Here is a 72089-nt window from a genome sequence, read left to right on the forward strand (position 1 = left end):
TTGTTGACGATTGAACGAGTAGGCCCAGGATAACAAGTGACCTTGGTTTTTTTACTTATTAATAGATGAAAAGGTCAACGTTATTGAGCCTTTTAATATATTCCTGATGTAAAAATACAAAGTTTCTCTTACACAAATACCTCAAAAGAGGGATAAAACTGCAGCAATTGAAAATGGATACAGTACAATATTGACAGAGCAGATAAAACACTTGTGCAAAGACAGAAGATAAAAACGTCAGCACGAAGAAGAGTTGAACCCTAAACGTCTGTGCTTTTATTCTCTACGATTTTTCAAGTGTTTTATCACCCTCAGGTCTGTCAATATCTTATAATATCAATTTTCGCTTGTTGCAGTTTTTGTCCTCTGCCCTGTTACAAGTGTCTTATCTCCCACTGGTCGGTCAATATTTTTCTATTAAGTTTCTCTAGTGTGTTCCAAAACATTTGTTGATCACACTGAACACACCTAAGGTGGCAAACTATAACATGCCTATCAAGTTTGTTATCGGATTCCACATTTCAGCCTTTGGACTTTATACGTCGCTCGACTCTGAAGCTAACCATCAAGCTGGATGAGGAGCGGCCTTGTAACGTAAACAATGGTCTATGATTATGAATAGTCTTGAGAACTGCATGAAATAAGCAAAGTGAAGATAAAAGTGTACATTTACACCACTGTTATACAATGAATGACCCATCGCTATTCTCCAGCGATTTTTCTCCATACGAACAAGTATTCATCGCTATGATCATCAAATCTACAACTATACATTTATGACTTTAAAAACGGTCGATACCATCAACGTATAGACAAAACTTGAAAAAATAACTCTGCTGAATTCTGACAAAATATTTCACTCGATTTCTTATCCATCACAGTGGTAGTATGTATGTAGCATATGGTAGCATGTATGTTTATTTGAATAGAAGCTATTCTCAATCTTAAGAAAAACAAGGAGTATTGACAGCAGGATCAACTAATAAACTCTATCAAAACCACTAATATTTATTAAAGTCGTCTATTTTCTTCTTGAATACTTTTTTCTCCCTATGACAATAAATTTCATTGCTGAAGCTCATTTTATCAATCCCCGGGTAAAAAAAGGTAAAAGTCACACAAAATATATTATTTTAATGATTAATACCCGAGTTGCACGCTAATCAGCCATTTCATGTATGTCAAGGCAAGGATACTAGATATTTTAGAGTAGCTGAGGATCAGGTTTCAAAAAGTTTTGATCCAAATTGCTACAAAGTGCACAACGACAATTTACTTCTTAGTGTGTAAAAACGAAATGTTTCCAAAGTTTGTGATTTCCACCAATTGATGCGACTTGGAGACTATACTTTCCCCACACAAATCATACAGAAAATAACAAAATAGCTCGAAAGCTAGAAAACATTATTCCAGCTTAATCGTTAACGCTGCAACTCGTGTGACAGCCACAGTATTCACAATTCTTTAACTCTAAAATGGTTCTCCAAAAAGTTCAAATATTTTATAATATTAGTTGGATGTTTCAATTATTTCGTTAAGGGTAAATTTTCTCTTTTTATTAGTGATAATTACTCTTTTCGAATATACAGAAAAATATGAACATTTTAAGTTTATACGGTGAGAATTTATCGTTTCAACCATGAATTTAGGCTATAATTTAACAAAAGCAACCAACCTGACCAAAGTTTAATCAAATCTAATAATATATGTACAAAGGATTCAATGTTGGTTATACGACAAAATATACAATACTGATTCTAAACATTTGTCAAATACGCTAGTATACGTGTACGTATACTAATAAAATGTACTAAGTGCAGTGTGCCGTTGGTGTGCAATGAACTGCATTACGTATAATCTTATTCTGCATATATCAACGCTACGTATATCAACGTTTTGCAATGTTCCATATACAAAGAAATACAATTAATACGGATACAAATAATGTTGTGTTCTATATACGTCAATGTATCTAGATATATTGAACGTATAGAGCAACCCACACCTTAACATAACCTGCGTTGATTTTGTAATCTACTCAACAGATTTCGTTTAGGAGTCGTTGGGTTACTTTTTAGAGTCTATCAACCAGCAACCAACGTGCGGCAATGACGTGGCACCTTTTCTGGTGCCGTACAGTTCTAATTTGTAGAAACCAGACTCCGGTAATTTGATTGAGTAAGATATACTTGTGTCGTTACTCGTGATTGTAAGACAGTTCTTTTTCTCCTCCTCGGGAAGTCGAGAGTCGTTTTTCAACAAGTATGGGGTGGTGGTGATCGGTTCTGGCGCTTTGATGGTTATAACGCATGTGCCATTGTTTGCTACAATCACCGACGATTTGTGTTCAACAAGTTGCAGGCCGAGGTCAATGAAATGGTTAGTTGCTCCCCAGGACCCGTTGGCTGAAGGATAAAATTCTCCTTTCCACGGCGCATGTGCTTCAAGCAGCCAGTGTCCCACTCCCGAATATGAACCCTCCACATTTCTGTTCTTTGCAAAAAGCTTAAATTTGTAATATCCCTTTTCAGGAAGTCTTGCGTGAAAAATGAACTCACTGCCGTCGGTTGCTGAATCAGCAAAGACAAACTTTGTAGCTTCGCTATATTTTTCGCCATTCTTTTCTAAATGAAAGAGAAACACCACGTCGGAATTTTTGGAAAACTTAATCTGACAGGACCCATCGGTGGCAATAATTTTTGAGGAACCAGAGTATTTGACATCAAGCTTGTAGAACTCTTCACCAGGCCCCCATAGACTTCTTGAGTGAGGAAATTTCTCATCGATCACCGCGGCTTTCGAATTCCGAATCATGAAGTTGGCACCATGCCAGTAATTGCCATCATCGCGCAACTTAGCCATTACAGTGAATCGATATTCGCCCTCATACGGCAATATGACATGATATTTCACTTTTTTGTTAGTTTTCTCGCCACATACATGACCTTCGACCTCATACTGTCCTCCAGAGAAGGAAATCAACTCAGCTAACAGTTGCTGGCGTTCATCTGGAAGTTGTAGCTCTAATTCAGCTTTCCCTGTGTTTGAAACTATGATGGGTTCTTCCTGGCCGATGACTCTGAAGCCTTTGATATGAAATTCGTCATTAGCGCCCCAGATGTCGTATGCTGCACCAGAGGGGAACGCCGCGGAGGGTGTGTTGCCTCTGCTCTTAATCGTGTAAGACAACACCCACTGAGACATAGACTTCATGTCTTCAGATGTGTTATTCGGAGTTACACCAACTATTAAAGTGAAATCGCCTGCATGGGGAAATCTAACCTTGCATGTAACTGTATCACCATTTCTGTAGCTTATGACATGATTTGAATGTTTTCTGCCAGCTCTGGGTATTGTATTCTTCTCATTCAAGTCCGTCAACCTTGTCCAAAAACGCAAATTCTGGGTGTAGGGGCACTGAACTTTCACAGATATTTCATTTTCGTTTGTTTCAATCACACCTTGGTTATGGCTTAGCGTTTGCATGTTAAACGCATAGTAGGCACAATCTCGCATGGGTACATCTGACCAGACATTTAAATCACTGAATGGTTTCTTCAGATACTGCTCGTTGGGGGCGCCCTGTCCAGAGCCTTTATCAATTGGGAAATGCTTTGAGGCAAACATTTCTGGATCGCTGATGAAATAGTATTCATTCCACTTTCGAGTGTAAGCCATCTTACCTATCTCCTTATCAAGCCCTAAAATGAAAGTAAATGATATTAGTTAATATCTGCTGCTTGTAATTAAAACTGTCTGAATTGTAAATAAAGGTTAAACGACACAGTATTTGATAGCGTAATAGATATAGTGCCCCTCTACTATCTATGATTGCTTACATGCGTTTAGAATTTTGGGCGGAATTTTGGGCAGGTCTTGCATTGGCTTTAAAATGTTTGAGCGCAGTGTTCATAACTTTATCGTACTGTGAAAAAAAACACGATAACAGTTACAGTCGCTTTCTCATACGTGTAGAAGGGGATTCTTCATCCAATTTCGGAGTCCTATGCTCAGAACACGTCGGTAAAAGCCATCCACCTCTCTGTAATCACATCATGCCATTCATTGATAGCTATGACGTTGAGATCAGTTTTGTATGTATATGTCACGTGATCATCAGCTGAAATTAATGTCCAAATATGGCGAGCACATAGAAACATAACACGAGACCAATACTTGATAGCAAGATGTGCACACCATTTTTCATTCAAGTACATGTAAGTACAAGTGCAAATTTGAATCTATATTCTAAGTTTATTTGTCCCTTTTCGATGAAATGGTGAGATGCATGTTGATCTTACATTTTGTAACAGACTTACCGACTGATCCCGCCGCCCATGTACAATCGCACAGGTACCATTTGCCATTGATTTTTATCTTATTCCAGGCGTGGTCTGTTTTAATTTTACCATTTTCCATTTTGAAAGCGTCTCCTGGCTGGTAGTCACCTCCCTTGGAAGCCCCAGACAGACTTTCACATTCCAAGCCTGCCAGACTACAGCGAAAAGATGAAAAAAGAGCACTGTGTCAAGGCAGAGAACAGCAACACATTCACGTCATCATACATCGGAGAATCATTTTTGAATATATTTTTCGTAAAATTTAAATTGAAATAATAGTTTCTCAATGACAATCAGCTTTATATTTCGTTGAAAGCAGTAGGCGTCTCGAAATTGAAGTTCTTAAACATTTGCTCGAACTTTCAATAAAGAAATTACATCATTTCCCTATAGGCTTCGAAGTCGAATGAAAACTAGGTTCAAACGTGGAAAATGTAGAACTATAGAAAGAATATTCACCTCACATGAAATTCAAAATGGACACTGGGCCTCTGAGGGCAACATGAATTTTCAATTTTCACAGAATAATGAGTGAAAATTTTATTCACTCCATGCTTTAAAATGAGCCCCTAAAGTGGTAGACCAGATCATTATTGTGAAAATTTGAGGGTCCGAATATCCCCCGTGTCCGAGAGGATTATAAACTAAAACAATGTGAGTCGCATAAAACTACTAAATGCAATGTGTTTCTCTGGCGATGTGCCTCAAAAAGTGAGATGGAAACAGCAATGTTTCATGTCTACACACTGTCAATTATAACATAATTTGTAAAGATAAACTGCAGTATTCTCAGTTTGTATAATTACTAAAGTACACATAATCAATGTGTGAGCTGTCACGTCGATTGTACAGCTTATTGCTGTTATAATTTTGCAATGAAATTGATACCCATCATATCAACAGTCGAAGATTTTGGTCTGACGTACCAATACTGTGCTTCCGATCGGCATACTTACTCACAAAGCATCTTGAAAAGGCTGCTATAACCTTCGCAAACAGCCATTCCACTTTTCAAAACTCCCTCGGCGGAGTTGTCACCTCGTTCCTTGTTTCCATAGTAACCCTCGACGTCATATTCCACGTTCTGCGCCTCCCATCGAAAAAGTAGACGAAACTTCTCGAGGTCATTTTGCGCGATTTTAGTGAGATAGGTCACTAACTCAGTGGGAGAATTCTTAAGGTTTTCAGAAGCCTGGAGAACAAAAAAAGACGAAAATGCGTCAACACATGTGGTTTTTTGTTTAAAATGTCATAAGCACAGGTCCTCCAGTAACTGTATCTTTCTATTCGTAGTTGCATTAGGCTTGGTTCAAGTCGATAAAAATTCATTGGCAATAGTTTCTCTTCTGTCTCTTCTAGTTCATACTATTTGAAATTTGGCAATCCAATTGAACGCACTACCTTTGTGTAGACTAGTGGGTTATTTCTTGCCTGTGATTTTGGGTGAAACTTCCCCTTATAGAGCTCACCCTACACATTCCACTCACACGACTCACATGAAAACAACACAAAAAATCAAATCACAAACTCGTACTGAGTCTAATTAACATTCAACAATATCAGATGAAGTGGTCCCTGCCTCAATAGCATAGTTATCCAATTCTTTCATGCGTTCATAGTTAGGAATCAACTCTTTCTTCTCTTCCCAGAAGGTATCTTCTATATTCAGCTTCTGGGCATCGGTTACGGGTTCAGTTTGGTCGATAGTGGCGATTGGATGAATCTTTCGTTTCGTTTCCACTGCTTTTGATGACGAACTCTGGGCATCGGTTACATGTTTAGTTTGGTCGATAGCGGTGATTAGTTGAATTTTTCGTTTCGTTTCCACTTCTTTTGATGACGAACTCGGGGCATCGGTTACAGGTTCAGTTTGGTCGATAGCGTCGATTGGTTGAATCTTTCGTTTCGTTTCCACTGCTTTTGATGACGAACTCTGGGCAACGGTTACAGGTTCAGTTTGGTCGATAGCGTCGATTGGTTGAATCTTTCGTTTCGTATCCACTGCTTTTGATGACGAACAACCCATTCTAAGCAAAGATTAAAATTACACTGTCATGAAAGAAGAAATTCTTGTGCAAAGAGAGGTTTGCTACAAGTTTATTTGCTGTTTACAGAGGGTACGACAACGTTCCAAATGGCAACGCTACTGTCATACAAACACAATGCTCAAATGGAACGTTAATTACATTATTTGAAATTGCATATTTAATATTACAGCTTTGTCAATACCAGTGAAATTGGTGACGTCATTCCCCCTGGATTCAGTATAGCTGATAAAGTATTCGATTATCCAGTATTGTGGCCCCTGATGTTTTTGACGTATACAAATTCACTGGCATAGCCAAAACTATCAAATAGAAACAATAATATACCCAATGCTGGTGCATGATGGACGAAAGCAAACTTTGAACCCCATGATATATTCGGCTCGTCCTGTACATTATGTGCTGCAAAGTTGGCTTTCGTCCATTATAGGCCGCCGGAAGGAACAGTACATCATTGCTTAAATACACTGCCTTCCTAAAATTCACTAATAATGTCAATTTCACAAGATTTTAATGTTGGTAAAATTGGATTTGCGAATGTCATTTTATGTCTACCGCAACAACAAATCCCGTAAATTCCGGCTCAAAAAGGCCTAAAATCGGGATTAACTAAGGTGTTAAGGAAATTATTGGGTGTTTCTCTCTAATCTTCTCATTTGAAATTGCAATCGTTATATAAATATACTACTGGAATTTACTATGTCAGTGCGCATGCGTAAGTTTCATCCCCCGCCCCCACGGCATTGCGAAAACTTAACTAAGTGCCTAGCCAGCCTAACAACGCGATTCAAAGACTCCCTGCTCCAATGGCAGCTTTATATAACGATGAATAAGACAAAAGAACCCACATATAATAGGAAGCGTTAACCTTACAATATTCACATCAAACTCGCTGTGAGCATACAGGTTATACCTCCATGCTGTGAGCGAGGATTTCAAAAAACATACCCTGCTCTCCGAGTTGACGCAAAATCACTGTACTTGCCATAATAGTCGCCATAACAATATCGGTTAGTAGGTACGCAGGTATACGGTCTTATTACAAACGGAATATTATCAAAATCTGTGTTACCTTTGGTTACTGTAGAAAAAAGGATCTCATAATTTGCTCGACATGGACGAAAATGTCCACTCCTACATCAGACATCTGTGCTACCTCCTTGGCTGAACTATTTGGCTTCACTGCTAAAACAGACATAAATGTATCTATTGCATATCCCCCGCTTATATGTATCTCAAATTGTCCTTCATTGCAGATATATTTCATATTTTTTCACAGTTGCTTTGGTTTCTTACCTGTTTTCTTGTTCGCTTAAAAAAACTTTGTCGATCTGAATGTCTGAAGACTGTGTGTTCCGCAAAAGTTAGTTCCTTATTGGAGGGTTGGTTGGTCTCTACCGACACCTGCACAAACGCGAAGTGTTTGACTACAGTCAATAACAAGATCTTATGTTACTCGTCAACAGAACACGCCTCTTTCGTTGTCATATAGATTGCCAACTTGAAAGGAGGAACGTCCATGGCGAAAAATCTTTTGACATTCAAGTCAATCTTGGCCCCTGGCAGGAAGGTTTTTAGCTAGCACAATATAAAATGCTTTGATGAAGAGTTGCTAAGATTACCTACTGTGAGTGAATAAGCCGATCAGGAAGAAGTAAAAGGCGTAGAAGATTTGCGAGACTTCCAGGTTGTTAAATGTAGAATGTGCCTCGATGACAGGTATTTGGACTCTCAAACTTTAACAATTCTTTTCTGATCTTCCACTCGTAGGGGTTAATTCTGAAGCCCTTGGTGTAAGAAAACTTTTCGGCGTTATTGTTTTTCGAAAAGTGAAAGTTGAAAATTTTATCCGTAGAGTTAACACAGGGATGGCAGCCATTTTGAATTTCAAATATCGATAAACTTTATTTATTTACTTATTTATTGGTCACATTTCTTGTAAAGTTCTATTGTTTTTACTACATCGCTGTTGATGTAATTGTTTATTCTAATGAAAAGATAACAAAATTTTTGATTTACACAAATACATAAGCTTACAACAGAAAAAGATAAGAATCATAACCATGTTTTACATGATCATAGAGCAGAGATGTGACAAGGAGGTAGAAATAGCTTATGTGAAGCTAATGTAAATCTGGCTCCCAGCTTGAGTAATTTGTTTCTCTAGTGGTCCCGGACTTTTACGCTTCATTTTGAAAGAGAACGTTTGTCATGTAATTGTCATGTAAAGGAAGGTGTCGATTTCGGGAGCAAAATTCACAGATATAATATGAACATGATAAAGACCTCGCCAAGATCGCCTTGGGTTTGCAGACTCCCTTCACCTTCAAAAGTGTATTGGACAAACACCATACTGTGAGGCAGCTTTGGGTAATATCTTTAGCACAGGTAATTTCACCCATGGAGGTACAAGCGCGAGCCGCTTCTGCCAGCATGTATCACTACAGACACATTCTTCATACCACTCAACATATATTTGGTCAAGTCAGATCGTTGCCGTCACCAACCCCATTGAAAATAAGGTTGATGGAATTGGGAGAAATCAAAAGTCTGACTGGCGGTTTATTGTGCATTATCGGTTGGTAGCATAAACCATGGGTACGATTATACGTACTGCAGATGTTGGAGTAAAGCCGTAAATAAAACTGCAGTAGTGTTTGTGCCCCAAGTGTCCGAGGTAACCGCTGAACAATGGACTTTGTTTCAATCAGTTCCGGCTAACGATGTCACTAAGATCTATATTTACACACGTTTTACTTTACCCCGTCTGCCGTATGAAGTCAGAGGTGCACTAAACACACAATTATGTATTAAATACTTCACTACGTTGTCATGGCAGACGCTTGACTAGAGGCTTTAGTATGGAAAGCCGTTGGGGACTCCTCGGCGAAAAGTCTTTCCCCATTGGAAATGCATAGGTAGAAAACAAAAATCGTTTTCGTTGAAATACACGAAAAAATACCACCCGACTACAATATAACTTTTAACAGCGCCGTCAACTTCAAATGCGACAACAACAACTCAAACCACATTATGTTGCGACCACAAAATATCAGTCAGCGTCAACATTGCTAACATTATGCAACTTGACCTTGGATGAAAACTGGCCGCAGCGGTGACAATCTATGAGGCATTCAGGGAGATGTCGAATGATAACTCTGGCGGCGAATGCCTTATTGCGATTGCGGAAAAAACAAAAGCTCGTGCGGACGCGAAATCTCTTGCAACTCATAATCAACATACGGACGTAGAAACTCATTGATAACAATTCCGCACTGAACTGCCATCACGAAATCTTATCGTCCTTTTCGGCCGCATTTGCCAAATGTGGACGCTGGTAATGTGAAGCCGACGCGGAAACTTTATATACTCGCGTACAAAACTTACAACATACAGACGTTGCGGAAAAAAAATACAACATGAAGCTACAACAAACTCTATCTGGTTGCACACAGTCTGTTCCAAAAATGTGGGATGCGGAAAAATACCATATGCAATGACCATGTTTGGTGCGACAAAACTATATCCTTGTCAGATTGTTATGCTGCGGAAAAACGATATGCATTACCGAGTACTTGCGGTGCGAGAAACTAGTTCCTTCTGGTGCTGATCTGGGACGTTTGTGCGGTAAAAAATAATATGCAAATGAGAGTCAGTTCTGGTGCGGATAAAAAATTATTCAAATGAGGAGTATGTGCAGTGCGGAAAAAAACCCAGTCTGGCTCCATCCCTGCCCCCTTTCTACGAAAAGGGTCAGGTATGCGCAATTCTATTCACGGCACTGATTGGACGACACTATGGAATATGTTCATTGGCTAAGAGGAGCACCTGCGTCCGCTGTGTCCGCTGCAGTGTTATATGTTGTTTCAAATTTCAAAAAAAAACAAAAATCTAACTCTATTCTGTCATTCGGATGAAGTACGCTCTTTCACAAATAAATCACCTCGTTCGACGTTTTGCATAATGAATTTTTGAAGACTTGTGTGTAATGTTGATGTAACTGCCCTCCCTGCTTTATTGTTGAGTTACTGTCAAGGGCGCAGTCATTATTCGAACATATCAGCCTGACATCACGCGCCACGCGCATCCGCCATTTTGCCCAAAATCTGGGCAAAATAGCAGGCGCATACCCGACACAAGTTATCGTATTTTTTGGCCAAGCTCTAGCAAATATTCTGCCGTTCGCAAGGCGAAGGAGGAAAATATCTTTCACATTCGAGGCGCATACTACCTTAAGTAAAACGTACACAATCGTGTATGTTGACGGGTGAACGAGTTAGCCCGGGATAATAAATGACCTTTTTATTACTACATGAAAAATCAACGTTCTTGAGCCTTATAACATATTAATGACGTCGAAATATAAAGTTTCTCTTGTGTTCTTTGTTGATCACACTGAACACGCCTCAGGTGGCAAACTTTTACATGCCTATCAAGTTTCTGATCGGATTGCACATTTCAGACTATGGACCATACCACTGTTCCGCAATTATTGACCAATCACAATTCTTCAGCGATTTCTCTTCATGTGAACAAGTATGCGTCTGCGCTATGATCATCAAATGTACAACTGTATACTTATGATTGCAAAAACGGTCGATACCATTAACGTATAGATAAAACTTGAAAACACATACCTGCTGAATTCTGACACATTATTTAACTCACTTTCTTATCCATCAACTGATCAAAGTGGTAGGGTGTAAGTTTATTTGAATGGGAACAGTAAGTATCAGAATAAAGATCTGTCACAACATCATCAATATATAAGTATTCTCAATGGTAAGAGAGACAAATTGAATGCGTATTGACAGAAAAATCGAAATAAACTATTATCAAAAACATTAATCTTTATTAAAATCATCCATTTTCTTCTGAAATATGGTTTCTCCTGTCATACAGAAATAACAAAATAGCTCGAATGCTAGAAAAAATATTCCAGCTAAATCATTAACGCTGAAACTCGTGTGACAACCACCGCCTTATTCACAATCCTTTAATGTTAACATTCTGTTTCTTAAAAACTTAAAATGTTTTATAATATTAGTTGGATGTGTCAATTACTTTATTAAAGTCCCAGTAGCTGTCCCAGTAGCTGTATGTAACTCTTGAAATTTGTTGACCAGAATAAGGCTTTCTATTTTCTCAGGTTTTCTTTATATTCTACCAATTTAAAGGATGTACTCTTACTATTGAAAAATTGAATGAGTAAATTTAAATTGTAACCGTTATTTTAAAGTGGCACTCCCACTGGTAACATTTTTAAAGCACATTTTTTTAATGCCAACGGTCGATATTTGACGTGGCGACTGCGCGCGGATCACGAGATATCGATAAAAACATGTCCTCAAAAAAGTAAAAGTTTGAATTCCGATGGCCCACCTAAATTCAGCTTCCGAACATCGAACGTTCGGCACTGGGGCCATTGTCAATTAAGCTATGGAGTACGAGTCTACGCTTACGCTGCTGTATGCCACAGTACCAATTGCGTCGGTGATCGGTCATGCCCCCTGGGGGAAAGCCTAGTCTTACTGACTCTGAGAAAAAACGGAAAACAAAGTTTGATTCCACCAGAATTCGCATAGGTGACTAGCACGGTTACGTGCGGTTGATACATAGCGGCCGCCGAGTGGTATGCATAGACGCATAACACGCGCGCGGCGTACTGTGTTGCAGACAACAAAATGTAGTCATCGGAGGCGGCTAATATTTGACATGTAAAAACTGATGTTTTAAGTGGTATTGGTTAAAAATATAGTACAACTGATTTAGAATAATGAAAATGACAAAAACTAAGGAGAAGTTGTACAAAACTTACCTGAGGTAATGGCATAATGCTGTATATAAAGTCTTTGCAGTGGAAAGTAAATTAATTGCGTCGTTCGAACTTATTGTAGACTCCCTAGAATATCGTCAATCAGCACAACAACAAACCTTCGGGGGATTTCGGGTCAAAATCAGAAACGATCGTAAAACTTCGGGATGTGAAAAATACGCTCGGGAAATGACATGTTTTTATCGATATCTCGCGATCCACGCGCAGTCGCCACGTCAAATATCGACCGTTGGCATTAAAAAATGTGTTTTAAAAATGTTACCAAGTGGGAGTGCCTCTTTAATATTCTGCCATTTTTATAATTTGGTAATATTACAAAGAAGAAAAAGCATATGATTTCCCAAAGGAAAATATGCAGCACTGTGCATTATATTGGACCAATCTGTTGTTTCTCTGAAGATTCGAATGCATATATGCATTTGCCTTATTTGCATGAGGGTGCCATACGTTTGTGCACACGTTTACTATTTATCTTGTTCAAAATTGCACACGCTGTTCCTGTTGGCAGTTTATTGTAATTGTATAAACACCCCTAAATGAGTACATTCCCACCAACTTGTTTTAGTTTGGAAGTAAAATCGCGAGAATAATGATAAAAAAAATAGCTATTGAGCCTTTAAGCGTAATTTTTCGTCTTTGATCAGTGATAATTAGAGGTTATTGAAGCAATAAAGCACACCCAGCGATGGTATACTACGAGACACTGGGATTCAAAACTCGGCATACAGGAGGAACTTTTCAAAGTGCAATATGCTATAATTACAATTGTCCTCAAAAACTGTGCTCAGCTTTAAATCTATCCTGATCTAGCTCGATCGAATACGGTGCGGAGCTCGCGCGGAGAGGGCCGCCATTTTGTTTGTTTACCCTGAGAGTTGCCATGTCAACAGTCGTCGCGCGCGACATCGCTGTCACGCCAGGCGCTCACTGCCTGTTCAGGGGTAGACCTTGCACAGTGCCGGCGCCTTGCGAACGGCAGAATGTTTGCTAGAGCTTGGCCAAAGAATACGATAACTTTAACAGGAAAACCATGGGAAAACATTACAAGGCTCAACATTTTATTTCCGTATTTGGCAAACAGAAATACCCGTCTTCCTCGAAGCCCTTCAATTTTTTTACGTCGGCGACATCGCTTCGCAGGCCGGGAGCGGCAGTCACTCTGTTTGTTTACGTTATTTACCAACGAATTGCTAAGGTAGTTTGGGAGAACTCCTAAACCGATGACGTTTATCGTGCATATCTTGACGTTTACCGTAAAATATCACGGCTGATATTTAACGTTGAACATCACTAGGATGAAGCAATATGGGCATAGGTATAATTATGATAATTACTACTCTTTTTGAATATGCAACAATAATATCAACATTATAAGTTTCAATTGTGAATCTAGATAAAAATTGTCATCTTCGGTCACACGGCCATGTCTAGTAACATTGATAATATTATGATCTGCTAAAACTTTTCAAAAGCAACAAGCTGACCAAATTTTAATCAAATCTGATCTTCAAATGATATAGAATTCGGTTGATTTGGGTATGCGCGATACAGCGACCAACACCTTAACATAACTACGTTGATTTTGTAATCATTTCAATAAATTTCGCTTAGGAGTCTTTTGGTTACTTTTTAGAGTCTATCAACCAGTAACAGAGGTACGTATTTTTCGTATATCTCGACGGAAACTTTTGTCGTTTTCTACCTGTGCGTTTTCCATGCGGAAAGAGTTTTTGCCGGGTGCCCAACGGCTTTCCAAATGATCAGCATACTGTTTTGTCGCACCAGAACGAACTAGTTTTTGTCCCTAGTCTGGTCCCCTGCCCTCTTTCTACCGCTGGCTGCACTGAGCTAACGAAAAGTGACGGGTATGCACCTGCCATTTTGCCCAGATTTTGGGCAAAATGGCGGATGCGCGTGGCGCGTGATGTCAGGCTGATATGTTCGAATAATGACTGCGCCCTTGACAGTAACTCAACAATAAAGCAGGGAGGGCAGTTACATGAACATTACACACAAGTCTTCAAAAATCAATCTATTTCATTATGCAAAACGTCGTACGAGCTGATATATTTGTGAAAGAGCGTACTTCATCCGAATGACAGAATCGAGTTAGTTTTTTGTTTGTTTTTGAAATTTGAAACAACATATAACACTGCAGCGGACACAGCAGACGCAGGTGCTCCTCTTAGCCAATGAACATATTCCATAGTGTCGTCCAATCAGTGCCGTGAATAGAATTGCGCATACCTGACCCTTTTCGTAGAAAGGGGGCAGGGATGGAGCCAGACTGGGTTTTTTTCCGCACTGCACATACTCCTCATTTGAATAATTTTTTATCCGCAAAAGAATTGACTCCTCATTTGCATATTATTTTTTACCGCACAAACGTCCCAGAGCAGCATCAGAAGGAACTAGTTTGTCGCACCGCAAATACTCTGTAATTGCATATCGTTTTTCCGCAGCATATATAGTTTTTATCGCACCAAACATGCTCATTGCATATGGTATTTTTTCGCATCCCACATTTTTGCAACAGACTGTGTGCAACCAGAGTAAAGCTTGTTGTAGCTTCAAGTTGTATTTTTTTTCCCGCAACGTCTGTATGTTGTAAGTTTTGTACGCGAGTATATAAAGTTTCCGCGTCGGCTTCACATTACCAGCGTCCACATTTGGCAAATGCGGCCGAAAAGGACGATGAGATTTCGTGATGGCAGTTCAGTGCGGAATTGTTATCAATGAGTTTCTACGTCCGTATGTTGATTATGAGTTGCAAGAGATTTCGCGTCCGCACAAGCTTTCGTTTTTTCCGCAATCGCAATAAGGTATTCGCCGCCAGAGTTATCATTCGACATCTCACTGAATGCCTCATAGATTGTCACCGCTGCGGCCAGTTTTCATCCAAGGTCAAGTTGCATAGTGTTAGCAATGTTGACGCTGACTGATATTTTGTGGTCGCAACATAATGTGGTTTGAGTTGTTGTTGTCGCATTTGAAGTTGACGGCGCTGTTAAAAGTTATGTTGTAGCCGGGTGGTATTTTTTCGTGTATTTCAATGAAAACGTTTTTGTTTTCTACCTAGGCATTTTCAATAGGGAAAGAGTTGTCGTCGAGGGGTCCCCAACGGCTTTCCAAATAAAGCCTCTAGTCAAGCGTCTGCCATGACAACGTAGTGAAGTATTTAATACATAAACTTGTGTGTTTAGTGCACCTCTGACTTCATACGGCAGACGGGGTAAAGTAAAACGTGTGTAAATATATACCTTAGTGACATCGTTAGCCGGAACTGATTGAAACAAAGTCCATTGTTCAGCGGTTACCTCGGACACTTGGGGCACAAACACTACTGCAGTTTTATTTACGGCTTTACTCCAACATCTGCAGTAGGTATAATCGTACCCATGGTTTATGCTACCAATCGATAATGCACAATAAACCGCCAGTCAGACGTTTAATTTCTCCCAATTCCATCAACCTTATTTTCAATGGGGTTGGTGACGGCAACGATCTGACTAGACCAAATATATGTTGAGTGGTATGAAGAATGTGTCTGTAGTGATACATGCTGGCAGAAGCGGCTCGCGCTTGTACCTCCATGGGTGAAATTACCTGCGTTGAACATATTCCCCAAAGCTGCCTCACAGTATGGTGTTTGTCCAATACACTTTTGAAGGTGAAGGGAGTCTGCAAACCCAAGGCGATCTTGGCGAGGTCTTTATCATGTTCATATTATATCTGTGAATTTTTGCTCCCGAAATCGACACCTTCCATTACATGACAATTAACTATGTCAGTGCGCATACGTAATTCCCCCCCCCCAAGCTGTTGCGAAGACCTAAACAAAGCGCCTAACAACGCGATACAAGGAGTCAATGCTTCAACGGCAGCTTTATATAACGATGAAATGAGACAAATATAGCCCTCATAGAAAGCGTTAACCTCACAATATTCACATCAAACTCGCTGTGAGCATACAGGTTATACCTCCATGCTGTAAGCGAGGTTTTCAAAAGACGTACCCTGCTCTCCGAGTTGACGCAAAAACACTGTACTGACAATGAAAGTCGCCATAACCATATCGGATAGCAGGTACGCAGGTATACGGTCTTATTACAAACGGAATATTATAAAAATCTGTGTGCCTTTGGTTAATGTAGTAAAAAGGATCTCGTAATTTGCTCGACATGGACGAAAATGACCGCTCCTATATCAGGCATCTGTGCTTCCTCCTTGGCTGAACTATTTGGCTTCACTGCCAAGGCAGCCATAAATGTATCTATTGCATATCCCCCACCTATATGTATCTTAAGTTTTCCTTCATCGCAGATATTTCATATTTTTTCACAGTTGCTTTTTGTTTCTTACCTTTTATCTTGTTCGCTTAAAAAAACTTTGTTGATCTGAATCTCCGAAGACTGTATGTTCCGCAAAAGTTAGTTCCTTATTGTAGGATTGGTTGGTCTCTACCGACACCTGCACAAACGCGAAGTGTTTGACTACAGTAAATAATAAGATCTTATGTTACTCGTCAACAGAACACGCCTCTCTCGTTGTCATATAAGTTGCCAACTTAAAAGGCGGAACGTCCATGGCGAAAAATCTTTTGACATTCAAGTCAATCTTGGCCCCTGGCAGGAAGGTTTTTAGCTAGCATAATATCAAATGCTTTGATGAAGAGTTGCTAAGATACCTACTGTGAGTGAATAAGCCGATCAGGAAGAAGTAAAAGACGCAGAAGATTTGCGAGACTTCCAGGTTGTTAAATGTAGAATGTGCCTCGGTGACAGGTATTTGGACTCTCAAACTTTTACAATTCTTTTCTGATCTTCCACTCGTAGGAGTTCATTCTGAAGCCTTTGGTGTAAGAAAACTTTTCGCCGTCATAGTTTTTCGAAAAGTCAAAGTTGAAAATTTTATCCGTAGAGTACACAGGGATGGCACCCATTTTGAATTTCAAATATCGGTAAAGCTTATTTATTTATTTATTTATTGGTCACATTTCTTGTAAAGTTCTATTGTTTTTACTACATCGCTGTTGATGTAATTCTTTATTCTAATGAAAAGATAACAAAATTTTTGATTTACACAAATATATAAGCTTACAACAGAAAAATATAAGAATCATAACCATGTTTTACATGCTCATAGGGCAGAGATGTGACAAGGAGGTAGAAATAGCTTATGTGAAGCTAATGTAAATCTGGCTCCCAGCTTGAGTAATTTGTTTCACTAGTGGTCCCGGACTTTAACGCTTTATTTTGAAACAGAGCGTTTGAAATATTCCTTGAGGAAAGAGTGAGGAAAATATCTTTCACATTCGAGGCGCATACTGCCTTAAGTAAAAGGTACACAATCGTGTATGTTGACGGGTGAACGAGTTAGCCCGGGATAATAAATGACCTTTTTATTACTACATGAAAAATCAACGTTCTTGAGCCTTATAACATATTAATGACGTCGAAATATAAAGTTTCTCTTGTGTCCTTTGTTGATCACACTGAACATGCCTCAGGTGAAAACTTTTACATGCCTATCAAGTTTCTTATCGGATTCCACATTTCAGACTTCGGGGATTCTATACGTAGCGCGACTCTAAAACTAACCATCAAGCTGGATGAGGAGCGGTCTTGTTACATAGAACAATAGTTTACGATTACGCATGGTCTTGAGAACTGCATGAAATGTACAAAGTGCAGATAAAAGTGTACATTTACACCACTGTTATACAAAGAATGAACAATTGCTATTGTTCAGCGATTTCTCTCCATGCGAATAAGTAATGAATCTTCGCTTCCGATCATCAAATCTGCAACTGTATACTTATGACTTTAAAAACGGTCGATACCATCAACGTATGATAAAAATTCACCTGCTGAATAAACCTGTTGAATTCTGACAAAATAATTCACTCTGTTTCTTATCCATCACAGTGGTAGCATGTATGTTTATTCAAATTGAAGCAAATAGTAACAGAATAAAGGTCTGTTTCAACAACATTTATATATAGCTATTCTCAATCTTAAGGCCATTAGTACTGAATAAACGAAATTATATTTCTCAATCTTAAGAAAAACAAGGAGTATTGACAGCGGGATCGACTTATAAACCTTTATCAAAACCACTAATATTTATTAAAGTCATCTATTTTCTTCTTGAATACTTTTTTCTCCCGGTGACAATAAAGTTCATTTGCTGAAACTCATTTAATCAATTCTGTAACGTGCAGAGAAAACGAACAAAAGGGTGAATCAGCAGTTTCCGTTTTAAACAAAATTTATTACAAAAATAAAACTAATTGCTAAGTTAGGGATAGAATACAAGCTTTAAAGTGTACAGACTACTTATCTCAGCTGGGACGGCAAAGCTCCAGTCTCAGAGTTGTAACAGTCAGTCGGATATGAATGAACAGTCCTTCGGCTTGCAGGCTTGTAGTTGCACAAAGTCCACAGTATAAATCCAGCGTTGGCAGTGAAGGTCTTGAAAGGTCTTGAGAATGACTACTGCTGGAGTTTAGTAACACACAAGAGACACGATCCCAAAAGTCTGACTGGAAGCTGAGCAGTCCCTTTTATAAAGGCATATAAGAACAATCTAGAACTTTTATTGACATGCTAATTACTGTTCTAAAATTATCTCCCTTACACAACTAATCAACTTTCCAGAACATTCCAAACATGACTAATTGAATTCAAGGTTGTGAGGTCATCAAGGGCAGTGACCTTGAGAATGTTCTAGACTAATTGAACTCAGGTCATGATGAGTGTGGGGGAAATGACCTACATAACACACCCCCTCTTCAAAAAAAAAGAAAATTTTTCAAAGAAAAATCTTTCTTTTGCAAATGTAATCTTGAAAAAGATTTAAGTACTCAAATTTTGTTTTACTCTAAAGTAAAATTTCTTGAAAGTGAACAACAATAAACTCTAAATACGAGAGAGACAGTCTGCAATTAAATTGTCTCTGCCTTTGATATGTCTAATGTCAAGATTAAACTCCTGTAACATTAAACTCCATCTAAGCAATCTCTGATTTTTGCCTTTAAATTTCTGTAGAAATACAAGAGGGTTGTGATCAATATAAACCACTATTGGCTGATTTGAAGAAGTAACATAAACTTCAAAATGCTGTAAAGCTAATATCAAAGATAAACACTCTTTTTCAATTGTAGAGTAGTTTCTCTGGGATTTGTTAAATTTGTGTGAAAAGTAGCAAACAGGATGTCCCATGACTATCTTCTTGCAATTTGTTGTTGGAAAACTTGAAATGGCACTGAATTTGGCATAAAGTATGCACGGCAAAGTCCGGTTATTTTTACTGAGTTCGATAAAGTCACTGTTCGGCAAATACTTGGCTTCCTCCTGGAGATATTCCGCTTTCGCAGGATTCAGTCCGTCTGGATGTTGTTCCACTGGATTACTGTCGCAGACATCTTCGTTGTGGTAGATGATGTTTGTCCTCGTTGGAACATCTTGGAACAAATGTTCATGGATTGGTTCTTTCAGCTGTTGTTGGTGTTCTGGCTGGAGGTGTGCCAACTTTGTAGACTCCAGCTTCTCCAGGATTTCTGAGTTCTGAAGCTTGACCGAGCCCAGCTTTAAGTTTAGAGTATTTTCACTCAAGTCAGTTTCAGTATCACTATCTTCATAATGGTTTGAACTGACTGCACTGACAGGCTGAGTTATAGTAGGATTATCCCTATCAAAATATGGCTTAAGCATATTTATGTGACATAGCTGTTTTTGTTTTCGCCTGTCAGGTGTTATTATGATGTAATTTAAATCACTCAATTTCTTATCAATTAGGTATGGCCCAAAGTAACGAGCATGGAGTGGTTTGCCAGGAACCGGAAGTAGAACAAGAACTTTTTGACCTGGTTCAAACTTCCGTTTTGAGGTGTGTTTTATCATATTTGGTTTTCATTGACTGCTGAGATGACTCAAGATTTTCTCTGGCTAATTCACATGCCTTACAGAGTTTTGTACGAAAATCTGACACATATTGCAGAATATTCAGACAATCTCATCGTCTGATAGGAATTTCTCTTTGAAGAGCTTAAGTGAGCCACGGACTGTGTGTATAAATACAAGCTCAAATGGGCAAAAACCAAGAAACTCTTAAATGACTCTCTAAAAGCAAAGAGCAGAAAGTGAATTTCTTCATCCCACTGTTTCTCAGTGTCAAAACAGTAGGTCCTAATCATGTTTTCTCAAAGTTTGATGACATCGCTCAATAGCACCCTGACTTTCTGGATGATAGGCGGATGACCTATACTGTTAAATGCCTAGCTGATCCATTACTTGTTGAAAAATTCAAGACACAAAGTTGGAGCCTTGATCGGACTGGACACATTTAGGGAGGCAAAATAAAGTGAGAAATTTGACTAAAGCTTTCACTATAGTCTTTGTCTTTATATTTCTCAGTGGTATGGCTTCTGGGAACCGAGTAAATGTACACATTATTGTCAGCATGTACTCATTTCCTGATCTTGTTTTTGGTAGGGGCCCAACACAGTCTATTAGTATCCTACTAAATGGTTCTTGAAATGCAGGAATTGGCTGTAAAGGGGCCTTTGGAATGGTCTGATTCGGCTTTCCTACCATCTGACATGTGTGACAAGTTTTACAGAAATGTGTTACATCCTGCCTGAGATTAGGCCAATAAAAGTGACTGAGAATTTTGTGATAAGTTTTCCTGACCCCTAAGTGACCAGCCCAGGGGGTTTCATGGGCCAGGCGCAATATTTCAGCACGATAGGGCTTTGGAACAACAATTTGATGTTTTATAGCCCAATCGTCATCAACCAAAACATCTGGAGGTCTCCATTTACGCATGAGAATACCAGATTTTGTATAATAGGAAACAGAGCTATCTGAAGTTTTATCTTCATCATCTACCCTGTCAAACAAAGACAAAATATCTGGGTCTTTGTGTTGTTCTGCAATGAGATTTGATCTAGAAAATGTCTGACTTTGGTCAGCAGAAGTTTTACTGGAAGTTTCAAATCCACGAGGGTAACGGAATGATCCGTGTCAAACACCTGACTGAGAAAGGTGTCATTTAAGTCAACATCTGTGACATTATTTTTGAGAGTATTTTGATTCTCGGAAGTTTTCTTTGACATGGCTCGAGTAATGGCACATGAAGGAAATAAATCGGGTATCTCTTGTTCAATTGGCTCTGGATCCTGATCTAAACTAGGATTATCAGTCACAAGTGGATTAGTAATGACCTTGTCCCCAGCAAGGTCGTTTCCAAGAAGAAGGTGAATCCCTTCAAAAGGCAAAAAAAGGCCTAATACCTAAAGTCACAGGTCCAGAAACAAAGTCCGAAGACAAATAGACATTATGGAGAGGAACAGGAATGTAGTCATTACAATCTACCCCCTTAATAAGAACTTTAGAACCTGAAAATGACTTTTCAGAAAACGGCAGGGTATCTGCCAACAAAAGAGACTGGGAAGCCCCGGTATCTCTTAAAATTTTGACAGGGGTAGCGGAAGAGAAAAATCACTAGAAAGTGATATAAAACCATCATGAATAAATGGTTCGAAAATACCCATAATGCTATCTTGAGAAGAATTGACCTTGACCTCATTAATTGGGGATAAGAGGGGTTTAACCTCAGAAAATGTGTTGCACACATTATTAGACTCTAATTGAGTTGATGAAGAAATAAAGCCGGTGGGCTTAGATCCACTTTGACCACTTTGACCTTCACGTTTTCTTTTCAATTTGAAACAATCTGACATTAAATGGCCGTCTTTCTTACAATAATTACAAGAAAGTGTACCGAACTGTTTGTCAGAAGGAGATTGAGACTTGGGATTTGATGATGTGGAAGTGTTACTTGAATTTTGTGAACTGTTGTCATTTGATTTCCTACTGTCCTTTGAAAAATTCTTGATGAAAAGGACGAGTTAAATTTACCTGCATTGTTTCTGTATGAAAAGGACTGGGATGGTTTGCTGAGAAATGAAGATTTGTGGGTCAATGAATAATCATCGGCCAAACGTGCAGCAACCTCTAATGTATCTGCCCTTTGTCATTGATAAATGTTTTGATGTCACTCCGGATGCACCTTTTAAATTCCTCAATCAAAACAAGCTGTCGTAATTTGTCATAATTCTGACTGACCTTTTCCGAAGAACACCAACGATCAAACAGTTGTTCTTTTGTTCTAGCAAATTCAACATAAGTTTGATCCTTCACCTTCTCACAATCCCTAAATTTCTGACGGTAAGCTTCAGGCACCAACTCATAGCCTTGAGAATTAATTCCTTCACAGAATCATAATCTGAAGCCTGCTGTACTGACAACTGAATGTAAATTTCTCTGGCTTTACCCACCAAAGCACTCTGCAAAAGCATAGACCAGGACTCCTTAGGCCAATCCAGACTCTGAGCAATTTTCTCAAAATGAAGGAAATATTTATCAACATCCTTTTCTTGGAAAGGGGGAACTAACCTGAAATGCTTAGTGATGTCAAAATTGTCTGAAGGGAAGAATTTTCCTGACTTTCTAAGCTCTAAACGTCTCATTTCTAACTGCAGTCGGTGTTCTGCTAATTCTCTTTCCTTTTCTTTTTCCTCTCTTTCTTTCTCCCTTAATCTTTCTTCCATTTGCAATTCTTTTTCTTTCATTTCCAATTCCCTCTCTTTCTGTCTTTCTTCCATTTCTAATCTTTCCTGCCTATCTTTCTCTCTCTGTCTTTCTTCCATTTGTAATTCTTTCTCTCTCATTTGTAATTCTAGTTTCTTGATCTCCAAATTTGTCTGCATTTCTAATTCTAATTTCTGAGTTCAGAGGTAGACTCGGGCTCATAATCTTTTAAGGCAGACTCCTCAAAATGGCCTGATTTAACTAAATGTTTTGCAATCTTGAACTGTATTTCTCGCTTGCGCATAGATCGTTTAACTTCTACCTTAAGGAAATTGGCCAGTGTTATGAGGTTGTCTTTTCTGAGGGAATTAAATGTGTCCTGATCAAGGTCATCCATAAATTCGTCTGGTTTAAATTCCGCCATGATTGGATTTGGCTGAGTTCACAGTGTACAGTAGTTTTGAAAAAGCAGGCAAAATGTTGTCAAACGGCTCAAAATATTCGTCTCCCGGACGAGCCCCCAATTTGTTACGTGCAGAGAAAACGAACAAAAGGGTGAACTCAGCAGTTTCCGTTTAAATAAAATTTATTACAAAAATAAAACTAATTGCTAAGTTAGGGATAGAATACAAGCTTTAAAGTGTACAGACTACTTATCTCAGCTGGGACGGCAAAGCTCCAGTCTCAGAGTTGTAACAGTCAGTCGGATGAATGAACAGTCCTTCGGCTTGCAGGCTTGTAGTTGCACAAAGTCCACAGTATAAATCCAGCGTTGGCAGTGAAGGTCTTGAAAGGTCTTGAGAATGACTACTGCTGGAGTTTAGTAACACACAAGAGACACGATCCCAAAAGTCTGACTGGAAGCTGAGCACGTCCCTTTTATAAAGCATATAAGAACAATCTAGAACTTTTATTGACATGCTAATTACTGTTCTAAAATTATCTCCCTTACACAACTAATCAACTTTCCAGAACATTCCAAACATGACTAATTGAATTCAAGGTTGTGAGGTCATCAAGGGCAGTGACCTTGAGAATGTTCTAGACTAATTGAACTCAGGTCATGATGAGTGTGGGGGAAATGACCTACATAACAATTCCCATGTAAAAAGTCACACGAAATATATATTTCAATGAGTAATACCTGAAGTGTATGCTAATTAGCTATTCGCACATATATGTAAAAGGCAAGGATCCGAGACTAAAGATTTTAGAGAAGCCGACGATCAAATTTCATGAAGTTCTGATCCAAATTGATTGAAAGTGCACAACAACAATTCATTTCTTAATGTGTAAAACATGGAATGTTTCCAAAAGTTGAGATTTCGACCAATTGATGCGACTTAAAGGCTATATTCCCTAAAGTCATAAAGAAAATAACAAAAAAGCTACAAAGCTAGAAAACATTATTCCAACTAAATCGTTAACGCTGCAACTCGTGTGACAACCACTGCCTAATTCGCAATTCTTTAACTTTAAAGTGTTTCTTCAAAAGCTTCAAATATTTTATAAGATTAGTTGGATGTACGAAGGGTAAATTTTCTCATTTAATCAGTGATAATTACTCTTTCCGAATATGCAGAAAAAATATGAACATTTTAAGTTTAGAGGTTGACATTTTAACGTTTCAAACATGAATTTAAACTATAGTTAAACAAAATTTTAAGCAACCGAACTGACTAAATTTCAATAAAATCTGATGATATATGTTCAAAGGATTCAATGTTGGTTATACAACTAAATATACACATAAACTGATTCTATACATTTGTCAAATACGTTAGTATACGCGTATGTACCCTTGGTTTGCAAAGATCTGCATTACGTATATTCTTATGCTGCGTAGATCAACGCAAAGTATACTAACGTTTTGCAATGTTCCATATACAAATATATACAACTAATACGTATACAAATAATTTTGTGTTCTATATACGTCTATATACCTAGATATATTGAACTTTTAGAGCAACCCACACTTTAACATTATGTAATCTATTCAACAAATTTCGTTCAGGAGTCGTTCGGTTACTTTTTAGAGTCTAGCAACCAGCAACCAAGGTACGGCAATGACGTGGCGCCTTTTCTGGTGCCGTACAGTTCAAATTTGTAGAAACCAGACTCCGGTAATTTGATTGAGTACGATATACTTGTGTCGTTACTCGTGATTGTAAGACAGTTCTTTTTCTCCTCCTCGGGAAGTCGAGAGTCGTTTTTCAACAAGTATGGGGTGGTGGTGATCGGTTCTAGCGCTTTGATGGTTATAACACATGTGCCATTGTTTGCTACAATCACCGAGGATTTGTGTTCAACAAGTTGCAGCCCGAGATCAATGAAATGGTTAGTCGCTCCCCAGGAACCATTGGCCGAAGGATAAAATTCACCTTTCCATGCTGCATTTGCTTCAAGCAGCCAATTTCCCACTGCCGAATATGAACCCTCCTCATTTCTGTTCTTTGCAAAAAGTTCGAATTTGTAGTATCCCTTTTCAGGAAGTCTTGCGTGAAAAATGAACTCACTACCGTCGGTTGCTGAATCGGCAAAGACAAACTTTGTAGCTTCGCTATATTTTTCGCCATTCTTTTCCAAATGAAAGAGGAACACCACGTCGGGATGTTTAGAAAACTGAATCTGACAGGACCCATCGGTGGCAATAATTTTTGAGGAACCAGAGTATTTGACATCAAGCTTGTAGAACTCTTCACCAGGCCCCCAGAGATTTCTTGAGTGAGGAAATTTCTCATCGATCACCGCGGCTTTCGAATTTCGAATCATGAAGTTGGCACCGTGCCAGTATTTGCCATCATCGCGCAACTTTGCCATAACGGTGAATCGATATTCGCCCTCATACGGCAATGTGATGCGATATTTCACTCTGCGGTTATTTTTCTCGCCGCACACATGACCTTCGACCTCCGACTCTCCTCCAGTGAAGGAAATCAACTCAGCTAACAGTTGCTGGCGTTCATCTGGAAGTTGTAGCTCTAATTCAGCTTTTCCTGTGTTTGAAACTATGATGGGTTCTTCCTGGCCGATGACTATAAATCCCTTGCTTAGAAATTCGTCATTGGCGCCCCAGACGTCGTACGCTGCACCAGAGGGGAACGCCGCGGAGGGTGTGTTGCCTCTGTTCTTAATCGTGTAAGACAACACCCACTGAGACATAGACTTCAAGTCCTCAGATGTGTTCATCGGATTTACACCAACCACCAAGGTGAAATCCCCTGCATGGGGAAACCTAACCTTGCATGTGACTGTATCACCCTTTCTGTAGCTTATGACGTGATCCGAATACTTTCTTCCAGCTCTCGGTATTGTATTCTTCTCATTCAAGTCCGTCAACTTGGTCCAAAAACGCAAATTCTGGGTGTATGGGCACTGAACTTTCACAGATATTTCATTTTCGTTGGTTTCAATCACGCCTTGTTCATGGCTTAGGGTTTGCATGTTAAACGCATAGTAGGCACAATCTCGCATGGGTACATCTGACCAGACATTTAAATCACTAAATGGTTTCTTCAGATACTGCTCGTTGGGGGCGCCCTGTCCTGAGCCTTTATCAACCGGGAAATGCTTTGAGGCAAACATTTCTGGATCGCTGATGAAATAGTATTCATTCCACTTTCGAGTGTAAGCCATCTTACCAATCTCCTCAACAAACCCTAACAATGAAAATAAATGATATTAGTAAATAACTGCTGCTTGTAATGAAAACTGTCTGAATTGTAAATAAAGGTTAAACGACATCTGATAGAATTTGATATCGTAATAGATATAGTGCCACTCTACTATCTATGATTGCGTACGTACGTTTAGAATATTGGGCGGAAAATAATTTTGAACAGGCAGGTCTTGCATTCGCTTTAAAATATTTAAGCTCAGTGTTCATAACCTTATCGTATTATAAAAAACCGCGATAACTGTTACAGTCGCTATCTCGTACGTGTAGAAGGGGATTCTTCATCCAATTTCGGAGTCCTATGCTCAGAACACGTTGGAAAAAGCCATCCACCTCTCTGTAATCACATCATGCCATTCATTGATATATTGATAGCCATGACGTTGAGATCAGTTTTGTATGTATATGTCACGTGACCATCAGCTGAAATTAATGTCCAAATATGGCGAGCACATAGAAATATAACACGAGACTAATACTTGATAGCAAGATGTGCACACCATTTTTCGTTCAAGTACATTGAAGTACAAGTCCAAATTTGAATCTATATTCTAAGTCTATTTGTCCCTTTTCGATGAAATGGTGAGATGCATGTTGATCTTACATTTTGTAACAGACTTACCGACTGATCCCGCCGCCCATGTACAATCGCACAGGTACCATTTTCCATTGATTTTTATCTTATTCCAGGCGTGGTCGGTTTTGATTTTACCATTTTCCATTTGGAAAGCGTCCCCTGGCTGGTAGTCACCTCCCTTCGAAGCACCAGACAGACTTTCACATTCCAAGCCTGCCAGACTACAGCGAACAGATTAAAAATGAGCACTGTATTAAGGTGGAGAACAGCAACACATTCACGTCGTCATACATCGTCATAAATTTACACTGAAATAATAGTTTCTCAATGGCAATCAGCTTTATATTTCGTTTAAAGCAGTAGGCACCTCGAAATTGAAGGTCTTAAACATTTGCTCGAACTTTCAATAAAGAAATTACATCATTTTCCTACAGGCTTCCAAGTCGAAAGAAAACTAGGTTCAAACATGGAAAATGTAGAACTATAGAAAGAATATTCACCTCACATGAAATGCAAAATGGACACTGGGCCTCTTAGGTTAACGTGAACTTTCAATTTTCACAGAATAATGTGTGAAAATTTTATTCACTCCATAGTTTAAAATGAGCCCTAAAGTGGTGACCAGATAATTATTGTGAAAATTTGAGGGTCCGAATATCCCCAGTGTCCGCGAGGATTATAAACTAAAACAATGTGAATCGCGTAAAACCAAATGCGATGTGTTTCTCTGGCGATGTGCCTCAAAAAGTGAGATGGGAACAACAATATTTCATATCTACACACTGTCAATTATAACATAATTTGTAAAGATAAATTGCAGTATTCTCAGTTTGCATAATCATGGAAGTACACATAAACATTGTGTGGGCTGTCACGTTGATTGTACAACTTATTGCTGTTATAATTTTGCAATGAAATTGATACCCATTATATCAACAGTCGAAGATTTTGGTCTGATGTACCAATACTGTGTTTCCAATCGGCATACTTACTCACAAAGCATCTTGAAAAGGCTGCTATAACCTTCGCAAACAGCCATACCACTTTTCAAAACCCCCTCGGCGGAGTTGTCACCTCGTTCCTTGTTTCCATAATAACCTTCGACGTCATATTCGACGTTCTGCGCCTCCCATCGAAAAAGTAGACGGAACTTCTCGAGGTCATTTTGCGCGATTTCGGTGAGATAGGTCACTAACTCAGTGGGAGAATTCTTAAGATTTTCAGAAGCCTGGAGAACAAAAGAAGAAGAAAAAAATGCGTCAACATATGTGGTATTTTGTTTAAAATGTCACAAGCACAGGTGCTACTGTATGTTTCTATTGGTGAATGCATTAGGCTTGGTTCAAGTGGGTAAATATTCATTTGCAACAGTTTCTCTTTTGTCTTTTCTAGTTCATACAAACCTATTTGGATTTGGCAGCCCAATCGAACGCACTACCTTTGTGCAGACTAGTGGGTTAGTTTTTGCCTGTGATTTCGGGTTGGAATTCCCTGTATAACGCTCACCCTACTCATTCCACTGACACACGTTTCACATGAAACCAGAGCACAAATCATCGCGTTCACCCCAGTCACACGTTCACAAATCACAGACTCGTACTGAGTCTAATTAACATTCATCAATATCAGACGAAGTGTTCCCTGCCTCAATAGCATAGTTATCCAATTCTTTCATGCGTTCATAGTTAGGAATCAACTTTTTCTTCTCTTCCCAGAAGGTATCTTCTATATTCAGCTTCTGGGCATCGGTAACAGGTTCAGTTTGGTCGATAGCAGTGATTGGTTGAATCTTTCGTTTCGTTTCCACTGTTTTTGATGACGAACAGCCCATTCTAAGTAAAGATTAAAATTACACTTTCATGAAATTAGAAATTCTTGTGCAATGAGAGGTTCTGCTACAAGTTATTTTGCTGTTCACAGCGGGTACGGCAACATTCTAGATGGCAACGCCACTGTCATACAAACACAATACTCAAATGGAACGTTAATTGAATTATTTGAATCTGCTTATTTGATATTATATTACACCTTTGCCGATACCAGTGAAATTGGTGACGTCATTCCCCCTGGATTATTACTGATAATGTATCCGATTACCAAGTGTTGTGGCCCCCTGATGTTTTTGACGCATACAAACTCACTGGCATGGCCAAAACTATAAAATAGAAACAATAATATGCCCCATGCTGGTCCATAATAGACGAGAGCAAACTTTGTGCAGACTGGTGGGTTAGTTTTATTCTGTGATTTGGGTAACACTTCCTCGTATAGCGTTCACCGTACACATTCCACTGACACACGTTTCACATGAAAACAGAACACAAATCATCGCGTTCACCCCAGTCACACGTTCACAAATCACAGACTCGTACTGAGTCTAATTAACATTCAACAATATCAGATGAAGTGTTCCCTGCCTCAATAGCATAGTTATCCAATTCTTTCATGCGTTCATAGTTAGGAATCAACTTTTTCTTCTCTTCCCAGAAGGTATCGTCCTGTACATTATGTGGTGCAAAGTTGGCTTTCGTCCATTATTGGCCGCCGGAAGGAATAGTATATTATTGCTTAAATACAACGCCTTCCTAAAATTCACTAATAATGTGAAATTTACAAGATTTTCAATGTTGATAAAATCGGATTTGCGCATGTCATTTTTTGTCTCCGGCAACAACAAGTCCGGTAAACTCCGGCTCGAGAAGGCCTCGGATAGGGATTTACTAAGGTGTTAGGAAATTATGGGGTGTTTCTGTCTTTTCTTCTCCTTTGAAATTGCAATCGAATACATTTTCAGATTAAGTCCGAACCGGAGTTCGACGATGTTACCATTGTTGTAGGCACGAATGGCTGCACAATGCAAGTTGACCGTGCACCTTTTGACATAAGATATGTTTACCTGTTCGGGGTCGGATAATAATCGACGACAGTCGCTCAGAGCAGACACACATTTTGTCTAATAACCGTATTATTCGTGAAAGGGGGTATACTCAGGGCTGCATACATAGATTTATTGTGAAGTCATGAACTCGTATAACCCTCTAGTCAAGCGTCTGCCATGACAACGTAGTGAAGTATTTATTACTTAAGGAGCGTTCAGTTATTATGGCCGGGGTGGGCCGGCAAATTCTTCCTGCGCATCAGTCAAAATAAGTGAACCCCCCTACCCATTGCACCAAAAACTTGATGACCACCCCCCCCCCTTTTAAGATGACAAAAATTCCATGAACCACCCCCCCCCCCCCCACATTGCTTGAGTAAAGCTGCACACACAAACACTTCCGGAGGGGGGCGATAGAATAAAAAAAATTATCGGACTTTTTCAAATGACCCTCCGTACAAACTCACAAGTTTTAATGTTCAAATTTCCACTTCTAAATTGCTATAATTTTGAAATTACCCCTCAAAGGAATTGGACAGAAAATACAGGTGGATCACAATATTTTTGCACAAGCGTGTGTGATATTTAAGCAATAAAGCACACCCAGCGATGGTATACCACGAGATTTTGACCAGTTCACGACATATATGCACGAGGGATAGCGAGTGCATATATGAAGTGAACTGGTCAAAATCGAGTGGTGTACCGTCGCTGGGTGTGATTTATTGCTATTATATCATAACAGTATATTGCAATTCTGGCGTGTAACGTCAAAAACGGATTTTTGCTCAAGCTGAGAGCTCGCGCGTATGCCAGCCGTGGTATATCACCAATATACCACGGTTCTTTTCGCGTCTCGACCAATCAGATCGCTGTACTTGCGCCATCAATATACTGGTACGATATAATTGGATTTAATTGATAATCAGCTGTTGATAATGTTGATCTCTGAGAAAACCATGTAATACTTTTTTCAATACAAAACTATATCTATGCATTTATAGATATTTGGATAATTAATATAGATGTAATTAATTGGAATAGAGTTGTTACAACTGATATGTGGACAAAAAATTGACTTTATAATTTCATCAAAAATGTTCATCTATTATACATGGGAGTCTATTATAAAATTGTGAATAATATTTTTTCCAATGAAAAACTTGCTATACTCATGCATGTACAGACGTTGAATAATTAACATAATTGTACTTGATTAGAATATGATGGTTGAAGTGGATATTATGAGTACAAGAAATCTGATTTCGGGATTTCACTGAAAATGTTCATCCACTATACATGGGAGTCTACGAGGAAACTATAAATAATTTTTCCAATACAAAAATACGTCAATCTGTGTATTTATGTACTCTCGATTATTAATACTAATGTACTTGATTAGACTAGGTGGTAACAAATGGACTGTTCGCCAGAAATTGGATTTTGGAATTTCACTGAAATATTGATTCACTATACAGTGGAGTCTATGAGAAAAGTATGAATAAATTTTAACAATGCCAAACTAATTACTTTGTGCTTTATAGGTGTTTGATAATTGATACAAATGTACTTGATTCAAATAGGGTATTTGGAAGTTCAGATGTGGACAACAATTATGATATTGGAATTTCACTTAAAAGTATAATTTTACTTTTCATGGTACTGGTAGTCTACAGGTAACTGTTAAATAATTTCCCTTTCAAAACTTGCTATATATCTAATATGTAAGTGATAGGAATTGTTTATTGCCCTCTGTGAGCTCGATTTTACAATACGACAAGCCTCAGAGTTGCCAAGTCAAAATGTTCATATGACAGATAATTATACTTTCGTTCAGATTCACAGTTAAATGACTTCAGAGAATGAAATCAAGCAGCGAATCATTTTTATCTCCCGGAATATTTCTGTATGCTGAAACTGCTTTTTGACGGGACGTATACTTATGAAAATTAAGTGACCCCCTTCTCAGCTGTCTAAAAATTACATGACCACCCCCCCCCCCCACTTTGCAGTTTTCAAATTTAAGGTGACTACCTGGAATTTGCCGGCCCACCGTAACGCTCCCTTAAACTTGTGTGTTTAGTGCACCTCTGGCTACATACGGCAGACAGGGTAAAGTACAACGAGTGTAAACATAGACCTTAGTGATATCGTTAGCTAGAACTGATTAAAACAAAGTCCATTGTTCAGCGGTTTAATACCTCAGGCACTTAGTGCACAAAAACTACTGCAGTTTTATTTATGGCTTTGCTCCAATATCTGCAGTAAGTACAATCGTACCCATGGTTTATGCTACCAATCTATAGTGCACAATAAACAGAGCTGTCGCAGCGTAAACCATTGAGGTCAAGGGAGACACATACCGCCAGTCAGACGTTTAATTTCTCCCAATTCCATCAAACTTATTTTCAATGGGGTTGGTGACTGCAACAATCTGACTTGACCAAATATATGTTGAGTGTTATGAAGAATATGTCTGTAGTGATACATGCTTACAGAAGCGACTCGCGCTTGTACCTCCATCGGTGAATTGCCTGTACTAAATATATTTTACTAAGCGACTCCACAGTATTGCGGAATCAGATTGTGTTTGTAGGCAATCTTCGCGATATGCGATGTCTTGATCACGTTCAAAGCATATCTGTGGATTTTAACTTCCGAAATCGACACCTTCGTATGCATTACGTTACAATTAACCTATTTCAGGGAGCATGCGGAAGTTTCAGAACCCCCCCCCCCCCTCTCGTTGCGAAGACCTAAACAAAGTGCCTAACAACGTGATTCAAGGAGTCAATGCTTCAACGGCAGCTTTATATAACGATGAAATGAGACAAAAGCCCACATAGGAAGCGTTAACCTTAACAATATTCACATCAAACTCGCTGTGAGCATAAAGGTTTTACCTCCATGCTATGAGCAAGGTTTTCGAAAGACGTACCCTGCTCTCCGAGTTGACGCTAAAACACTGCACCGACGATGATAGTAGCCTTAACCATATCGGATAGCACGCAGGCATAGGTCGGATTACAAACGGAATATTATAAAAATATGTGTACCTTTGGTTGAAAAGATCTCACAATTTACTCGATATGGACGAAAATGACCACTCCGTCATCAGGCATTTGTGCTACTGCCTTGGCTGAACTACTAAGGCAGCCATAATGTATCTATTGCATATGCCCGCTTATATGTAGCTTAACTTTTCCTTCATTGCAGATATTTCATATTTTTTCACAGTTGCTTTTGGTTTCTTACCTGTTATCTTGTTCGCTAAAAACAGACTTTGTCGATCTGAATGTCCGAAGACTGTGTTCCGCAAAAGTTAGTTCCTTATTGGAGGGTTGGTTGGTCTCTACCGACACCTGCACAAACGCGAAGTGTTTGACTACAGTAAATAACACGATCTTGTGTTACTGGTCAACAGAACACGCCTCTCTCGTTGCCATATAGCAAGCCACAGGCGGAACCTCGATGGTGGAAAATCTTTTGACATTCAAGTCAATCTTGGCCCGTGGAAGGAAGGTTTTTAGGGCTAGCATAATATAAAACGAGTAGATGAAGAGTTGCTAAGATATCTACCGTGAGTGAATAAGCCGACCAGGAAGAAGTAAAAGGCGTACAAGATTTCCGAGACTTCAGATTGTTCAATGTAGAATGTGTCTCGCTTACAGGTATTCGGACTCTCAAACTTTCACAATTCTTTTCTGATATTCCACTTTTAGGGGCTCATTTTGAAGCCTTTGGTGTAAGAAAACTTTTCACCGTCTCAGGCGAAATTTGATTGTTTTTCTCCGTAGAGTTAACACAGGGGTGGCAGCCATTTTGAATTTCAAATATCGGTAGAGCTTTTTTATTTATTTATTCCTCACATTTCTTGCTAAGTTCTATTGTCTTTACTACATCGCTGTTGATGTAATTCTTTATTCTAATGAAAATATAATAAAATTCTTGATTTACACAAATACACAATCTTACAACAGAGAAAAGGTAAGAATCGTAACCATGTTGTACATGCTCATAGAGCAGAGATGTGACAGGGAGCTAGAAATAGCTTATGTGAAGCTATTGTAAATCTGGCTCCCAGCTTAAGTAATTTGTTTCTCTAGTGGCCCCGGACTTTTACGCTTTATTTTGAAAGAGAACGGTTGAAATATTCCCTGATGAAAGTTTGAGGAAAAGTTTAAGTCTTTCACATTCGAGGCGCATACTACCTCGAGTAAAACGTACACAACCGTGTTTGTTGACGAGTGAACGAGTGGGCCCAGGATAACAAACGACCTTTTTTATTATAAGATGAAAAGGTCAACATTCTTGAGCCTCATAACATATTAATGATGTCGAAATATAAAGTTTCTCTTGTATCCTTTGTTGATCACACTGAACACACCTAAGGTGGCAAACTTTAACATGCCTATCAAGTTTCTTATCGGATTCCACACTTCAGACTTTGGACTCTATACGTCACTCGACTCTGAAGCTAACCATCAAGCTGGATGAGGAGTGGCCTTGTAACGTAGAACAATAGTCTATGATTATGCATGGTCTTGAGAACTGCATGAAATATACAAAGTGCAGATAAAAGTGTACATTTACACCACTGTTATACAATGAATGACCAATCGCTATTCTCCAGCGATTTTTCTCCATGCGAACAAGTATTCATCGCTCTGATCATCAACTCTACAACTGTATACTTATGACTTTAAAAACGGTCGATACCATTAACGTATAGACAAAACTTGAAAAAATAAACCTGCTGAATTTCGACAAAATATTTCACACTGTTTCTTATCCCTAACAGAAGTAGTAAGTATGTTTATTTGAATAGAAGAAAATAGTACCAGTCTGTGAATAAAGGTATGTTTCAACATCATGTATATATAACTATTCTCAATCTTAAGAGAAACAAGGAGTATTGACAGCAGGATCGACTCACAAAATTTTATCAAAACCACTAATATTTATTAAAGTGATCTACTTTCTTTTTGAACACTTTTGTCTCCCGATGACAATAAATTTTATTTGGTGAAACTCATTTAATCAATCCCCAGGTAAAAAGTCACACAAAATATATATTTTAGTGACTAATACCCGAGTTGCACGCTAATCAGCCATTTTCATGTATGTCAAGGCATGAGTAGCTGAGGATCAGGCTTCAAAACGTTCTGATCCAAATTGCTTGAAAGTACACAACAGCAATTCATTTCTTAGTGTCTAAAATGCAGCGTTTTCAAAGTTTGAGATTTCAACCAAGTGATGTGACTTAAAGGCTATACTTTCCCCGCCAAAGTCAAACAGAAAAAGACAAAATAGCCCGAAAGCTGGAAAAAATTATTCCAGCTAACTTGTTAACGCTGAAACTCGAGTGACAACCACTGCCTAATTCAAAAATCTTTACAACCATTTCCAGTAATAGAGCGCGAAGCCACTACAGTGAACTGAAATAAAACTGCTTACACTAATTAGTTTCAGCTGTAGCCGTGGCCACTTTGGTGTTGAACAAAGCTACTTGATACAGACAAAAAGTCTGCTTGTACAACGGCAAAACTAGCTCTGTTTGAGGCTGGGGTTGCAAATGAGAGTTTACGATTGGCACCCTGTGTTCAAGATTAAGATACAATGTAACATATTACCATGCACTTGTCCATGTACAAATCTTTTTTATTTCAACTTCCCCAGACAAACTGTCTGCATGGGACATACAATGTTGTCGACTTTGCCAGCTGGCTACAGCTGAAACTAATTAGTGTGAGCAGTTTTATTGCAGTTCACTGCAGTGGCTTCGCGCTCTAATACTGAAAATGGTTGTAATTATAACAGCATGTTTCTTCAAAAACTTCAAGTATTTTATAATATTACTTGGTTGTGTCAATTATTTTATAAATGTAATTTTTCTCTTTTAATCAGGGAAAAATATGACCATTTTAAGTTAAGACGTTAACATTTTATCTTTTCAACTATGGATTTAGGCAGAAAATGTGATTTTAAGTCACGTGACCATGTCTGTTAACATTGATAATATCGTGATATGCTATAATTTAACAAAAGCGATAAGCTGACAAAAATTTTAATCAAATCTAAGCATATATCTTCAAATGATATAATGTTGGTGAATTCGGGTATGCTCGATACAGCGACCCATAGCCGAACATAATTGCGTTGATTTTGTAATCATCTAACTACATTTCGCTTTTTAGAGTCTATCAACCAGCAACCAAGGTACGGCAATGACGTGGCGCCTTTTCTGGTGCCGTATAGTTCAAATTTGTAGAAACCAGACTCTGGCAATCTTATTGAGTAAGATATACTTGTGTCGTTACTCGTTATTGTAAGACAGTTCTTTTTCTCCTCCTCGGGAAGTCGAGAGTCGTTTTTCAACAAATATGGGGTGGTGGTGATCGGTTCTGGCGCTTTGATGGTTATTACACATGCGCCATTGTTTGCGACAATCACCGAGGATTTGTGTTCAACAAGTTGCAGCCCGAGGTCAATGAAATGGTTACTCGCTCCCCAGGAACCATTGGCCGAAGGATAAAATTCTCCTTTCCACGGCACATGTGCTTCAAGCAGCCAGTGTCCCACTCCCGAATATGAACCCTCCACATTTCTGTTCTTTGCAAAAAGCTGGAATTTGTAGTATCCCTTTTCAGGAAGTCTTGCGTGAAAAATGAACTCACTACCGTCCATTGCTGAATCAGCAAAGACAAACTTTGTGGCTTCGCTATATTTTTCGCCATTCTTTTCTAAATGAAAGAGGAACACCACGTCGGGATGTTTAGAAAACTTAATCTGACAGGACCCGTCGATGGCAATAATTTTTGAGGAACCAGAGCATTTGACATCAAGCTTGTAGAACTCTTCACCAGGACCCCAGAGACTTCTTGAATGAGGAAATTTCTCATCGATCACCGCGGCTTTCGAATTCCGAATCATGAAGTTGGCACCGTGCCAGTATTTGCCATCATCACGCAACTTTGCCATTACGGTGAATCGATATTCGCCCTCATACGGCAATGTGATGTGGTACTTCACTCTGCGGTTATTTTTCTCGCCACACACATGACCTTCGACCTCAGACTGTCCTCCAGAGAAGGAAATCAACTCAGCTAACAGTTGCTCACGTTCATCTGGAAGTTGTAGCTGTAATTCGGCTTTCCCTGTGTTTGAAACTATGATGGGTCCTTCCTGGCCGATAACTCGAAATCCCTTGTTAAGAAATTCATCATTTGCGCCCCAGACGTTGTACGCTGCACCAGAGGGGAACGCCGCGGAGGGTGTGTTGCCTCTCTTCTTAATCGTGTAAGACAACACCCACTGAGACATAGACTTCAAGTCCTCAGAAATGTTCATCGGATTTACTCCAACCATTAAAGTGAAATCGCCTGCATGGGGAAACCTAACCATGCATGTGACTGTATCACCCTTTCTGTAGCTTATGACGTGATCCGAATACTTTCTTCCAGCTCTCGGTATTGTATTCTTCTCATTCAAGTCCGTCAACTTGGTCCAAAAACGCAAATACTGGTTGTACGGGCACTGAACTTTCACAGATATTTCATTTTCGTTTGTTTCAATCACACCTTGGTTATGGCTTAGGGTTTGCATGTTAAACGCATAGTATGCACAATCTCGTAGTGGAACATCTGACCACACATTTAAATCACTAAAAGGTTTCTTCAGATACTGCTCGTTGGGGGCTCCGTGTCCTGAGCTTTTAGCAACCGGGAAATGCTTCGAGGCAAACATTTCTGGATCGCTAATGAAATAGTATTCATTCCACTTTCGAGTGTAAGCCATTTTACCAATCTCCTTATCAAACCCTAAAATTGAAAATAAATGCCATTGGTGAGTAACCGTTGCTTACACTCTAATGACAATTGTCTGCATCATAATCAAAGATTATAAACGGCAAATGAAAGTTTTTGATTACGTCAAAAACAGTAATTCCATCCCACCCATCCCCTCACTGTCTGTGTTTGCGTATATTCCTCTTGTGGATCAGAAAATTCAGCGGAAAATAATCGTTTAAGCTCTATATGCTACTTTTTAACTGACAGGTATTACATCCGCTTCAAAATATTCGAGTGCTCTGTATGTACTCTAATCGTAATACGACAAAATATGATAATAGTTACAGTCGCTATTTAATGCGTCTGGAAGGGGGATACATCATGCAATTTCGGGAGCCTATGCTGTAGAACACGTTGGTAACAGTCGTGCAAGTTTGTGCAATCAAATCATGCCATTTGACAGCTGCGAAGTTTACTGTTGTATGTATCACATCATAAGCTCAAATTAATATCCAAATACGGAAAGCCAAGAGAAATATAACATTAGGCTTGTGCTTCATTTGAAGATGTACATGTATACCTTTTTTATTCAAGTTAGTACAAAATACAAATTTGAATTTATATTCTAAGTTTATTTGGCTGTTTACCAAGCAACGGAGAGATAATTTCTTTGTAAGAGACTTACCGACTGATCCCGCCGCCCATGTACAATCGCACAGGTACCATTTTCCATTGATTTTTATCTTACTCCAGGCGTGGTCGGTTTTAATTTTACCATTTTCCATTTTGAAAACGTCCCCTGGCTGGTAGTCACCTCCCTTGGAAGCCCCAGACAGACTTTCACATTCCAAGCCTGCTAGACTACAGAGGAATAAAAAGTGCATTGTGTTAAAACTGAGAAAAGCTTTGGAGAACATCGGAGAATCGTTTTTAAGTGATTTTATTTTTATAAATCTACAACGAAATAACAACACTTCAATAACAATCAGCCCTATGTTTCTTTCAAGACAGTAAAACTGGAAATTGAAGGTCTTAAACATTTTCTGAAGCTTTCCGTAAAGAAACATTTAACCATTCTATTTTGAAATAAAATGAAAATCAGGTGTCAGCGTGCAAAGTTTGAAACTAGAGAAAGAAATTACCCACTATTTAGCGACTCGTGAGATTCAAAATGGGCACCATTCCTCTAATCGGAAAATGAAATTTTTGATCTTCACAAAATAAGGGATGAAAACTGGAGTCGCACTGTCAATCATAACATATATGATTGTAAACATAAATTGCAATATTATACACCTACTGCCGTAACCTATGAGAGTTTGACCGTCCAATAACTTACCGTATTTGTATAGTACGCGAAGTCCCGAATACGGGAGACGCGCCTGTTTGGGGTTTGTAGCAATTTTATTTCAACAATCGCGCGCGTTCCACTCATATCGCGCGTGCCGCATCCCTCAAAATTTACCATAGAATTAGTTTATACGGACGATTAATAGAGGGAGGTGTATAATAATAGGGTTATACACAAAATACGGCCCTGTATGGACTCGGGCTCAGTGAGTGACGTATTGGACTCGCCTTCGGCTCGTCCAATACGTCACTCACTGAGCCCTCGTCCATACAGGGCCGTATTTTGTGAATAAACATATAATATTCTCACTTTGCATAATCATTCACCATAGGTACATTTAAGTGATGTTTGAGCTGTCACGTGGACTGTACAACTTATCGCTGTTATAATACTGCAATATAATTGATACCCATTATATCATCAGGAGTCGAAGATTTTGGTCTGACGTACCAATACTGTGCTTCTAATCGGCATACTTACTCACAAAGCATCTTGAAAAGGCCGCTGTAACCTTCGCATACAGCCACTCCACTTTTCAAAACTCCTTCGGCCGAGTAGTCACCTTGTCCAAGTCCCTTGTTCCCATAGTAACCCTCGACGTCATAATCTACGTTCTGCGCCTCCCATCGAAAAAGTAGACGAAACTTCTCGAGATCATTTTGTGCAATTTTTGTGAGATAGCTCACTAGCTCGGTAGGAGAATTCTTAAGAGATGCAGAAGCCTAGAGAAGAAAATAACAAGAAAATGTGTGAGGCATATTGGGTGTTGTATTTTGTTTAAAATGTCATAAGCAAATGTCCCGATGTATATTTCTGTTACTAGATGCATATTAATATTTCGTCTGTGTCTCTTCTATTTCCAACAAAATTATTTGAAAATTGGCAGCCAAGGTCAGGTTTTCCTAGTGATAGAACGCGTTACTATTGAGTCTGCGCAGTAGTGAGTTGGTTGCTGCCAGACAGTGTGACGGTGATTTCGGGGGAACTCCCCTGTATCGCGTTCATTCCACTCATCGCATTCGCCCCACTTACACGTTTCATAGGAAAACAGAATACAAATTATCGCTTTAAACCCACTCAAATTGTCACAAAACCACAGACTTGTACCAAGTCTGATTAACATTCAACAATATCAGATGCAGTGTTCTCTACCTCTAAAGCATAGTTATCCAATTCTTTCATGCGTTCATAGTTAGGAATCAACTTTTTCTTCTCTTTCCAGAAGGTATCTTCTATTTTCAGCTTCTGAACATCTATGTTTCGCTTCTGAACATCTATGTTCCGCTTCTGAACATCAGCCACGTGTTCAGCTTGGTCTGAGAATGGAGCTGGTAAAAGACCTCCATGGTCCAAGTCGGTAGAGGTGATTGGTTGAATGCTTCGTTTCCTCTCCACTGTTTTTGACGACGAACAACCCATTCTAAGTAAAGATAAAAACCTCAGTCTTGAAAGACGAAATTATTCCGCAAAGAGAGGTCCCACTACAATTGCAAGTTTTTAACAGTGAGTATGGCGACATTCAAGAGGGCAGTACAGTAGTCGAAACATAACTCTTAAATGGAACGTTAATTACATATTTAATCTGCTTATTGAATATTATATTGCATCTTTGTCAATACAAGTGGACTTTGTGACGATTATTGTGGCGCAAGATTTTTTCTAAATTAAAAAATTCCCTGGCATTGCCAAAACTAGAGGATTATAGCATCCCGTGCCGGCCAATAATGGATGCAATGGACTCAAGTATTTTTTTCACTCCTTAATGTACTCGGCTTCGCCTTGTACTTTATGTGGTGCAAAGTTTGCTTTCATTTATTTTTGACAGCCTGGCAGGGAGATTATTGCTTAAAACAACGATTATTTCCTAAAGTTCACTTAATTCTGTGATAAGATGTACAATTCACAAGATGTTCAATGTTCATGAAATTGGATTTGCGAATGTCACTGGACAATTTCTGTGTACCGCAACAACGACATAACTACACCATAAACCCTCGAGAAAACGAGGGTCTGTAGCTACACAATGCAAATTGACCTTGTATCTTTTGACGTGTGACAATAATAGACTGTTGCTCAACGCAGGAACACCCTTTGTCTGTGATAACATTATTATATGTAAACGGGGTGTACTTTAGACTGATTAATTCGATTTATTGTAAAGGTCATGAACTCGCCTCACCCTATATTCAAGCGTCTAACATGACAACATAGTAAGGTCATTATGACTGAAACAAATGTACCTCTGGCTGCACTTCATACGGTAGACGAGGTCACCTACATGTGTAAAACACCTTATTGAGATCGTTAGCTACAACTATTTGAAACCATGAAGTCTTTCTTTTGATTTCCATATTTAAACAAAGTCCATTTATCAGTAGTTACCACATATCAGACACTTGGAACGCAATTATACACCACCGCAGCTTTACTTACGGCTTTCTCAACGTCAGTACCTGCAGTACGTGTAATCGTACCAATCGATCGATAATGCACAATAAACTGAGCTATTGTGGGGTAAACTATTAAAGGCGATAGCTGGTACTATACAACATGGTGCCAGTTTTAGCGCCATGTATACAGTATCCAGGGCGACGCATACCGCGTCTTGGGTGTTTTACTTCTCCAAATTTCATTAACCAATTTCGATTGGGTTGTTGACGGCGGCGATGTGACTTGACCATATATATATGTAGAGTTGTATGAAGAATATGCATGTGGTGAAACATGAAGGCTCTCCCTTGTACCTCCATGGGTGAAATTACCTGTGCTAAATCTATTCCCCAACGTGGCCTCAGAGTATCGCAGTTTCACATTTATGTTTGTCCCATATAGCTGTGAAGGTTCTCTACTACTTCTGAAGGGTGTCTGGCAACCCAACGCATTCTTGGCGAGGTCTCGTGACGTTCATATCTACTCCGATTCTGTGGATTTTAACTTCCGACATCGACACCTTGCATTGTATATTAATCTAAGTCAGTGCGCATGCGTGCGTTTTAACCCCCAACCCCTTCACGTTGTCTTCGAAGCCCCAAACAAAACACCTAGCAACGCGATTCAATGAATGTATGCTTGATGGTAGCCTACGTAACAAGGAATTGAGACAAAGGAAGCCCATAAGTAGTGTTAGTGAGCAAGGAGGTTTTACGTCCACGCTGTGAGCGAGGCGTTTCAAATACGCTCCTTGATCCTTTTGGGTTTATATATATATATATATATATATATATATATATATATATATATATATATATATATATATATATATATATATATATAATATATATATATATATATATATATATATATATATATATATTGAAATTGAGGTGCTCTAAATTCAGATACGGAGCTTGCCCGTAAAATTCATTCTGTTGACGATTGTAGTCGCATAACCATCATAGATAGTCGGCATTACGCAGGCATACGGCCGAAAAAAACTTGAATATTGTCAAAATCTATCTATCTTTTATTGACGGGAAAGGGAACTGATTATTTGCTTGATATGGACGAAAACAACCTCTCCCGATTTAGGCAACTGTGTTACCTCCTCGGCTGAACTGTTTGGCAAAATTATAAAGCCTCTGTCTATTGCAAACGCCCCCTGCTAATATCTAATTTAAGTTTTCCTTAACTGCTATTATTTCGCAAGCATGTGTGTTCCGCAAAAGTCAGTTCCTTATTGGCGAGTGGATTGCCAGGAGAACGACACCTGCATACACGCGAAGTATTTAACAATAATGAATAACACTTTTTTGTAATATTCGTCAACAGAACAGACCCCTTTCATAGCCATATAGTACGCAAAAAAAGGCGGAACCTCTGTGGAGAAAAGTCTTTTGACTTTCAAGCCTCATAGCCCCCAGAAGAAGGTTTTTAGGGGCAGCAAATTATAAAAAGCGTACAATGTTGATGAAAAGGTGCACAAGAAGGCGGCGTTTGCTAAGATACGTACTCTCAGTGAATAAGCTTAAGCCGATTGTAGGAGAAGTAAAAGACAGAGAAAAGTTGCCAGCTTGTTTTAAGAAAATACAATGGTGTTTGTTTACAAGTGAACGAGTGGGACTGGGATTAACAAGTTGGTTTGCGTTTGTTTGTTACTTAAAACACTAAAGGACAACATTCTTTAGCCTTATTACATATTTATGAATCGAAATACAAAATTTTTCTCTCCTGTATTCCAAAGTTCTTTGTTGATCAGACTTAAGGCAGCTTGCGCCTCGGGGACACATATTCGGACTCTCAAACTTTTACAATTCTTTTCTGATCTATCACCTATAGGGTTTCGTTTTAGTGTAAAAAACCTTTTCGCCAGCTTAGTTTTTTGAAAATCGAAAAAAAATATTTTTCTCCATGGAGTTAACACAGGAGTGGTGGCCATTTTGAATTTTAAATATCGGTAACTTATCTTGAGTTATTTGTTTCTCAAGTACCAAAATTTGCACGGTGACCCCCGATTTTGATTTTTGATTTTGAAAGAGAATGGTTGAAAAATTCCTTAAAGCCCCCCTTTAATTATCAGATTTATCTAGTATAAATATTATTTACTTGATAAAATTTTCAATGGAAAACAAAAGAATGACAAACTGTTAATGGGCTGTTGACACATTTGCTAATGCGAGAACCAGGGATTGAGAAGGGAAAGTTTTAACAAAAGTTTAAGTCTTTCACTTTCAAGACGCGTACTACCGTAACAAACCTTAAGTGGTGAACTTTGATCTTCCTTGTAAGTTTCTTATCGGGTTTCACATTTTCAGACTCTGGGCTCCGTTCATCTCGCTACTCTGCTAGTCTGAAGCGACCTTTCAGTTTGGGTGAGAAACGGTCTTGTAACGTGGAACAATATTCTTTGATACTATAGAAAGCAAGTTGAGATAAACGTGTGTATTTACACTGCTGTCGTACAACGATTGACCAATTTGCTATTCTTCATTGATTTCGCTCCATGCGAACAATTATGCATCTTCGCTCTAATCAAACAGTCTACAACGGTATGCTCATGGTTTTGAAAACAATAGATACCACCAAAGCATTGATTCTACTTGAAAAAATAAACCTGCTTATTCATTTGAATGCAGTTAGCAGCTGTAGAATTATAGAATTGTAGAACCACAGTATTTATCTCATTTATTCACCCTACAAGGTAATGTTTATGATTACTATACATGCTGTAGTGAGTGTGTATGCTGTATGCTGTGTGAGTCATTATTGTTATGTACCTAGATGTGTTTTAAATGTTTGACAACGCAGGTTTCATTTCCGTGCGACCAGAGATTAGAATTCATTCACTTACTGAAATCCAACCATTATCAAGTGAAGTTCCCCTCGATAATGTACTCGGCTTAGCCTCGTACATCATGTCATGCAAAGTTTGCTTTCGTCCATTATAGGGAAGGAGCGGCTACATTATAGCTTAATCATCAACTTCAAAGTATGGTGATCATACTAGATGATACAAAACATTCTGCTATTGTGAATATCCTATTTCTTATTGCTAAAAGGTACATTTATATCTGTCGTTGTAAAAAAGACCTACCCAGTTTTACTTCATACAAAAGATTTGTTAGCTCTGTACAAAAAAGTGAGAAAAGAGAAAATGTTTGCACATAATAGGAAGTTGCGAATTTACAGTTCTAATATCCAGCGAGACCCATGCACAACAGACATGACACATGATAACGATAATGAATAATTAATGTTCAATACTTTATTGGCTTCTGTAATGTCAAAAAATTCCCAGATTTCAAAATCATTTTGATAACTCTGTAAAAAAACATTTAAGGTATGAAGATTTTTTATCAAGGATTTAGGATGTCAAATATAATTGTAACAATCCTAATAAACCTTAGACTTATCCCATGTTCAAAGCTAACCCTCGACCTCGGGTTGTAGATTTACCCGCCTTTGCAAATACTTCATTCTCCAATTTACTGATATGTTTTCTTTCAATCATCCATTCATTACCTTTCTATCAACAGCAATACATTCATATTACTTATACGCTACAGTTTTATTGCACAGGAGCGCCAGCGCAAATTAACTAGGCCTATTTAAAGCCGTATCACATCGCTCAAGGATATGCCTATTGTTATAGGTATGGGCGGAGGATTTTGGAGGCTCCAGACTCAAATCCTCCTCCTCGGGGTTAATTGACTCCTCAATAAGTTATTCGTTCGCCCGATCCGTAAAAAAATTAGTCACACAAATAAACACATTAAAACCAACACCATTATGAAATTGTCCTTATTGTTTATTACTCAAATGAAAGTCAAAACTTCAACTTATATCACAAATCTTCTAAACATATATTTTATGTGTAAGGGTTTCTGATACCGTCCAGGAGCGCCCTCAAGGGTTACCCACGAGTATTCCTTTCTGGGAAGAGGAAATTGCTCCGAGTCAGTTTCCCAGACATATACATGTGGAGTAAACTGGTTAAAAGGTAGATAGTAGACAAATACATCTTGAGGGACCCCCTAGACAGGACCTCAGCTGCTAGAAATTGCAAAGGACTGTTTAAGCCATATGTTCAGGGCAAAGGCGATAATTTGGCGGTAGTAAGATCGCACAGTTTCAAATTTTAGGCAGATACAGCAGCAAAACGTAATACGAGTAAAAAAAACCCTTATTCCAAGTTACTAAATCGATATCCAGAAGCATTAATATATATATATATATATATATATATATATATATATATTAAAAGAGCTTATAACGCATGGTCATGCTTTTCATATAATACACCACTATGAAGAAGGGAGCAAACGAGAATGCGATGCAAATAACATTTAATCGCGATCCTAATAACTAACCAGTTATCAAAATTACACCAAGATGATATCCGCTCATTGTGGTCAGAGTATTGTATGCATTTTAGCAATGTCTAGTGTGTATGATAAGTGTATGGGTGGATGGATGGATGGATGATCGGTTTAAAAGACGTAAAGTCGATGTGATACGTGGGTGCATTGCTGATGGACGTGTATGTGTAGGGTGCCTGTTCGTCTGCCTTCCCACTAAGAATAAAGACGAGGTTTCAGCCCAGATTTTGCAGTGGTATCTTCATCACTTCCAGCTCTGCCTCCTGCAACAGATTAAGTTTATGCCATATGACTCATTCTAGGAAACCACATTTTAGTCTTTTACATCCTGGCGGTACCTATCGACTACAAATGGTCTCAGATTTTGCTCAAGCTCACTAGATACATCTCCCCAATAGTCACAATAATTACAGTGCAATGATCAATACACAAGTTTTTGAGTTTTTCCTTTTTTTTTTTCTTTTCTTTTTCTTTTTTTTTTTCTTTTGTAGTTTCGTTTACGGCAGTTTGACCACAACTGCTCCCTCATAGGATTTTTTTCACACAATGGTATACGGTAGTTGCACATTCGTGCTTATACGGACATATTTTCTGGATAAATTTTCACGCCAACTGATGCATACGTGTCATTTGAGTTACACAGAACAGATACGTCACACGCTGTAAAAGTTGACCACACGCTATATTTGGACACAAAGTTCTCTCGTGGAAATTTTCCCATCCGGCCTCACCACATTCTACAGCACTCCCGCAGCTTCAAGAGCTGCCTGGCCGGACACACGGGCGCCCTCATAGACGTCAACCCACCTGGCCGGCCGCATATCTCGCAGTATAACACGCTGCCTGGCCTTTTCACTAGAGAACATTAACCAAAAGAAAGATGAAAAACACGCAGAGCGAGGAAAGGGAGTAACCATGGGAAAAGTAAGAGCGTATTACAGTAAAAACAAAAAAATATTACACTATTACAAGGTTTACGGAAGCAGTGTGGAACTTATGCCTGTTATACATGTTCTGGCAATCCAAACGAACTAGCAGTGGTAGAAAAAAAGTGTAGAAAGTAACTATTTAGTTATTTGTTCTGCAGATATCGAAAACAGTATGCCAAACCATATGTTAATGAGCACAGTTAACTAGGACTACTTTTGTTTGTAAACATATATCATTTCGTTAAACCCGCTAAAATAGAGAATCCAAATTACATCATTCCGACAATTACCCTTCAGAAATTCCACCGAACTCATGCAGTAAGCATATTATTTGGACTCTGAAAAACAGCAACACTAACACACACTATTTTATGGAAAGTCTTAGCTGAAGCCAAGCCATATGACAGCGCTAACACGAGGTGCGATCTTTGCTTAACTGAGAAATTTATTATAATCCGCTATCCAGAATGTTCTACGCTCAACTAAAGGCATGAACGTTTGTCCTCTTTCCGACACAAAAACAATTTAAGCATTGTTATGCAATAACTGATTTTAAAATACATTCCGCTATGTAAATCACTTCTCTGCTGGGAGATGAATAGTCATAACAGTGGAAACAAAACCAACATTTCGCCATCTGCGTAACCAAAGATGTATACCCCATGTAGATGTATATCAATACCAGTTTAGTCTCATGACAAATGAGTCACGCGGCTCACGAAAAAACGTTGCAGTATATGTAATAATAAAATTACCTCATGGTGCAACTGCAAACACGCCGTACATTGGGTACTCACATTTGCACTTCGTTTTTTCTGTGATTTCGCGTGTTTTTGTAATCATTGAGTCATTTTAATATCGGAAAAGGAGTGATATTTTAGGTATAGTACAAGTAAAATATCATCAGTAAGTAGGGTTCTATTTAAGAAATTAAAATAATGAAAGTTTGGTCCTTGCGTTTCCGTGACTTCAACTGATTTCGAAACAGTGTCACTTGACATGTCGAGGAGATACGAACAACATCTGGTCCTGTCAATTATAACACGTTAACATAAACACCAGACTGTGATGCCATCACATCACAAATTATAACCGGGCAAAATAAGTACTGTTGTCGAAGTGTGGCGGTCGTTCATACTTTGTGGGCTCTCTTCACGTAAAAAAGAAGATCATGTCCTATATATGAATACTACTATCCGTTTCACTGATTGAGCTGCTCAGTTCAACTTTAAAATGTAGGTTTATTTTGAAAATTTTAAACTTAAAGCTGTAGGATAATTAATTTTTATTCGTTATTAACCTTGTTATACACTTTATTGCTAACTTAGGGTCAAAGGAAAGCCAACAGGGAATATTCGCTGAGGAAGCCGAGGAGGAAGTAAGCGTTTTCGTCATTGTTTGGTGTTTCATAACTTTATCAATTAACGCAAACATTTTCATGCTTTTGCTCGACCTTCATTCTTGTTTTTCGATAACTTCTGTTTCTTTCAATATCATGAAATAGATTGCCTTAGGGGATTGAATGCTTAGAGAGATGATGGATGTACGACGATAATGGATACAATAAAAATCTACGTACTTCGTGGATATGGTATATGCTATAAGGTTTAAAGAGAAAACTAACAATTACATGGGAAACGTCCTTGAATTATCAGTTTTCAATTGAGTTACTAAGGTCACTGTATACATCGCATGGCGAATTTTGTTCCAGAGGCACTACCAGCACTTTGTACATAAATGACAAGTTTAGTCTGTCGTCGGCCTGGTAGATACATTGAGAGCGTATTTCAGTATGGAACCGCATATTGTGGACGTGCTATGCTCAAAAACACGCAGTAAAGGTTTGCCCTTTTAACACTGCACATTTATCATGGCATGTGCTTTATGGGTTTGCTGTCATTAGTTTGAGGTCAGTGACTATAGGATACGAATTATTGTTAGCTTGTCGAATCTCTCGCAGAAGGAGCCGAATGTTCACCAGCATAATTCTGTTGAACGCCTTTACTAAGTAAACTATCAACCTTGTTGATTATTGGAGGATAAAAATTGTTACTACCCATATACCTTGATATGCTTACACTGAGATCCTACGGCAATGCAACAAACGGTTACCACATTTATTTTCTCCTATCATACCAGCGTAAAAGGTCTGGTAAACCATACTTTGAACAGCTGTCAGTCAACGCGTTCAGGAAACAGAGATAATGAAATGCATAAAAAGCAACGGGGCACTGTCTATAGGTAGAACGTTTTAAACTTTTGCTCAAACTTTCCTCAAGGAGACTTTTAACCACTCTATCTCTTTCAAATATCAAGAAAAAAATTAGGGGTTACGATCAATTATGGTACTAGATGTATGAATTATCATAAATTAGCCGACACGTTGTATTTAGTATGGCCACCATCCGTGTCTTAGCTTTACGGGAAAATAATTCTGATTTTAACAAAAACAAATAATACGGTGGTGCTTTGCTTACTTCTAGAGCTTCAAAGTGTCATTACCAGACTGAGTTTAAGTCTTAAATTGTCATTTTAAAGTTTGAGAGTCCGTATATTTGTCCCTGGAGCTCATTCTACAACCTTAATAGCCTACGCAGTGGCTCACTGATACACGTACATCACTGCACTACAATGATGCAACATTCTTGACCTCAGAGTTGCCGCCTATGTTTGTGAGTGCGTCTTCACATATCTCGACGTACTTTCAGTTACCTCGATAAAGATTTGCACTGGATATTAAACTCCATAAAAAGGCACATACGTTTTTGGTCAAGGTAAAATATGTCACATCGTTCTAGATCAGTCATTAAACGATAAGTTATTCACATCCGGATTCGTAACCAACAAAGATAGTTCAGGTGAAAAATAGTGCAGACTATTGAATTTTGATATCTGCATTGATACTTGCATGGTTTACTCTTGGATTTGAAATATTTTTGCAAAATGCATTGTCTGCTAGAATAACAAAGCCGACTGGTGTGGAAGGCGGTTGTAGCATTCGGAGGTGATAGGCTGTGAATATATGTAAAACAATGAACATGAATTTCTGCAGTAATTCAATTCATCACTAATTCAATTTTCAATGGATTTGCCAACACAAAAATTAATCAGCACTCAAGCTGACATTGATATAACACCTGTCTATTAGATTAATGCCGCTTGATATCATAGCTCAACGATATTGTGGTTGCCAATGGGAAATTAATTACACGTCTTGTACTTGCTGACGTGACATGTGTCAAGGGTCGCGACGTTGATGGTGCACTTGGTAGCAGGTCTCAGCCAGCTGCCGTATGCGTTACCAGCAAGGCCATCAACGCCTGTCGTTTTGTCAAAAACCCACCCACTATATAGGCAGTGAACTGTCATTTTCAGTTCACGGTCAATTCTTCTCTGCGTACCGTACCTGCGTGAGCTTATTCGCTCCGCCCTTGTAAACTGATTTTGCTCATATCGTTTACTTTCGATCAAGTCTATTTTAGGTATGGGCTGTCCTTTTGACCTGAAATAGTTGTGTTCCATCGAAGAGGTAACAGTGACTTCTGTGCTGCGGTTCTGACAATGTTCAAATCATACCAGCTATCGCTGCTATTAATAACAGCAGAACTGAAAATAAACTTTTATTCGTTCTGAAAGTTCCCAACGCCATTCCATTGTCAACTGCTTTCCCTGGCCACTGGCAACCTCGTAAAAAGGAAACACATTTTCTCTGCTCGCCCATGCTATTTTGAAGCAACCTGTTTAGAATTAGTGTGAATTCAAACACCACTCCCCATGTCATACTATTTTTCTCAGCAGTGTTTATTACCACCAACTCCTCAATGTGCGGTGTTCCTGTCAGAACCTTCCAGATGATTCTATCAGAAGATAATGGGAACAGCCATTGTCTATTTAGATACGTTGCGACTGGTTCCCGCGTTTCTGACTCAACCATATTTCGTAGTTTCTATGTTTCAGGTTTGAGTAGTACAAAATGTTTTGTCTCTATTTTTCAACGGCGGCGATACGTCCAATCTGCTCAGTTCCTGTCCACATGTGCCTACGACTAAATTTTTTCAACTCGGCCAAACCTCGAAAGCCCAAATTAACATAACCTACAAGGCCCTAAACAATGCATGTCTACACCAGAATTCGAACCTACAAGACTTTCTGGACTGCAATACACGCTATCCAATAACCCATGAAGCGATTTCTGGCATATTGGTCTTGGAAATCAAAGATGAATATTATACAGGTAAAAACAACACATCCAGTGGGCTGTGTGATAATTGCGACCGTGTGGTTTAAGTCAGATAACCACCGCCCATTATTGATCACTGTCGATTTTATATATTGACTTCAAACGATGGAAACAAAAAATTGTCGGTTCTGCAGAACCTAGTGGTGACAACCATTGTCTATTTTGGCACGTTGCGACAGGGATGGGCTCCTGTGGACTGTGTGATTATTGTAACCGTGTGGTTTCAGTCAGATAACAACCGCCAAATCGGAGTTTTTGGTTTACAATCGCCTCGGCCTACGGCGATTCTAAACCAGAAACTCCTCGGTGTTGTTGGTTATCTATTACATATCCATCCGAGAGCTTGTGCCGAACAAGTGTCCAACACTCTATTCCCTGTCCAAGGCTTAAGGTTGAATACGCCTCGGGGACAGATATTTGGACCTTAAACTTTCCCAATTCCTATCTGATCTACCACTTATGGGGATTCATTTTAAAGCTCTTGGTGTAAGAAAAAGTTTTACCGTCACAGTTTTTCGAAATCGTGCCGCAGGCGAGTGTAAGACAAAATATTCCCAACGAGTGTGAGAAATCTGATCCCAGGTCCTGTGTGTGTGAGATTCTTTTTTTTCACATGACCACAAGATGCGTTGAATTCACACTGGAAACATTAAATGTGGCCACCAAGTATTTTGCCGGTATAACTAACGCGAACTCCGTTCCGAGTTCCACTAGCGATACCTCAACTTCTGCTACGGACGAGATGTCCAACAGAAAAGAAATTGGTTATATGTTTCATGAGGCCTATCTTAAAAAGTCATTTTGAAAATTCGGCCTTCCTTTGTGAGTCTGTCACCAACGACGTGCAAAATTGTCCAAAATCGTGACAACGGTGTCGTCTGCCACCGTACTCTGACTGGATTACTTTGTAGTTCCGGTCCGTGTGTTGTTACTTATCGTGCCATTGGATAAAATTTTGCACGAGGAACGAAAGACTGTTAATCATCCAATCAGAGCTCGTGTGATATATACTACAGAGGAGGTGTGGAAAGATTTCTGAGAGTGTGGGATCGATTTTTCCCACATCGGCGATCCCACGATTCCAGTGGCCAGGAATGTGAGAAAAATATCTCCAACACGTGTGAGAAAGCTGATCCCAGGTCCTTTGAGATGTGAAATTCTATTATTCGCACTAACTGCTTTGCTAGTTATCCTTGAATTATACATACATCAGTTTGTTATCCACTTTGTTATTTACTGTAACATAGTACTCATATCAAGTAGTGTTCATGAGGAAAGTGGCAATTTTATATGTGGTAAGGGAAAAACCTTGTCAAATCTCTGTACTGACATCAACGCTGAGTAAAACAGCTTATAAACGCCTCCCCCCGTCAGATATTTGAAGGTAGTACTCGCCTCGAAAGTGAAAGACTTAAACTTTTGCTCAAACTTTCCTCAAGGAATATATCAACCATTCTCTTTCAAAATCAAGGATAAAAACCGGGGGGGGGGGTTGCCGTTAAAGTGTTGATTCTAGAAAAAACAAGATTTACCGATATTCGAAATTCAAAATGGCCGCTGTCCCGGTGTGAACTCTATGTCGCAAAACACAATTTTTGATTTTCGAAAAACTAAGACGGTGAAAGGTTTTCTTACACCCAGAGCTTTAAAATGAACCCCGACAAATGGTAGATTAGAAAAGCATTGTAAACGTTTAAGAGTCTGAATATCTGTCCCCGAGGCGCGTTCTACCTTAATTGGCACGATGATACCATAGAAAATGGAAGGCAATGTTAAGATACTATTTTAAGGGTGTATGGTCTGTATTTATTTGTTCAGTATATGTCTATTTATGTTTTATTTTGTCTTTGTTAGCTATTCAGGATTTTCCGATTTAGACATTACACATTCACATGAAACACTTTGAATAGCTGTTTCTCAGGCAGCACTTTGTCCGGCGCGTTCACCTTGCACTCTTTCGTTACGGTAGCGTTGCATAAAAATAACACACTTCTTTTTAAAAGCAACATTTCTTATCAATAATAATATAACCCCCCCCCCCCTATGCTATATATTTTCAAAAAGCAGGAAATCTAAGGTTTACTACTGTAGCAATAGTTTAAGCAAATGATGAAGGGGTACATTTTGGAGACAGAAAACCTAAATTTTGGTATTAATGATAAAATATATTTTAAGTAAAAAAGTTGATACCACTTTATGAAATTTAATATAATTTTGTTTAGTTTTATCTATTTTCATTTTAAATGACAGGGGTTGAAAAAAATGACATTCAAAATAGTGATTAAAATCATGATAAACTAAATTGAAATGACTCCTTTTCGAAATGTAAAAAACTTTATTGGTAACAAAATTATCGGTTTATTGCTAAACAATATTATCGTTTTTATATAATGTTTAAAGAACATAACGTGAAAATTTCACAAAATTTGACGCAACCAAATTGGAGATATTTTTTAAAATGGTGAAAAATGGAGACAAGGAAGCCGGAAACGGGCAATTTGAATACATTTGAATAAATTTACACTTATTTTTCACTCAACGTATTACTATTTTGGATGCTAAAAGGTGAAACCAAATGATATTTTAATCGTGGGTTAACTAATTAATGAAAATTGAATGAAACTTTGCAAAAAAGCGATTTGGAGCAAAATTTGCCATATTATTTGCAACGCCATCTTAATTTTGATTTTAATTTTAAGCCATTTAAATGGTTTGAACAAGCTTGTTTTCACAGCTATGAATGGGGATGAATTGGCTAGAATGCTTTATGTTGACATATGAAAAGCTTTTGAAATGGTTGACCTCAGAATAACCCATCCTAAAAATTGCTAATTTGGACTTTTACCGTTGCTCATTTCAATATTGCCATATCTTCACCCTCATCTTTTGTGAGTGAAGTCATTTTGTGTCCAAAATATCAACTGTAACAATCCACTACCCGCATTTTTATAAGAACACTACAGGTATAGATTTTTAAGCACATGATATAGACTCTGAGATACAGATCAGCTATTGACATAGAATGTTAAAAAGATATTTACATTTTAGGTTTTACGTAGAAGTTTTTTTCCTATATCATGGAAAAGAACTCTCTCAGCTCGAGAAATTTTAAGTTATAATACATTCCGTTCCCCAGTTGCTTTTTTCATAAACTGCTAGTCACTGATTAAAAGTTGGATGCTTATCTATTTTGTGATCTTCATGATGCAATATCGGCGATAAGACTATTTTGCCAGTCTGCAGTTTTATCTTTTACATCACAAATATGACACCTGTAACGATTTGTCTAAAGAAACCCAGAGTGAAACAGAAAACATAAGGAACGTACACAATGCAAATGGTAGAGCATGATATATCTTTATCGTGTATTGATCCATTCATCAATCAATCTATCCTAAAATCCGCCCATCTGCCAACAAGCCATCTGTCCGTTCGCCTATGCCTGTCTGTCTGTCTGTCTGTTTGTCTTTTTCTGCCTGTCCATCTGTTTATATATCTCTTTGCCTTATTTCTGTTTATCTCTCAGTCTGTCTGTCACCATGCCTGCTTCTCCAATTTCGAATTCTGATCTGTCTCTTTATCTGCTCTGTCTCTCAAAGACGCTAGCTTATCAAATACATGTAACTCGATTGTCTGTCGTCTCCCGCCATAGCCTGCCTACTTAACACCTGCTCACTGAAGCTCCAAGTGGGAAATTGTTCATGTTTGGGCAAAAGATACGTGAGGATGATTAGCATAGATTTGTTTGCTTGATAACGAAATCTACGTGAGTAGATTTGTTGAGCTCTATTCCTTACTAATGATAAAAATAATCTTCTTTTCTAGTGGTCTTCATTTAGTGTCAACTGTATTTCATAATTAAATAAGAGGTGCTGCTCTGCACATAAGTAACATAAAGGTTTTACACTGCGTTGGTGATTCTTGGTAGAACCAGCTTTGTTACTTTATAGCTTAATCTTTTAGTTCTTAAATTTTTAACGAATTTGTTTGATTAGAATCACTTAATTCACTTTGATTTTTATTTTCAGATTTCATTTAAGGTAGCTAGACACCTTATGGACACTTTCAGATTTTTGTCTTTTCTCTCAGTTATAGAAGTCCCAAACCCCAATAAAGTATATTTATTCTGAAAGCCCACATATTGGAAAATCCGACCATGCATTGTATACAGTCATTATTTGCATAATAGTCACGTGACAAGCGTTTTGCTGAAACTTCCAAAAATAGGTTTTTCCTTCCTTTGGCAAACACGCTGCACGATTTCCGGTTGAAATTTCTGCATTGACAAGCCTTAGCAATATCCGTCAAACCATTGTCTGCGATTTTTTCTCTGAGTCTCCATTCAAATGATATTGCGCGTCAATTACAATTCCTTGAAAAGCACCTTAGTCTAACACCTTCAATAGTGCATAACAAAAAGAACAAAGGCATATTAAGAAAATCCCAGACACAGATTTGAAGGGTATTACAAGATTTGTCAATTGCCCAGATTTCAATCGGAAATCGTGTTGCGTGTGCGCCAAAGGGAGAAAAAACGAGTTTTGGAAGATTCAGCAATCAAGGTACATTTCTTCATTATGACACATTTCTTCATTATGGCACAATTCTTCATTATGGCACATGACACATTTCTTCATAGTTTTTACAAATATATAATTCTCTGATACTCCTTGTCTTACAGCTAAGGAGGATCGTGTTAATATTCAACTTAAACGTTTCCACTTCCTATTTCAAGTGCTTCCCCAACGGATACAGAACTTCGATTTTACGACATATCAGTGTGTTTAAATAGTGGTATAATTTGCATATGTAAATATTTTGCCATTTTCTCTTTTAGCAAAGTATTACTTGTGTTATACCTCAAATCTGACATCTTTTGAATTTGATGGGTAGCATCCTAGGGGCGTTCCACTATTTCTCTATGAATTTACAGCTCCCAGTTGAGATAGTATTTTATTTATTCTATAGACTACTAGTATTTGTTGCTTACAAAGTGCCATAATATGATTATGATTCATACTGATACCTCAGCCAATATTAGATATTATTAATAACAACCTGTGTTAGTCATTACCAAATAATGACTGAATTGTTATTATTGATAAAATTTTCACTTTAGGGATGATTTTTTATGCGGACATCTTCCAGTGATTATTTATCTTATCAGCTGGCAAGAATTTCATGCAATGCTTACTTTTTTTTTTTTTTTATTTAGTTCAATATAAAGCTTTCGTGACAGATACATCAAAATGCTACAAAAAGCTACAATATCTTAGGTTTCTAAGTAAATTTAAAGTATGTTTCTGTTTGAACAATCTTTTCCACTCAGAATATTATCTTATTTAATTACGAGTAGCAATCTGTTTTGTTTTACTCTTGTAAATAATCCTGCAGAAGTTTTTTCCAAAGAGGGAGGAAAATTTTGTAATTGTTTACTTGTGGATCATATACCTGAAATACAAGTATTTATAAAACAAATCGTACGATAGTACTGATTTGCAACAGTCCCTCTTCGTTCGAAAATGAACCCAGGATGAGAAAATACAATATTTTGCAAGCGTGATAATAAAATTGACAAATCTGATTAAAATTGAGTCTTGAAGAGGCTTATATCCAAAAACAATGAGATGAAGGTCTACAGAAATACGCATATCAATTCTATGTAATAATGATGTAACTCGGTCCCAAAAATTCCCTAGTTTTTTGCAGTTTATAAACATATGCTCGTACGAGTCTGGGACATTACAAATTTTACATTTTCACAAGTTTCAATTCTCCATCTTCGTAAGTTGGGCCCATTGGGCAAAATGTTGTGAATGATTTTGAAATTAAATTCAGCAATTTTCTATCATTTGTAAGTCCAACAGTTTGATTAATCCAGATTGTCTTCCACTGAGAGAGGGAGTAAATTTTAATTTTTTGATTCAAAACATTTCTCTATAGGGGGGAACAAAGCGTTTGGATATAAATATTGTATAAAAATACTTCGAAGATAATTTTGAAAGGTTTTGTGGAAGAAAGAATTTGTTTCCATGTACAACTAGAAAGCTGTGGATGCGTTGAAAATGGTCAAGTCGAGTCCCTATAAGCTTCGTTTTCCAACTGGAAGGGAGAGATTTCTTAACAATGCTTATTTCGGAAATCCAATTTCTTTTATCTCTCAAATTATTAACAATATTTCAGTTTCTATAAAACCTATATCATGATCTATAATATCATTTACATAAATAATATTTGACTTAACCCAACTCTCAAAAAACAGACTTTTACCGTTGTATAAAATGTGTTCATTCCCCCATATTATTGATTGCGTATATCTAAATGGGTAGGGTCGAGCAGGTTTTCCTGCCCACCACCAGCCTCATGCCATACTTTGATAATCTGTCTGTAAAACTCAGGTTTAAAATGGTCAAGGTAAGGAAAGACTTTATAGCTACGATAATTAAATTTGAATATCAAAAGATCAGGTCCAAACTGTTCAAATCTATTGAAGGGAATTGCTTTCCACTTGGCGTTATCTGTGGTGAATAACCTCCTCACCCATGATGCAAGCAAAGATTGCTGCAAACTGAAAATATCCGGCATATTCATACCGCCCTTTTGAAGTTCGCCTATCATTGTCTTTCTTTTAATTTTGTCATTTGCTCCATTCCAAAGAAAATTATACAATAAACGATTTATTTGTTGAAGATACATGTCTGGACATCCAAGTGTTGTCATGGTAAATAGTATTTGTGGTATAGCAAGGGATTTAATGATGGTAATTTTGCCATAAAGGGTTAATTTTCTATTTCCCCAGACTTCTAATATTGATTTAAGTCTCTGTATTTTTTTCTCCCAATTTAAAAGAAGTAATTTCGCATGGTCATATCCGAAGTAGATCCCTAATGATTTTATCGGTTCCTTTTCCCAAACAAGTCCAGCTGGTTTATCTTCCCGATTTTTCCAGTTTCCCAGCCATAAACCTTGTGATTTTGTGATATTCAGTTTCAAACCCGATAACTCACCAAATTGTGTGACTACAGCAATTGAAGCAGGAATTGATGTATCATCAGAAACAAAAAGTGTGGTGTCGTCGGCAACTTGAGATATTTTAATCTCTACTCTGTTTGGATAATTAGTGACACTGTTAATTGGGATACTCAGACTATGTATTTCTGTATTTTGTCTTACATGACAGGCCATAATTTCGACTGTAAGCAGAAAGAGAAGTGCAGAAAGTGGACATCCTTGTCGGATACCTCTGTTCAACTTAAAATATGAGGTACTCCATCCATTGTTGATGATGCTGCTTTCACAACGATAATAAATAGTTTTGATATAGTGAATAAACTGTGTACCAAAGCCAAATTTAGTGAGCACTTCAAATAAGAAGTTCCATTCTAATGAGTCGAAGGCTTTTGAGAAATCAAGGAATAAAATAGCTCCATTCAATTCTTCGTCGTCTGCATAATCAATGATGTCTTTGATTAAACGAATATTTTGTCCAATGTAGCGGCCTTTTATGTATGCAGTTTGGTCCGTATTAATAATATGAGGTAAAGTAATTTGGAGTCTTCGAGCAAGTGCAAGTGCTAATATTTATAATCAGTATTTAAAAGACTAATTGGTCTCCAATTGTTCAGTGATTCACGATCATCTTTTTTATGCAAAAGACGAATTGTGGCTCGACTCTGAGAGCTGGATAATTCACCTGTTTCAAATCCTTCAACATATGAATTGTAGACAAGTGGTCCAACAAAGTCCCAGCAACGTTTGTAGAATTCCGCTGGTAGCCCATCTGGGCCAGGAGTTTTGCCATTTTTCAAGTTTTCAACTGCTTTTGTGCATTCATGAAAAGAAAGTGTCAAGTCACAAATTTTCTTTCATTGTCTGTTACACGTTCTGGGGTGTTAATTCGTTCTAGATAGCTCCGTATTTCATTGGTTGGGATGTTGGTGGAGCAATACAAGTGTTTGTAAAAATTCAAGCAGCAGTCCAAGATTTGGTCAGTAGAATTTACAGATGTTCCATTGTATTTTAATGAACTCTATCGTATTCTGTGCATTACGACGGCGTTCCAAGTTCAAGAAATATTTAGTGCATTTCTCTCCTTGCATTGACCAGGTGGCTCTAGCTCTCACTCGGGCACCTTCCAATTGCTTATCATACAGTGTTTGGATTTCTGTTTTAAGGGTACTATATCAGCAAGTAAGCTGGAGTCAAGTGTTTCATCTATTTTTTCCTCAATCGACTGCAATTCTTTCTCAAGTTCATTGTACCTGTTTTTCCTTTTTGCGGATGCATTTTGGGAGTACAGTATACTAAAATGTTTAATTCTCTTTTTTATGATGTCCCATAGGAGCTTTTTCGAAATATCATTTAATTCAGACACTGTATCTTCTACCACTCTTTTAACACCCTTGATATATTCCGAGTCGTCTAGTACAGAAATATTTAATCGAAAAAGTCCTGGTCCCCTTTCGACAGAACACGTGGATAAGTTGAGAAATATCGCCTGGTGGTCAGACAGAAAACACGATTTTATAGAGGACTTTAGAGTTTTGCAGGTTAAGGTTTTGGACACCAAAAAATAATCTAGTCGACATGCCACAACTGGTTGAGTCTGACGCCATGTATACTGCTTACAATTTTGATGTTGTACTCTCCAAATATCAATGAGCTGAAAGTTCTTACACATACTATTTGAATATACCATGAGACTGTTTGATCGGGTTTTTACCACCGTTTTTGTCCAACTCAGGATTCAAAACGGTATTAAAATCCCCTCCAATAATAACATTATAAAGATCATGTTCACTAATCCAGGTGGTAAGGTTGGTAAAAAATGACAATCTTTGTTTTGGGTTATTTGGTGCATATATGTTGATCAATGAAAGACAAAAATTACTAATCTTGAGATTCACAAGGAGAACTCTTCCGTCCTGGTCAGATGCAACATGAAGACATTCATAATGTAAATTACGGTTAACAAGAACAGAAACACCTCTACTGTGATTTGTTATTGCAAATGAGTGAAAGCAACTTCCACCCCATTCCTTCTGAAATTGATTTGCTAATTCCGGTGTTAAATACGTCTCTTGCAATAAACACAAGTCGCTTTTTTGACGCTTGATCCATTTTAAAAACTTTGTACGCTTTGATTTATCACGTATACCCTTGACATTAACTGATAATATGTTGATGCTTTCCATGATATCAAGCTAGTAAAAACACAAAGAACTAAGATATAAAGAGCAACAAATTAAAACACATAAATTACTTCTTTGATTTTGAACGTGTCTGCATATGATCCTTTGGAGTAGAATTGGTTTCATTTTGATTGATTTTTGCTTTCGATTTTTGACTTGATTTAAAGAAACTTTGAATTTTATATGTACTTCTTTTACCTTGTGTATTGGTGACGGCTTGACTTTCTGGTTCATTACAAGTGTCATTCTTACTTTTAGTCTGCGTATTATAAGGTATAGCTATTGTAGCAGTACTATTATCTGTTTTGGCTGTTGGTATTTGACACAGAGTCTCTGAGCTACCTGACGACGTAGAAAGGCTGTCCATGTTCGGAGTGTCTGTAGAATCTTCATGCGTTGAGGCAACAAAACGCTGATGGGCATCGTCAATCACTTGTAAACTTTCAGTAGTTGGACTCACTTGAGTACGGCGATATTCTTCGACTCCTTGCGCATGACGATAACGTTGTCCATCGCTTCGACGGCTGTCGGAATCGGGTTGAGACGGATGATTACCATTGCGACGCCGCGCATTGAGATCATTGTTCTTTGCATGCATTGTATCGAACCCAGAGTTACTATTTCGCACAATGTGTTGTGAGGTAGACATGTTATCCAGTGCCGAATAGGGAGAGTGTGGATCTTCAGGGTACGCAGGTCTTCTGATTGGTACATTCTGCCCAGGATGAAAACAGCGTATCGGAAAACCGCAGACTTTCAGCCCCGTACGGGGTAGTGTAAAATCTGTCGGTAACTCCACGTATACCACACGGTCACCATTAAAACATTTGTCAGCTTTCCATTGTATCTGATTCTTTCTCGCACAATTCCGACATAATGTTACATCCTTGCTCTATAAGAGTGTCGCGTAGAGCGCTGTCATCCACAGAATGCGGAAGATCTCTCACTCGGATTCGGGTTGCCCCTAAGGCACGCATTCTGCTTGCGAGAGAAAACGGGTTGTGCTCGAGAATGTCTACAGCTTTTCCTCGGATTGTGATACCATTGTTCAATAGTTGCAGCTGGCATTGCCTGTCTCTGACGTAAATACGCCACAGAGCGCGTACTTTTTGTACAGAGATCAAATTCTCGAAGTGAATATCCTGGATCAAACTATGATAAAGTTCTTCAGTAGTCAGAGGGTTCCTCTTTGACTCTCCAAAGTCAATAAATGATCGTTCAAAGATAAAGACAGTGAACTCACGACGTTCAGGCTGACCGCCATGACCGACGGTTGTCCATTCAACAGGTGGTTGCTGAAAGTCTTGATTAACACCTTCGGCCATTGTCAAGTACAAGCTCACGGAGCTAACAACGACGAAGAAACGAAAACGACAGAAAAATCGCCGCGAGGAGAGAGTAGATCCGCTCAGATCGCACAGACTTGACAGCTCAAATAGTCAATCAACAGGGCAATTGCCAAAAAAATGACGAAAAAAAACGTTCAACGCCACAAAAAGGCGAAAAAAAGAAGAGCCAGAAAACTCGCGATGCCGTAGCGAGCGAGTCTACATCCGGGCCACTTTAGGGATGATTTTTATGTAGACATCTTCCAGTGACTATTTATCTTATCAGTTGGTAAGAATTTCATGTATTGCTTACTACGTTTGACTATTGCCAGTCTATTATGGATTTATCACCGGTGCTGAATGCAAAAACGTGCAATGTACATTTTGCAAACACGTAAATGAAATACTACAAAAATATCGATTGGTAATGGTGACTCTAAAAATGATTAACACAAAACGAGTTTCAATGTGAATAAACATGTTTGAATCTTTCAAAAATTTAGACAATGCAGCTTATTGAATTCGGTCTTTTCGTTGACCCAAGCGAACAAACGCACTTTCTATGACCGATCGGAACCATAGACCCTAGATAAAATGTACAATCTATGTCCAAACATGGAACAAAGTCACAAAAATGCACCAAATGTCATCTGTCCAGAAGTCTGAACATCTTTTGGCAATAGAGCTTTAAAGTCAAGCATTAACAAGCATGATGCTTTAGAAATAAATATCAACAGTTGAATATGAGTAAGCAGGCTTTTTTAACGCATGCAACTGATAAGATATGAATACGGATCAGCTACCTGACTTACTACAAGGGCAGTAGCAGAAAATTTGAATAAAACGTTATATTAACTATACTTATAAATGTTCTTACATATTATATGTCCAAAGTTTAGAGGACAATAAAATGCAAATTTATTAGATAGCAGTCACAGTGCTCAGTCAAGTCAATGTCAGTAAGGATGTCGTTTGACTAAGACACCACAGTGAGAATTTTTTGATCATTTTGCTTTGCATATTGTTTAAGAGATTGAAAGTCAAAATCAAACCAACATTTAAAATGACAAAAATCGAAAGTAAGCCATCGCAATGACCATACCTAATAGTCAAGATAAAAAATCTTATCATCAATCACCGATGTCTATACCCTTCTGGTTATTGAAATCAATCTTGAAGTTGAATTACGTGAGGTTAAAAATGAATCCTACGAAGCATGTTTCCACAAGGAAGGGACGTATGATATCGCTGGTTGTCCTTGTTTGCACTGCTGTATGTTTACAGATGAGGTCAGGGTAATCGTAAATCATGAATATGTTTTGTCAACATTAAAATATCCATTCCGGTGAGTCATTTGTTATTGTGTGTGCTAGTTTGGTAAAAGTAACATAGTATGTCTCGCATAGAGGTCACAGTTTTAGTACCTTGTCACTGAAGTACTTGTTTCTATCCGGAAAAACCGCCGGCCTTTGATGCATCCAAAAACCGTGGTTCATAAATCATGCATTTGGTTGTACCATACTTTGGCAAAGATCAATAGACCGCATCCTCGAACAGGTATATTGGTCTGGTGGTTTATCGTCGCATCAGTCATTTAACTTGTAAATATTCCAAACGTAACGAACAATGTCCTGTCCCTCCATGGGCGTAAATAATGCGCGCCCATTTTCTTTGTAAATACAGTCTCCACCGTCAGGTGTGCCCGTTTTCATTCACTAGTTGGGACAATTTTTGTAAAAATGTTTTAAAATGTCGCAGAAATTCAAACAAACATTTAAGATAAAGACAGATAAATTATTATTAAGACATATAAATTCAGAAGCTGATGGGATATGGAGTGAGGTTGGGGAACAAATTAAGGTCAAAGTCACTTCTGATTAGCTGTTATAGGTGGCCTTGTCCCGAGACGGTCCCAATCACAGCCTCGAATCCGGTCCAATTGAATAACAACAAAACAAGTATTATTATTCAGGATAAACAAATACTGTAGTGATAAACCGTACATAGGGATGAATATAAAGCTTGAACTCTTTATCAACCAATAGATTCATCATCATGCCTACGAAATGCCTATTTTCTGCTTGGCGAAACCTTAACCGGTCGGCAAAAGCCTGTGCGAGCGGCATGATCATGTGCGACTATCTGTAGCACTGTGCATACCTGTACGTGGCTATGCCACTGCTTGTGCTGAGAATCGATGTAAAAAATGTCACAGAGATAGTATATTTTGTGCATTGCAAACAAAGCTTACAACTCAGTGAAGACCCTGAGAGCTGTTTAATTGACACTTGTGTCTCAGAAATGGACGTTTTACAAACTAGAACGCCTGCACCGACTTCTACAGTTGTTGTACTTTTTTACCAATCGGATCGTGACACTTCCAGAAGCTTCCTTACATGTTAATGTTTCACCATGTTTCCCCTTCATTCTCCCCACGTTAACATCGATTTTTCAGAGAAGAAGTTAATTTTTCAGCTTGAATGTATTGCTGTTTATGGTGAGTGTTTGCCATACCGTGTCATAGCGATTACAAAAACCACTTCAAACCGGCTCAGGTAAACGAGCCAGAGGAATCATCGTCGTTGCCAAAAATGTGATCCAGCTGATTCCAGTATGTAATAGTGCCAACCCTTGAATATTCAATTTGCATCACCGAACAGACATATATACCGCCTGCACCGTTACTAGTTCATAACATCAGTTCGACAAGTACTTAAGCTTTCATCAAATTTTACCTATTGTAATTCGATGATGAAAATAGTCATGAGTTATTCTTCTGGCCAAAAGCGGCTAGAAAGTATTTTATTTATATATCTATAAATCCAAGTTAAAACTTTTCTCTTGATGACATGCATTGTAAAATCATTTAACTTATAACACGATTGGAACTAATTTTGGATAATTGGATCTTACTATTTTTCAAATTTCTCAAAACTGTTAGGTCCCTATAGCTGAATGTTGTCATATTACAAATTAAACCATTGTTTAACTTAAAAGGAAAGGTAGATGAGCTTATATTTGCAGATTCAACAGACATTACTTCACCATCCAATTATCCCAAATTGGTTTCAATAGTGTTTTATCTATACGTCGCTCAACAAGTCTGTAATCAGAACGGTAGTCAAGGGTATGGTTGTGACCAGGTCGTCTTTCTGGTAACTAGTGGAAAATTACAAATATAAGTATTGTTAGTCATAGTTACTTGTCTGGTGTGGGCGAATTTAGGCAATTCGGTTAGGAGACAATGATTCTATTTAGTTGAGAGCAATATAGTAAGCAAAAAGTTACACTCCCTGGAAATATTAACGGATTGAAAAACAGCCTTTTAACAATTTCGCTGGTAGTGTTGAATCTCGGTTCTTTGTTTAAGTTGGATAACATTTTATGCAAATTATGCATGATTGACATTGCACACTACACTGTACCAGGAGAGTGTTTAACTATCCGAACTGGTTGACCTGGAAAAGTTACAGAGTGCTATGCATATATAATATCTATTATGTATGCAAACAGGTCGCAAGACCAAGATATTCATAAATTCTGAATATAAATTCTGTAAAAGTCACAGTGTAACAGAATAGCAGTCCGTAGTCAAAGCGGTAACTTCTCTCGTCAAGGTAAGTATCCTTTGCCAGTTTGTTTTAATTTTAAGAACGCTTACTTAGGTTCCATAGTTGTGTTGTCTTTCTCTATGGTATTTCATTTATCTTGCGGTAGAGTTTTTGACACGACGTTGGTGAGTGACGACCGATTATCGTAAATATCTACAAAGTATACACGTTTATAAGTTAAAGATGTTAGTCGGAATATCAATATGCTACATAAAATGTTAAAATTTTCATTTGTAAGAACGAAAGTAAATCTAAATTCTGGTATATTCACTCGATTCCTGTGATAAAGCTTAAAGTAGGATTAGTCGGGCAGAACTTTTTTCCGGGTTTGTTTCTCCTTTATTTCGAACAAGATGAAAACAATGGTAGATTCGTACAATATAAATTCTGAAAAAGAATGCGAGACCGACTTGGCGTGATAAAGTTGTTTGTTCTTCAGTCCTAAGATTTGCATATCCCTCGGAATGAGACCGTTTGTATCATTCAAAGTCAGAGGAGTTAAACTGCGTAAAGTATGCATTAATAATAGACTATTCTTTCTTGGTCATACTTTTCGATGGAGGGAATTACATAAAAACACTATATATCTCTAGCAAAGTCGCCTTGTTGAATTTGCGACACGGTTTTGCCTACCAGTAAACCGATGAATAAGTTTCACCAAAGGGGATCAACATTTGTCAGATGCTCATTTAAAAAGGTTCCTTTCCATTAATATGAATATCTTTTTTGATCGAAAATATCTTTTTACACGTGCAAATACAAAAGTCAACGTTTATCAAAGTGAGACTCGAACATTTTAGAAGTTGAAATCTATATATGATCACTATCCCCATCGCGATCTTTCTGTTTTGGATTTTCATTTTGCCAAAAGCTATTTTCTTTTCAAATGTTGGTTAATGTTTGCTCTGCCTACCATGTTTTTTACGTGATATCAATAGCACTGAGTAGGCGGCGACACATTAATTTTGCGTAACGCTGTGACAGTCATGTTTTGTACGACCTCAACGGAATCAATTTCCCCTATTGTTTCACAAGGGCGTGGTTCCGTTCATTTACCTTGTGCGATCATACTTTGTTTTCATATTCTTCGCTCACCGAATTTTTCTAAAGTGGCTGTATAATTTTAATGTAAGTTTTCGCATTATTAAAATTCTTAAATGTTTCCATTCCAATTCCTTGTGAATATACTGAAAAGGCTTGAAAACCACAAGAAGAAGAATGAAATTTGCTAAAGATCTCTTAAAATGTCTAGAAGGTGATAATTCTGAGTGCCTTAAAGGCCAAAGGTTTATGTCTATGTTGACAAATGCGTTTAAGGTGTTCACGTGTAGTCTAACAAAATGTAATTACAGGTCTCGAAAGAGTAGAAAATTAAGTGTCTGGAGATCACAGGACAATGAAAGTTTTGATTTTCATCTTAGTCGCAGCATTTCATTTTGCTGAATCATCAGGTATGTGAATCATGCTTTACTTTCTATTAACTGATCTATTCATTCGAATTTGCCATCTCTAGTCTGAAATAGTCAAACCTGTGGGGGCGCTTCGACCGAATGGACAGAGGTTGTGTTTGGTTGAGCGCCGGACTACGACGTTATATTTTTCATCATTACAATCGTCTCGTGATGCATCCATTCATCCATCCATCTATCCATCCATCCATCTATCCATCCATCCATCCATCCCTCACCACCGTACACCCAACCGTAAACGCACCCGTACATACATATTTATTTATTTATTTATTTATTTATTTATTTATTAATTATTTATCACTGGGCTTGTCCAGAGAATTCCGGCAAAAATTCCCAAGCACTTTCTACGTGGCAACGTCTGCCGGTTTTAGCAATTATCAGTGCGTAGTGCAAGGTCCATGCACATTTTCTTGGTTTTTTGTCAAATTTTAATGATAATGACGTTCAAATTTCTGCCATCAAGTATCTAACACAACAGATTGGCACAATACCATCTATAAGTTTTAATTTGTGAACCTCATCCATGTTTTGATTATGACTATTCTTGATCGCTCATGGTCAATCCTTTCCTTTTTCAGTCTGTGCTAGGTTATACGTTGAAAGGTTTGCACTTCGAAAGTCTAGCTTTTCTCTGCCCCTTTGTGTTTGATCTTGCTATACTTCGAGCAAGAGTTTAACTATCATGAAGAAATGAACGATATAGAAAGTGTTGCTTTCCTTTGTCAAAACTTCTTAATACACTGATAAAAGTGGTATTACAACAAATATAGAAGATTCAATTTCACATACAACGTAAAATGTGTAAATTTGTAAATTTATTTCATCCTTCATTACTTTGTAACAACAGAGAAATCGTTCAAAAGTGCTTTATGTCTTTGATTTCTGACTAAATATCTCTGTACAACGCCCTCATCATCATAAGGCGGTTAACAGAGTGGTTTTATCACACTTACTATACATAGTGATATCTTCTGTCGCTTCCCACAGAAAGCAATGTTGCTCTGAATAAAGACGTCTCCGGCATCCGTTTAAAGTCTGGTACCGAGGACACATATCCGAATCTTGTTGATGGTGATTCAAGTACATGTATGGACTCCGGTAAAAAGGTTAAAAATCCAGGCTTGATCATCGACTTGGGCGAGTCTGTTTCCGTTTTGACACTGAAGCTGAGTTTTGCAGACAACTGCGACCACACAGTATCGAAAACGGGCTGTGAGTATCTTTGGCTGATAATACATAGAAACACAGGCACGAATAAGTATTTTCCAATGTAACGATGCCTTGTAACGAGTGTAACAAAAGCAGTTTCACAACCAACTCGCCGACTGCTCAATCATTTTCGGACATATTTCCCTCTGAATGCAGACCTCATAACTGACATTGCGAAGTGTTAAGCCTCAAATATTCTATCTATTGTCATGCGTTACTTATCAACTCATAGTCGTTGATACGCTCTCTTTAAACAGTATCTTGCTGAAGTTTGCGTGATTCATTTCTATGTAATGATAAATTGAAAGAAGTGACAATATCTTATTTATATTTTTTATCCGCACATTTGCTATCACTTTATGTTCGAAATCTGATATGATAACAGTATATTGCAAATGTATGCTGATGATATTATCACATCAAATGATAAGCTTCACTATCTTTTATTACCCATAATTACTAGGCGGATACAAAAATGTTGAAATCCATGTTGGCGATTCGACGACCCACTCGGAAAACCAGGAATGTGCCTCCATCAACAATAAAGACCCACCAGACACATTGACAAAGATTTGTGAGAATGGACCTACCGTCGGGCGATACGTGACGCTGGTCAAGAGATCCACTGGCAACACACGAGCTATCTACCTATGCGAATTTGAAGTGTATCCTGGAAGTGAAGGAGGTACAGACGAATTATTAATTTAAAGTCACTGACTACTGAAAAGTACTTGACTTGATCTCTTTGTGACTGATAGTGTTCTCCGTTGCACACATCAGCTGAACTTAGCTTAAGAGAAAAACTGCTAACAAGCGATCTATCTACCTGTGTGAATTCGAAGTGTATCCTGGAAGTGAAGGAGATACAGACGAATTATTAAACCTTTGAGCGCTGTAATTTTTTCTCCCCAAATTTTAGTGCAAAATTTTACCAATTTTTATGAATTTTCTCTGTACTTTTTGATAATTTTGGACCAAATGAACATCATATTTCATTTGCTACAGATTTTTCTCAAAATTTTGCAAAAATCTGAGAAAAATTGACTGCGGTTTATTTTCTAAAGTGGACAAAAATAGACATTGTTGCTCAAAAGGTTAATTTAAAGTCACTGACTACTGAGAAGTACTTGACTTTATCTATCTGTGACTGATGGTGTTCTATGCTGTGTAGCTGACATGAACTATGAAAGTCAAAGTTACAAATACATCATGATATAGTTAAAATACAGCATGTAACTAGAGTTCTTATTGAACTTCTATGAGACGGCAGTTTGATGTGAATATTGGATAATCGTGACTTAGCCAAGCTGCAAATTTAAAGAAAACTTTACATCATTTAAAGCTCCATGCTGTTAAAGAGGCACTCCCACTTGGTAACATTTTTAAAACACATTTTTTAATGCCAACGGTCGATATTTGACATGGCGACTACGCGCGGATCGCGAGATATCGATAAAAACATGTCCTCAAAAAAGTTAAAGTTTGAATTCCGGTGGCCCACCTGAATTCAGCTTCCGAACATAGAACATTCGGCACTGGGGCCATTGTCAACTAAGCTATGGAGTACGAGTCTACGCTGACGCTGCTGTACGCCACAGCAGTACCACACGCGTCGGTGAGCGGTCATGTCCCATCGGAGAAAGCCGAGTCCTACTGACTCGGCAAAAAAAAACGAAAAACAAAGTTTGCTGATTCCACCAGAATTCGCATAGGTGACTAGCACAGATAGGAGCGGTTAATACATAGTATGCATAGTGGCCGCCGCGTGGTATGCGCGCATACCACGCGGCGGCCGCTATGTATCGAACCACGCGTAACTGTGTGGCAGACGACAAAATGTAGTCATCAGAGGCAACTAATATTTTACACGTAAAAACTGATATCTATGTGGTATTGTTTAAAAATTTAATACAACTGATTGAGAATAATGAAAACGACAAAAACTAAGGAGAAGTTTTAAAAAAGAATTACCAGAGGTAAAGGCATTGATAATGATGTATATAAAGTCAGCGCAGTAGGAGGTAAATTAATTGCGTCATTCGAACGTTTTTGGACTCCTTAGAATATCGCCAATCAGCACAACAACGCACTTTCGGGGGATTTCGGGTCACAACCAGAAAAGATCGTAAAACTTCGGGATGTGAAAAATACGCTCGGGAAATGACATGTTTTTATCGATATCTCGCGATCCGCGCGGAGTCGCCACGTCAAATATCGACCGTTGGCATTAAAAAAATGTGTTTTAAAAATGTTACCAAGTGGGAGTGCCTCTTTTAGTTGGTAGGTTCATTCATCGTAAACAAATGTATTCTAAAGTTTTTATAAATTCTTCATTCTCTAAGTATTTATGAACTCATTATTTTAAAATGCTAAAATATAGTGTTTTAAAAACACTGAAGGATTGAACGATTATAAATGTATGGTGTTTTCGTCATAAAATCTTAGTAGGTGATATATCTCAATAATACAAAATTAATTAATTAATGTTATTGTTAATCTCTATATGGCTAAAATAGTTGCTGAAACAGTTGAGGCATGATTAATAAATGTACTTAAAATAAATACAAAAGTTTCTTATATATATTGTATACCAATTCAATGATATTTAAGTTTGTCTCGCATTTCTAAACAAACATCATACCTTAAGTCAAATCAGTCAACTTATTTTTCGTTTCCACGTTATCATAAACATAGCTTGTTACATTGGGATTTCAGTATTTTGCATCTGCACATTGATAGCATGCCTTCAACATTTCACGTATCCTCCTTATCCTTCGTTCAGAGAATGTGGCAATAAATGCAGACGTGTCTGGCATCAGATTAGAATCTGGCACTGAGGACACATATCCATATTTAGTTGACGGAGATCTAGATACATGTATGGACTCTGGAAAAGATATAAAGAACCCTGGATTTGTGGTCGATTTGGGAAAGTCCTATCCAGTTCAACACATCAAAATTCAGTTTGCTGATGGGTGCACAGATACCGTTTCGAAAAAGGGCTGTAAGTACTCTCAAATGTGTATTATATCATACTTACGATAGAAAAGGTAGTGGTCAGCGATTGTCTTTAAAATGCATTTATTAAAACTTATAGTCTAGAAAGAAATATGCAAACAGTAATAGAGGTACAGTACGTAGCTCAGCTGGGACGGCACAAAACTCCTGGAGTCTACATGGAGTTCACTCAAGGCATACACTGATGAGCGAGAGAGTGAGTCCTTCTCTGAATACAGGCTTGATGCAGCTTGATGCAGGAACAGTACTATATCTGATCACATAACCACGTTTGTGGAAATGGCCACTTATCGTTATAGAGAATTGGCAAGATTCGTAAACTTCTTGATCACGACACTACCGAGACATCGATTCACGCATTTGTAACATCTCAGTTAGATTATTGTAATAGTCTCTTGTATGGAATGAACAAAGATCAGCTTAACCGTTTGCAATCTCTTCAAAATGCCGTAGTTCAATATTATGTTAATTATTTTAAATAAATTAGATGCTTTACACCAGTGTGTTTGACAGAGCTGATAGAGCAGTATATTCCTACCAGAGATCTCTGTTCTACAGACGAGTTACGTCTGATTCCACCTCATGGTAAATTCAGTAAAGCATACGGCCAGAGAGCCTTTTCAGTGTGTGCGCCATCACTGTTGAATAATTTGTCTGTAGAGATTTGTACTGCAAGAAATGTTGAGTCTTTTAAAAGCGCTTTGAAAACTTATCTTTTTTAATCTGTATTATCAGTTATGTTTTTAATGCTTTGCGATACATTTTCTTCACCGCAGGACTGTCTTATGTTGCACATATCTTCTTCTTTCGCTATTCAGGTGGGTACAAAGACACAACGGTCAATGTTGGTGACTCCACCACGCATTCTGAAAATACTGAATGTTTTTCACTAAACCTCAAGCAGCCCACAGGGTCCCTTGACAAAGCATGTACTTCAGGGGCTATTGAAGGTAGATATGTGACATTAGTGAAAAAAAGTTCGGGAAAATCGAAGAGAGCAATACACATGTGTGAGTTCAGTGTTTACGTAGGTACGTACCGAACATTATTTTATAGTAGTTAGTCAATGAATGAGTGACGCACCAGAACTTTAGGTTGGATGTTTGGATTCAATGTCACGCAAAAAAGAAAACTTTTTAAATATTCTAATGTAGTTTGAAAAGTTGAAGCTTTTTACGAACTTCA

General features: G+C 38.1%; 2 protein-coding genes across 5 annotated transcripts in view; one reads left to right on the plus strand and one right to left on the minus strand.

Annotated features, from left to right (window-relative positions):
- Nucleotides 1-1560: 1560 nt before the first annotated feature.
- On the minus strand, nucleotides 1561-42058 carry LOC139114052 (kyphoscoliosis peptidase-like). Of its 4 annotated transcripts, none has more exons than XM_070675550.1 (5): nucleotides 41854-42058; nucleotides 40244-40511; nucleotides 39572-39813; nucleotides 4320-4495; nucleotides 1561-3701 (listed from the first exon to the last, which is right to left on the minus strand). In XM_070675550.1, the coding sequence occupies exons 2-5, from the start codon at nucleotides 40508-40510 to the stop codon at nucleotides 2068-2070; spliced, it is 2319 nt and encodes a 772-aa protein (XP_070531651.1). In that variant the 5' UTR covers nucleotide 40511; nucleotides 41854-42058; the 3' UTR covers nucleotides 1561-2067. The 4 variants fall into 4 exon arrangements, with proteins under 4 accessions (XP_070531651.1, XP_070531660.1, XP_070531669.1 ...); XM_070675559.1 differs by lacking the exons at nucleotides 1561-3701; nucleotides 4320-4495 and adding exons at nucleotides 23917-26478; nucleotides 27118-27293; XM_070675540.1 differs by lacking the exons at nucleotides 1561-3701; nucleotides 4320-4495 and adding exons at nucleotides 34746-37770; nucleotides 38426-38601.
- A 23047-nt stretch (nucleotides 42059-65105) lies between these two features.
- The window catches only part of LOC139114071 (uncharacterized), an 11440-nt gene continuing 4456 nt past the window's right edge, over nucleotides 65106-72089 (plus strand). Inside the window, exons 1-6 of the mRNA XM_070675581.1 lie at nucleotides 65106-65211; nucleotides 66558-66656; nucleotides 67665-67889; nucleotides 68350-68571; nucleotides 70669-70890; nucleotides 71723-71935. Coding sequence (XP_070531682.1) covers nucleotides 66602-66656; nucleotides 67665-67889; nucleotides 68350-68571; nucleotides 70669-70890; nucleotides 71723-71935 — 937 coding nt within the window. The 5' untranslated portion in view covers nucleotides 65106-65211; nucleotides 66558-66601. The remainder of the gene's footprint in view (nucleotides 65212-66557; nucleotides 66657-67664; nucleotides 67890-68349; nucleotides 68572-70668; nucleotides 70891-71722; nucleotides 71936-72089) is intronic.

The sequence above is a fragment of the Ptychodera flava genome, chromosome 2 (genome assembly GCF_041260155.1).
Source record: "Ptychodera flava strain L36383 chromosome 2, AS_Pfla_20210202, whole genome shotgun sequence".
Classification (NCBI taxonomy): domain Eukaryota; kingdom Metazoa; phylum Hemichordata; class Enteropneusta; family Ptychoderidae; genus Ptychodera; species Ptychodera flava.

Excerpts from the sequence above, each read along its gene's own strand:
- LOC139114052 (XM_070675540.1), bottom strand. The coding sequence starts at position 40,510 with ATGGGTTGTTCGTCGTCAAAAACAGTGGAGAGGAAACGAAGCATTCAA. Across the intron at positions 39,814-40,243 it reads TGGATAACTATGCTTTAGAG|GCTTCTGCATCTCTTAAGAA; the intron begins GTAGAGAACACT and ends TTTCTTCTCTAG. Across the intron at positions 37,771-38,425 it reads ATGGGCGGCGGGATCAGTCG|GGTTTGATAAGGAGATTGGT; the intron begins GTAAGTCTCTTA and ends TTTCAATTTTAG.